The sequence below is a fragment of the Callithrix jacchus genome, chromosome 14 (genome assembly GCF_049354715.1).
Source record: "Callithrix jacchus isolate 240 chromosome 14, calJac240_pri, whole genome shotgun sequence".
NCBI lineage: Eukaryota > Metazoa > Chordata > Mammalia > Primates > Cebidae > Callithrix > Callithrix jacchus.
In genome coordinates, this window is record NC_133515.1 from 43,194,949 (window position 1) to 43,267,037 (window position 72,089).

The following is a 72,089-nucleotide window of genomic DNA, read 5'->3' on the forward strand; positions in this document are numbered from 1 at the left end:
GTTGATGATTTCTAAAGATTATTATTTTTTACTGAAATATTGTAAATGTCATTGAACGTTTCATTATTTCAACTATTATTATTCCAAGTGATCAGTTTTCCACCTGATTATTTGTATCCTGGGCATGACTTTCTTGACGTTCTGCGGATGCTTATCACTATCATGTTTCTGGGAGTTTCTACAGTTGGCCTTTTCCTCCAAAAAATTAGCCTGTGTGAGAGTATACTAACTTCCTGCAGAGGTATTCTTGTAATCACAAATAAGAAGAAATTATTTAAAACAATTTATGGTTCTGGACTTTATTATGAATATTGGGTTTTACCAAAAACATCAGGGAAATTATTTATTAGCATAAGAATAATAAAAATATCTGCCATTTACGTTATGAAAATTAAATAGGTTGGTGTTTGTTTAACAAATGTCAACAGATCTTTGGGTCAAAAATAATTTTTTTTAACCTTTGTGCTCTTTATCAGAAATGGAGTATGAAGTTTGGCACTTAAATAGGAAATTCTGTTTAAACCTTTCTGCTTTATAATTCTATTGTATGGCTGGAAGGAAAGCTTTCACTTTTCTCTCTGAAGGTTCACTGCAGAAATGAACTAACAACAGACAGCTTAACAGGAGAAGAAAAACACAGAACAGGCATAAACATGGGAGCCAGCTGAAAAGTGAGACTGCAAGAAGGGGCAGATGGTTGATGCTTAAAGGGCACCCTCTTTTCAGGAGAGAGGGAGCTAGATGGAGATGGAGGCAGCTTAGAAGGGGAGTAAGTGATTTTTTAGGGAAAATGAAAGAGCCCAAGGAACAAACAGCTGGCCTGAGGCAAAGTTCCTCTGAGATCCTAGGGAAGAGGTGACAAACTGCAGGAAGGTGAAGGGCAGAGCCGCACTGCCTCTTATGATGCAGAGAAAGCCCCAGAGAATCTGCTGAAACTGCCCTTCTGAGGACCAGTGAAAAGTGTGTCTGGACAGGGTAATTTCAAATGATGTCACTCCAAGTGCATGTTCCTGGTTGTAGGAGGAGAGGGATCAGTATGTCCAAAGTCTGTACTTGATAGGAATTTGCCTGCTAAGTTGTGCCATCATTTGAGCCTTTTTGTCCATTGGGTAAATTGAGCTCTACATTTTCTCTTGCCGTTCATGACAGTAAAAATGCGGTTGTCTGGGGGCTGACCCTCCTTCTGAACAATGATCCAAGAGAAAAGACTAATCCCACAGTACCGTTTTATATTTGAGGGAAGAGGCAGTATGTTTTATTTTTACAACCTAGATAATTACCCACCCTTCGGAACTGCCTTTCAAGATATGTAGAAAACAGAAAACAGATGAGTTATGAAGGTATCTAGGCACATTTAACAGTCTCCCTGCCTCCCGTTTTTTTTTTTTTTTTTTGAAACAGAGTCTCAGTCTCTGGCCTAGGCTGGAGTGCAGTGGCACAATCTCAGCTCGCTGCAACCTCTGCCTCCCAGATGGAGGCAGCTTAGAGGGGGAGTAAGTGAGTCTCTTGCCCCAGCATCCCAAGTAGCTGGAATTACAGGCGTGCACCACCATGCCCGGCTAATTTTTGTATTTTTGGTAGAGACAGGATTTCACCATTTTTGCCAGGCTGGTCTTGAACTCTGAACTCAGGTAATCCACCCACCTCGGCCTCCCAAAGTGCTGGGATTACAGGTGTGAGCCACCATGCCCTGCCACATTTAACAGTCTCTACCCCACTTAGTCCTGAACAGAGAATTGTTAATGTAAACTGGGAGAAGTTTTCTTTCTTTTTCTTTTTTTTTTTTTTGACAGAGTCTGGCTCTGTCACCCAGACTGGAGAATAATGGTGTGATCTTGGCTCACTGCAACCTCTACCTCCTGGGTTTAAGTGATTCTCCTGCCTCAGCACCCCCACCCCCGAGCAGCTGGAATGACAGGAGGTCACCACCACACCCAGCTAATTTTTGTGTTTTTAGTAGAGATGGGGTTTCACCGTGTTTGCCAGCCTGGTCTCAAACTCCCAATCTCAAGTGATCCACCCGCCTTGGCCTCTCAAAGTGCTGGGGTTATAAGTGTGAGCCACCATGCCCGGGGAGGGGATGTTTTTTAATGTACCACTTCTGAGTTTAACTCCGGGGTAATACAAATTACCCCGGAGTTAAAATCAGAAGAATCAAATTCTACAAAGAACTTGATGTTCTTTCAGGCTGGGCATGGTGGCTTTTTCAGATGGCCCCTTCTGCAAGAAAGGCTCTTGGCAACTGGCTAAGTTTGATTTGTTTGTTTGTTTGTTTTCCTTGCTTTTGGGCATAGTCTGCCAGGTCAGGACATGGATGTGTTTTTCTCCCCGCAGCTCTGTGCTCAAGTCTTGGAGCGGGAGATGGCAGAGAGAAACGCTGTTATGAAGATATCTAGGCACATTTAACAGTCTCCCCGCCTCCTGTTTTTTTTTTTTTTGAAACAGAGTCTCAGTCTCTGGCCCAGGCTGGAGTGCAGTGGCACAATCTCGGCTCACTGCAACCTCTGCCTCCCAGATGGAGGCAGCCTACAAGCAGCACAGGTAGGTCATTGTGATGGATTTTTTTTTTCTTTTTGAGCTGGAGTCTGGCTCTGTGTCTCAGAAGGAGTGCAGTGGCGCAATCTCAGCTCACTGCAACGTCCACCTCCTGGGTTCAAGCAATTCTCTGCCTCAGGCTCCTGAGTAGATGGAATTAAAAGCATGTGCCACTATGCCTGCCTAATTTTGTATTTTTAGTAGAGACAGAGTTTCTCCATGTTGGTCAAGCTGCTCTCCAACTCCTGACCTCAGGTAATCCACCCACCTCAGCCTCCCAAAGTGCTGGGATTGCAGGCGTGAGCACCTCACCCAGTTGTGATGGTAATTTTTAAGGATTTTTTTTTTTTTTTAAGATGAAGCTTTGAGTGTCTAGTAAAGAACATGGTGTTTAAATTCTTCTTCAAGTCAATTCTTTCTCTGTCTTCTAGATGGTAAATGAGGAAAAAGAAGAGAGTGCCAGAGAGACACATGAGTGAGGAGCCAGCCCAGAAATGCCTGGGCCTAGAGAACCCTTTCTGGGGAGGTAGGAGCTCCCGTGAAGGCAGCCGCTTAATTTCTGCTGCACAGTCCACACACCCTGCTTCTCCTTTGGGGGTGAGGGCTCGGGTGGGGTAATTGTCATGTTTCCTGGAAACAGTTCCAAGCACTTAAGAAGAGAACAGTTGTCCCCTTGGGTGGCAGGACCCCATTTTTCTCAGGCACCCTAGCTGAATGGCTCTTGGTTGGTCCTCTGTAAATGTAGGAGCTCAGGCCCCTTCACTGACCATGGACATTGCCCCACCCTGATGTCTTGGTTACTTTTAACTGTGAAGATGAGCCTGCAAGGCAAATGGGCCAGCTCCCCTTCCCACCTTGAGTCCGTGTGAAGGCTTTATTTTTCTTTCATTTGAGAAAGGTAACAGCAATAGCATTTTAGAATGGGAGCTGAAAGTGCTGATGAGAGCAGAGATTTTCAGGCAATGTCTTCATGGATCAATAAAGCAGTACCATGAGATCTGCTTTAAGAAAAGAAGCATTTATTTGCATTCTTTGGAACTTCCGTCATGCTTTCTGCTTGTTTAAATTGTTGATTGTGAACTATGTAACTCCTTCAGTACGCTAAATTTCTATGTCATGTTGCTCCTCTAGCATTTGAAGTGTGACCCTAAAACTTTCTAGTTGATTTCTTTCTTTTTCTTTTTCTTTCTTTTCTTTTTGAAAACCTTTCTCTGTCACCCAGGCTGAAGTGCAGTGGTGTGATTTTTGCTCACTGCAACCTCTACCTCCCAAGTTCAAGCAATTCTCCTGCCTCAGCCTCCCAAGTAGCTGGGAGTACATGCGCCTGCTACCAAGCCTGGCAAATTTTTTCTTTTTGTATTTTTAGTAGAGACAGAGTTTCACCATGTTGGCCAGGCCTGTCTCTAACTCTTGACCTCAAGTGATCTTCCAAAGTGCTGGGATTACAAGTGTGAGCCACTGTACCAGCCTCCATTTAATTTCTGTAGCTCTTACCTTTTCTCACGCTGTTAGTCTCTTTATGTTCATTTCTGTTCATAAATATTGACAATGCCCGGTGAGATATGGTGGTGAGATTCACTGTGAATCCACAGAATTTTCAATGTCCCTATAGCTTGAAGAAAAGGAGTGGTGCTGCTCCTGTCCTGGGCCTATAGTTGTTCTTCCCATCCATGGCTGTTTCTATTTTAATTTGGAGTCTGTGCTCACATGATGGGTGTTTTCCTTTGATATGTACAGGGAACCCTTGATTTAAAGCTCATTTCCAGCTGGTTAGAGCCTGACCTGTCCACAGTGTTTTGAGAGTTAAGAAAAGCCCTAGACCAGGGCTCTGCAGTGTCTTCCTCAAGGGTGAGGCCCAGAGGGCTCCAGGGTCCTCTGAGTCATCTGGTCAATAACCCTGGTAAGGGACTTGAGTGTGGCAAAGAGAGTGAGATGGCAGTGGAAGGGGTGGAGGGTTTCGTATTCTGCACAGAACGTGCAAGCCAGATTGAGCCCCATTCCCTTCTCTGGCCCTTAGCAGATTCAGGACCTCATTCGGTTCCTGTGAGGAACAGCAGCTGCGTCCCAACTGAAAACACAGAGAAGACAAAGGTAAATGCTGGGGTCATTTTCACTCTGCCTGTGTCAGGACACTGTGTCTTTTCCTCCATCGCCCTGGCCTGGCCTGGCCTCTGCTCTGTGCGCTCTGTGATACCTTTTCTGCCTGGACTTTTTCAGAAGCAACATCTTCCCCATCAGCTTTCTGGCTTTTCCATTCCCCGCTAGTCATCTTGAGTGGCACCTCCGGAAGCCATAAATGCTTAGGGACTGAGGGCTGAAGGGCTTTTACTGTTCTGTTTTCAGAAATAACACCATGATTGCCCGTGGGGCAGCAGTGGCAGATCTATAGGCTGGAATGGAAAAGGGGGTTGGGCCCAAATCAGAGGCTTGGCGAGGGCTAAGAAGTCACCCCAAGGGTCAAAAGGGGAATGGAGAGGCTAGGTGGGGAGAAAGGAAGAGAGGAAAGAGAGCGTTTGGCTTCTCTTTATCCAAAAACCTCTGTGGGAACTCAGTATTCCTTGAGCATCCACAGATACATGGCAGGTGCTTTTTAAATATCTCATGCATAGCACCCCACGGAACCCCCATAAAATCCAGAGGGTGATTCTGTTATTACTACTCACTTTACAGATGAAGTAAGGAGACTTTCTTGGGCTACAGGTTAATGTGTGGTGAAGCCCAAGTTCAGCCAAGGTCTTCTAGATAACCAAGCCCTGGCTCTTCCCACTGCTGCTCGCTGCCGGGTGCCTTAAGCACAAGAGCAGTCCCCGTTGTCACTCCCAAGCCCACTGTTGGGGGCAGATCTACTTCCTACAGACTGCCTGTATCCAAAGGCAGAGCCCGTTGTCCTCCTCTTACTTCCAGGTATCTTGAAGTTCCCACAGCTCTTGTAAACTTGGAAACAAGGAACCCAGGTCCTCAGGTGCCTCAAAGCCATCAGTTTCTCCCTTGCTGCAGTCCCCCAGGAATCCACCTGTAAGGAACACGACTTCTCTGTGGTCTCTCAACTGTGTGCACCAATCATGTCAAGGACAATAGTCAATCTGCTGACACCGCTCTATAAAGCTTGCTGCAGTTTAAGATTGTCATGCAAACCCACAAGTTGAACTCTTCCTGTTTGCACTATGACTAAAGGTATGTAAACGCAGGACCAGAGTGCCCTCTATCTGCCAGAAATAGTAAGAAATTTCTCTAGTGCGTATACAGTAGTCCTCTCCATCTGCTGGGAATACTTTCCAAGACCCCCAGTGGGTGCCTGAAACCTTAAATTGCACTGACTCCTATACACACTATGATTTTTCCTATACATATATACCTCTGAGAAAGTTGATCAATTAGGAACAGTAAGAGATTCACAATAATAATAAATTAGAACAAGTACAACAGTGTGCTGTCATGAAAGTACAATAAGCATTGCTTGAACACAAGCATCGTGATACTGTCACAGCCAGTCTGGTAACCAAGAGGCTGCTGAATGAGTAATGGGCAGGTGGCCCAGACAGGGGGAATACACTGACAAAGTGCTGTTTGTGTCCCAAGTGGGCAGCACTGAAAAAAGTGGGATGATGAGAGATTTCAGCGCACTACTCAGAATAAACAAACAATTTAAGGTGCGGTGGCTCACGCCTGTAATCCCAACACTTTGGGAGGCCAAGGTGAGTGAATCACCTGAGGTCAGGAGTTCAAGACCAGTCTGACCAATATGGTGAAACCCTGTTTCTACTAAAAATACAAAAATTAGCCAGGTGTGTCTGTTGTCTCAGCTATTCAGGAGGCTGAGGCAGAATTGCTTGAACCTGGAAGGCAGAATTTGCACCCACTCCAGCCTGGGCTCCATCTTGAAAAAAAAAAAGCTTATGAATTATATGAATTGTTTAATTCTGGAATTTTCCATTTAATATTTTGCACCCTGGTTGGCCACAGGTAACTGAAACTGCAGGAAGTGAAACCAGCAATTCACTGCCTGTGAAAGGGAAGTTGGCCTGGAGAAAAAGTGGGAAGGACCCACAGCTGAGGCAGCTCCCACTCAGAGGGAGCAGAGAGGGGGTCAGAGAGACCAGGAAAATGTGATGGAGGCCCCTCCGGGTTTCAGGAACAGTGAGCAAAGTGCTGGAGTTCACACTGCCAGGCCAGGACCCTGTTTACGAGATCTACGTAACAAGGAATGAGGAAGAGTCAGGGACGTAAGCAGCAGAGTCCAGACAGGATCAAAGAAGGGCACCACAGCCCCGCAGTCCTTGCTACCCAAAAAACATGAAAAAAGAAACTTTCAGCCAAGTTACTGTGGATTCCACCACTGCCACCCAGATAACTAGATCTCAAATCTGGCAAAATGTAACCATCAGAAATAGAAAATGTTCCTTTTCTCTTCATTTGTGCCTTTGCACAGAGGGACACACATCTCTGACAGGAGCCAACTCTAATCTGGATAGAGACCTCACTGTGTTAAGAGTAAGCATGGAGGAAAATCGCATCGCAATTTCGTAGCTTAAAAGAGGACCAAGCTGAGAAACTGAAACACATTGTCCTCAATGGCACTGAGTTACTGCAGGAAGCAGGAGAAAGGTTAAGGAAATGTCTATTAGTATACCATTTATTGAATAGGTCATTCAGTTATGAAAAGGGAGCACTTTAAGTCAAACAATTTTTTAGTGATGGAAAACACTGCCATTTTTAAACATGAGGCATAAGCTGTCAATAGCGGGTTGAATGTTATTTATCATAGATAAGAACATAAAGACATGTCTAGACACGGAAGGATCCCAAGTCCACCCCTTGAAAAAATTAGACAATCATGTCCAGTGGATGGGAAAATGTATATAAGTGAATACCTCCAGAAGGAGAAGGACATGTGACTAGAATAAGGTGGCAGGCAATGACACCTAATGGAAGTATTGCTAAGTCTAATGTTACTTAATGCAAATGTTTAAAAAGTAGTTATTAGAATATGTGTATATTAGAAATAAGAATTTGGAGCAGCAGAGAGGTAAACATGAAGTTTCTCATTATTGGCAAAAGAGACTTAATAAATTATTTTTTAAATTGTTGGAAGAATACTGGTTCAATTACACAGAAAATTGTTGTATTAGTTCAGGCTGCTGTAAAAATGGCCAGAGACTGTGTAGGTCAGACACCAAACATTTATTTTTCACAGTTCTGGAGACTCAAAGTCCAGGACCAGGATGCCAGTGTGGTTGGGTTCTGGTGAGGGCCATTTTCCGGGCTGTAGACAAGCAGTTTCTCCTTGTATCTCCACAGAGTGGAAAGACAGTGAGAGAGTTCTTGCTATCTTTTATAAGGCACTAGTCCCATTCATGAAGACGCCACACTCATAACCCAACTTCCTCCCAAATTAGGAGGTCCCACCTTTTAATACAATCACACTGGGGATTAGGGGAGACATAAACATGCAGTCCACAGCAATTGTGAACTTAGAGATGGTTTATAGGAATATTAAAGATAATCTTTATTAAAAGGGTTTATATCTTACAAATCATTAAAGAGAAAAATAACAATAGGAATTCGGCTAAGATGGAGTAGAAGACTAAATTTACCATCCTGCCTACAATAACAACAACAAAAATGAATAATATGTATGAAACCACTTCACATCCAGCAGTAAAGAACAATGATCCTGGAGAGTTGAGAAATACATGAAGTGACCCCTATGATTCTCTCAGCTTACTGCCCTAATAGAATTTCTAGGCCATGGCACAGGAAAGGTGAATCCAGGCAGAGCCTGGCAAACTCAGTTAAGGAGCTGGAGCTGAAAGTCCTGGGAGAACAAGCTAGGTAGAGATTGCAAGATAGAGTAGCAGAAAGGAGATACCGTACATAGATGCAGATAGGCCCCTTTGAGTGTTCAGGTGAATACCAGTGGGCACATGTATGTGAGGAAACTGCCCAAGACTAAAAACCAACACAAAGCAGCCTACCCAAAGGATTGGAAGTAACAGTCTGCAGTACCAACATGGGGTCAGGAATAGTGTCCGTCCCTCCCAGGCTGACTGAAAAACCTCATGATTCACTGGATGAATCACTGGATGGAGTGCACTTGAGAGAACTCTGTCTTGCCTCAGTAGTGAGAAATAATTAGCACTAGAATAAAGACTGCTTTGGTCCTGTCTAGCAAATCTTAAACACAAGACCTGAAAGGAACAAACTGTTTCTAAATAACTGCATGCCAGAACTAAGGTCAATGAGATTACCAAACTAATCTCAACTAAGCTAATGAGATTACCAGACATGCAAAGAGACAGGAAAACGTGACTAATCATGAAGACAAAATAAATATCAATCAACGCCGACCTAGAACTAATTCAGATGTTGGATTTGGCAGACATATTAGTATAGCTGTATTCTGTATGTTCAAAAAATTAAGTAGAGACATGGAAAATATTTAAAAAACACAAACTTCTAGAGATGAAAACTACAATGTGTGAGATGGAAAAACGCAATGGATTTAACCACAGATTAGACATTGCAGTGGAAAAGGTTAGTGAACTTGAAGACATAGCAATAGAAACTATCCAAAAGGAAATAGAGAAAGAGAATTTAAAAAAATTAACAGAGCATCAGTGAGTTATTGGACAATTTCAAGCAACATAACATATGTGTGTTTTCAGTTTCTAAAAGAAGAAGGCATGAAGAAATAATGGCCAACATTTCCCCAAATTTAATTAAAACTGCAAATCTACAGGATCCAGGAAACTCAAACCAAGCAGAAGAAACATGAACATAATTACACCAAGGCACATCATTAACAAATTGCTCAAAACTGGTGACGATGAGAAAATGGTAAAAGCAACCAAAAGAAAAAAACTATACACAGAGAAACAATGAAGATAAAAGCAGATTTCTTATGAAGAACACTGCAAGTTAAGAAGGCAATAGAATGACACTTTTAAAGTACAGAAAAAAGAAACTGTCAGTGTAGAATTCCATGCCCAGTGCAAATCTCTTTCAAAAGTGAAGATGGGCTTTTAACAGCAACAACAGAAAAGTGAAGATGAAATATTTTTTCAGATTTACAAAAGCTGAAAAAAAAATCCATCAGAAGAAGCATTCTTCAAGAAGTTTTAATGTTCTTCATGTAGAAGGAGAATATCCAATGGAAATGTGAATCTGCAGAAAGGAGGAAGAACACCAGAAATGGCAACTACAGGAGGAAAGATATAAGACTTGGGGTTATTTAAATTTCTCTCCCTCCTTTTTTTCTTTTTTTGACAGTCTCACTCTGTCACCTAGGCTGGAATACAGTGGCACCATCATGGCTCAGTGCAGCCTCAACCTCCTGGGCTCAAGCGATCCTTCCACCTAAGTCTCCTAAGACTAGAGGTGCACACCACCACACATGGCCAATTTTTATATATTATTTTGTAAAGACAGCATCTCACTATGCTGCCTAAGCTGGTTTTGAACTCCTGGGCTCAAGTGATCCTCCTACTTGGCATCCCAAAGTGCTGGGGTTACAGGTGTGAGTCACTGTGCCCACTCTAAATTTCTTTAAAGGACAACTGACTGTATAAACAAAAATTACATTGGGGTATGGGTTTTATAACTTGTAAAAACAAAACATTTGACAACAATAGCACAAATATTGGGAAAGCAAAATTGAAGTATACTACTGCAATATTCTTCTGCTATACGTGAAGTAATATCAGTTGAAAGTGACGGTATGTTGTGATAAGTTAAAGATATAAATCCTATAAACCCTAAAATTGTCAATAAAATTATAGAACAGTCACAGCAAAGTTTTCCATACTCAGCACTATTACTATTTAGGGCTGAATATTTCAGACTGGAAGAAAATATTTGTAAAGCATATATCTGGTAAAGAATTTGTATCCAGAATGTATAATGAACTCTAAACACGGGATACTCAATAATATCCCAATAAAAAACCAATTAAAATGGCATAAGATTTTAATATACACTTTACTAAAGAAGACAGATGAATAGCAAATAACCACATGAAAAGATTATCAAATGAAAATGAAAGCCACATGGGATAGCACTATGCACCCATTAGAATGGCTAAACTTAAGAGCAAATACTATAAAGTGTTGGTGAGGAAGTGGGGAGACTGGAAGTCTCATACACATGATAAGTAATACACTGATGGCAATGTAGACAGTACAACTGTGGAAAACAGTTTACCAGTTTCTTAAAAAAATGAAGCCTATACCTACTAAATTATCAGCCATTCCACTTGCAGGTATTTACCCAAGGGAAATAAAAACATATGTTCATACAAAGACTTGTGCACAAATGTTCATAGCAGTTTTATTTGTAATAGCTAAAAACTTGAAGTGACTCAAATTCCCATCAACTGGTGAGTGAACTGTGATATATCTATATATTGGAATAACATTCCACAATAAAAGGAATACATTCTTGATGCATGTTACAATGTAGATGAATCTCAAAATAATAATGCTCAGAGAAAGAAGACAAAAGTGTATTCTGTATGATTCCATTTACATAAAATCCTAGAAAATGTAGGCTAAATTAGAGTGACAGAAAATAGATCAGTGATGACAGGGGTGGGTGTCGTGTGGGGCAGAGGGATTACTATGGGGCACAGGGAAGCCTTTGTGGGTGGAAGATGTGCATTACCTGTGGTGATAGTTTCATGGGTGTATACATGTATCAGAAATTGTTATCTACATTTATATACATAAATATATGCCATTTATTGCATGTTAACTGTACCTCCATAAAGTTCTTAAAATTTATACACTGAAAGTCAGAAGAAAAGGGCAAAAATGCAAGGGAACATTTTAAAAATGAAAAGTAGAACAGCAAATAGAAGTATGACTGGGCCAGATGCAGAGGTTCACCCCTGTAATCCCAGCACTTTGGGAGGCTGAGCCAGGAGGATCACTTGAGGTCAGGAGTTCGAGATCAGCCTGGCCAACATGACGAAAACCTGTCTTTACTAAAAATACAAAATAAATAAATAAATAAACAAAATACAAAATTAGCCGGTCTTGCTGGCATGCTCCTGTAGTCCCAGTTCAAGAATTACTTGAACCTAGAGGCAGAGGTTGCAGTGAGCCAAGATGGTGCCATTGCACAAGAGCAAAATTCCATCTCCAAGAAGTAGGACTAAATAAATGTTTTCAGCATAAATATGAATGGACTAAACTATTACAATTTGAGGGAGGCAGATTGGTTCAAAAAATGAAATCCATTGTCTGCTGTACAAAAGATACATATCAAATAGAAGAAATATAAATGATGAATGAGTGTGCAAAGAAACAATAAGCAAATGTAAATGAAGGAAGCACAGGAGACGTTATATGAAGACGTCAAATATCAGGGTCAAAGATTTAGTATAAATAGTATAGGGACCTGGTTACACAAAAAGCCCGATCCACAGTGAAGAGATCACAGTAAAACTCTCTGTGTTGAGTAACAGACTGTACACTGCAAAGAGTAACACTGTATTTAAATATGGAAAGCAAAAACAGCTGGGGGAATCTCAGTTGTTTTTTCTGCTAAACAGATTACCTGGGACTAGGTCATTTACAATGAAGGCAAATATATTTCTCTCACATCTGGAAGCTGAGAAGTCCAAGATCAAGGCACCAGCATCTGGTGAAGACTTCTTTCTGCATCATCCCATGGCAGAATATGGAAGGGCAAGAGAGGGTGAGAGAGAAAAGGGGGTCTTTCTTCACTCTTTTATAGCAAAACTGTTCCCATGATAGCAACACTAATCCATTTCAGACAGTGGAGTCCTCATGGCCAAATTACCTCTTAAAGATTCCACTTCTTAATACTGCTACACTGGCAATTACATTTCAACATGAGTTTGGAAGGGATATTCAAACCACAGCAGTGTATGAAGAAAAACAGATAAATCACAGTTACAGCCAGGAGATTTTAACATGTCTTCCTCTCCCTCATAGTTGACACAAGAAATATATGCATATATGAATACAGACTGTATATATATGAATATAGACTATATATTCATATGATGAATATATATGAATATAGAAGATTTGAAGAATGTAACAATAAAATCGTCTTGATTTAATAGATGCATATATGTCCTCTAAGCAGAATGCACATTCTTTTAAATGGCCATGGGATAGTTACAACATGATACACCAGGACGTGAGAAACCTTGCCTTGACACCCTCCTCATACCTAAGGCTGGTCAACTTCCTACTGCCGCTACCAACGATGCCCACCAGGGGACGACATTTCCTTTCTCTTCTTCCTCTGCAGAAACCGTTCCAAGTAGGACGCCTTCCTTTTTTTGGCAAGCAGTCCCTAGCAGTATCATAACAAACCTTGGTCTCTTCTTGTCACCAGCAAAGGGATGAAAGGTAAGTGGTGAGTCTCCTTACATTCAAGACATTAGAACCCCAGTGGCCTTGTGTGCGCACATGTGGACACCCAGAGCGCATGCGCAGGCTCCATCCCTACCCCAAGCAAATGGCTGCTTTCTGGGCACCCTGTGAGTCCCTGGGAAAATGAACTATGGGAAGAACCTGTGTGGACCCTAGAAGAGGGCTGCGTCTGTTTGGGCAGGGAATTTGGGGTCCTGGATCACCAGGGCACGGGGTAGTACCAGGTGAGCATGTCTCCTTGGCCTTGTGACTCCACCCTCATTAAAGGTGTGGCTGAAGAAAGGGTCAGGCAGGGCCCTCTGAGGCACAGAACCCAAGCCCCTTTTATTGGGGTCCAAGGTCAGTATCACTGTCTGAAGTCCCAAGGGGAGGTCAGGAAACAGTGGTGACTCTGTGAAGTTCTTGAGAAGGCAGTGCAATATCCTCATTCCCATTCATCAAAAAACAAAACCTGGCCAGGTGCGGTGGCTCATGCCTGTAATCCCAGCACTTTGGGAGGCCGAGGTGGGCAGATCACGAGGTCAAGAGATTGAGACCATCCTGGCCAACACAGTGAAACCCCGTCTCTACTAAAATTTAAAAATTAGCTGGGTGTGGTGGTGTGTGCCTGCAGTCTCAGCTACTCGGGAGGCTGAGGCAGGAGAATTGCTGGAAGCCAGAAAGCGGAGGTTGCAGTGAGCCAAGATCAGGCCATTGCACTCCAGCCTGGCACCTGGCTACAGAGTGAGACTGTCTCACAAGAAAGAAACAAAACAAAACAAAAAGAAACCTGACCACAGGTTTGGATGAGAAATGTTTTATTATAAACAAGACAAGACAGACACTTGCCAAGATCTGTCTAAGACACTGGTTGACTTGTCAGGTTGATGAGTGCTGGAAGAAGCAAGGCCTCCTTTTGCCTTCACTGGGTCTAAAGGCTGCAAGAATTTCCTCATGATGATTCTGACGTGCAGTGACACCAGGAACACTCCTCTGGTGTTAAAATATTAATGGTGAGCTGTGGTAGTGCTCTCCCTCCCATTCTTGGGTACTGGAGCATGATACATACGGGCAGGAAGTGTGCTGGCCGAATGACAGTTAGGTCACTGTCATTCTGGCTTTCCCCCTTGTAGGGCTAGAAAACGGACTTTATCAGATCACCCAGAGGTGATCTGGCTGAGGATGACAATTTATTTTCCACAGATTGCATTTTTGGGTGGCTACTTCCTGATGACATTTAGGGAGGCACCTTCTTTGAATCTGTTAGCCATCTCCCAAACACTGCCACTCCTGGGAGAATGCCATAGGTCTCGAATCCCAGCCTCTGTGTGACAATCCTCGTCGTTGTCACTATAGGCAGCAGTACTTGTTGATTTGGCCTTTTGCTCTGGGCTTTATCCTAGCTGTATTGTCTATAAATATTACCCATAATATCACCCCATGAGCCAGCTTGGGGGCAGATGGGATTATATCTCTTACTTTCTTTCCACTGACTGTTCAGGCTCCACACAGCTACAGTGGCAGAACAGGAAGCTCTTCCCTCTCGAATCTAGAGTCGTCCTAATACCCAGGGGGTGATTGCGTCCAAAACTCAGCTCACAGCAGCCTGGGGCTGAGGTCTCTGCCACTTGGAGGCTTCGTGGCCCCTGTTATCCTAAGGGGATGCTGCCTCGATCGTCACCCCAGGGCACTATCCCAGCATCGTGGTGCTGTTTCCTCTCTCAGCCCCCAGCTGTCCTTGAGGGAGATGAGACCTAGCGGCTGTTTTCCTGGATAAGAAGGCAAACTCCTCTAGCCGCAGGGTGCTCTTCTTCCTCCTTGTAGCTCCAGGACCTAGCAGAGTGCCTTGGCTCATGCAGGGTAGGGGCTCAGACATTTATAGAACTAATTCAGTGCAACAGAACATTAGAGCTGGAAGAAGTTGTTGGAATCACATAGTTCACTGCTCCTCCTCCATTCTACAGATGAGGAGACTGAAGTGCAGAGGTGAGGCAGCTTGCCCAATGTCTCACTGCTGCTTAGTGATAGAGCCAGGGCTAGACACCGGGGGTCCTGACTGCTGGCGGCCTTTAACCCATTGGGATCAAGAAGGTGCCAAGAGCTGGACTCTCCCTCCGGGAAAATGCCCACAGACACAAAACCTTGTATATATGCTTCTGGGTAAAGAACCTGCCTGTGTTTTGGTACCACTATCTGCTGGCCTGTCCTGGGCATGTTATACAATGAGAGGGCAGGTGAGTGGGGCTCTGGAGCCAGGCTGCTTGGGTTCAAGTCTCAGCTCTGCCACTGCTAGCTGTGTGGTTATTTAATGCCCTCATCTGTGGATGGCTCACGCCTATAATCCCAGCACTTTGGGAGGCCGGGGTGGGTGGGTCACCTGAGGTCAGGAGTTCAAGACCAGCCTGGCCAACATGGCAAAACTCCATCTCTACTAAAAATACAACAATTAGCTGGGTGTGGTGGCTGGCACCTGTATTCCCAGCTTCTTGGGAGGCTGAGGCAGGAGAATCACTTTAACATGGGAAGCAGAGACTGCAGTGAGCCAAGATCACATCACTGCACTCCAGCCTGTGTGACAGAGACTCTGCCTCAAACAAACAAACAAACAAACAAACAAAAACCAATAGTGATGCCCAGCTCTTTCGGCTGTTGTAAATATGAAACAATTTGATCTGTTTAAAGCTCCTAGGCTGGGCATGGTGACCTGTAATCTCAGCATTTTGGAAAGCTAAGGTGGGAGGATTGCTTGAGCCCAGAAATTTGAGAATAGCCTGGGCAACATGGTGAAATCCTGACTCTACAAAAAAAAAAAAAAATAGCTTGGAATGATGGCCAGCACCTGTGGTCCCAGCTACTCTGGAGGCTGATGTCAGAAGCTGACCTGAGCCCAGGAGGTTGAGGGTGTAGTGAACCAAGATCACACTACTGCACTCCAGCCTAGGGAGTCCAGCAAGACCCTGCCTGAAATAAATCAATAAACCTCCTAGAACCCAGCATGGCATGGAATAAGTGCTCTGTGTCAGCTGTCGTTACTATAACCACCAAGTGAGTCCCTAAATGAAGAACAACAAGCAACAACAATTTTAAAACATGAAAAGTATTTTGAAATCCTGTGATGGACATTTGATTTCATCTCCTCAAGTTTATACTCCAGCCCTATATGACAGTCACAAAACAATGATCATCTTTTGAGGAAATCTTATTTTATGTCTTAAATTCTCACTAGCTACATAGACTATTCAATAGACAGTGGTTTCTTTTGCAGAAAGTTGAACAGAAAGGTTAAAAATAACATGCTTCTCTGTCTTCAGGGAATTGGATCAGGCCCAGTCATTCATGTTTGTAGAATTGGCAGCACCCTCCCAGGCTAGCTGTCCTGCCGTGAGGCCTCCTGGGGGTGCTCTTCTCACACAATAAACAACCAGGTTTTTCTACAATCTTGCTTCAAATTTTTCTAAATTTAGCCTGGACCACATAGCTAGACCCTGTCTCTTAAATTTTTTTTTTTTTTTTTTTAGTTAGCCAGGCATGGTGGCTACACCTATAGTCCTAGCTATTTGGAGGCTGAGGTGGAGGTCAAGACCAGCCTGACCAACATGGGGAAACCCTCTCTCTACAAAAAATACAAAAACTAGCTGGGCTTGGTGATGCCTGTCTCTAGTCCCAGCTACTTGGGAGGCTGAGGTGGTGGGAAGACCACTTGAGCCAGGGAGGTCAAGTTTGCAATGAGCCGAGATCGCGCTACTGCACTCCAGCCTGAGGAACTGAACAAAATCTTATCTCAAAAAAAAGAAAAAAGAAAAAACATCCTTCAAGATTGCCCATTCCCCACTGGGCACACCACTCATTCAACATAACTTGGAAGGATACCTTTTGGATCTGGCCCTAACTGTGCCTCCAGGCTCACCTGCTGGACTTGGGGACACTGTCCTGTGTCTTGACCATCCTGTGTTCCTGTGCCTGCCTCACCTTCCTCTCACTTGGCCCTTCAGTGCAGATGTGGTCCCATGGCTCCCCACCAGAAGTGGTCGTCTCACCATCCTCCACCCAGTGTAACCGTGGTGCTCAGCCTGGTGCCCAGTGAACCTGTGTGGCAGGAGAAAGCTCTGAAACCACAGGCATTCCGAGGGGCTGCCTTTCCTGTACAGAGGGTGCATGGCCCTGAAGGGCTTTCTTTCCTGGCCGGTCATTCACAGGTCCTCAAGCAAGGATCAGGCCATGGTGCTGTGGAATCTTGATGGCATCAATTTGAAGTGCATCATGATTCTTTAAAAAACAATCTTCTTTGCAATAGCAAAAGGAGAAAAGACACTTCTTCCCACCCCCAATTTTTTCCACCATCCTCAAGCCCCAGGGAGGGGTAGAAAGCAATACCACAGAAGAATGTTGTGAAAATTTTCTTCCCACTGTGATTGCTTCCTAGAACTGATGAAGGCTGGAACAGTTTGGCTTTCCTACGCTGAAGGTTTAAGAAGCCATGTGAGGGGTTTGAAAGGAACAAGGTGGCATTTGAGTCCAGGACATTCTACTCTGTTCCTCCCACATCAGCAAGTCCCTAGAAGTCTGAGTCAATCTTGCACAAGCAGCAGGGAAGCTGACCCTGAGATGCCACAGCCTGACCTGGTGTGGAGGGCGGGATGGGCCCAGGCTCTGGTCCCTTGCCTGCCTCTGACTTCCGTGGAAGGCAGGACTTTTGGAAGAACCTCCACTCTTTAGACTTTCTTTTCAGTCTTTCAGCCCTGCCTTTGCAGCCAGCAGACCTGCATCCATACACCAGCATCTCTGCTTACTGGCGAAGTCAATCATTCTTTCAGGCTTTTGGATCTGTAGAATGGGCTCCGTGGCCACCCTGGTCTCCTGAGGTACTGTGTGGGCCTCCCAGGATAAGGCCTGTGCAGCCACCTGGATACCTGGAGCAAAGCGCTTCCCAAAGGCTCCTATTCATTATTATTATTTTTTCCACTTTTAACACAACGAAACCAAAACTCAGGTTAAGGAATTTGCCTAAGAACCATTATATTGACAGGGCTGAGGCTGGAACCCCGTGGGACTCCTGGCTCCAGCCCAGGGCTCTTTCCTGGAGCTGAGATGTCCTGCGCCAGTGACAGCCACACGATTCCTCCTCCATTCAAAGGGAGGAAGGTGTAATGAATGCTTTCAGGATTCCAGATGCTGAGATGAAAGGAGGCTCCGGGATGTCATTACCCAGAGTGTCTACCTTATCGCTGCCTTTGAAGTTTATTTTGGTGGCAGCACATGGTGGTTTCCCTGCATCTGGTCCCTGTGGCCACTCTGCTGGGCCCTCCACTCGCCTTCAGCCTTGCCAGCCCCTGAGCCTCACCCTTCAGACCCTACTCCAGCTGGCAGATGGGGGTCCTGGCAGGAAAGCCCACCATCCACGTCAGTTCCGAGACTGGAGGAGGGACTGGTAGCCGTCCAAGCTCACCCTCATCCCCAAATGGCCCTCTTCATACCAAAGGTGCTGTCCCCCATGTGCCCTCATTGCTTTGCTCTTTAACATTGTGAGACTCCCGGGAGGGGTGGCGTGTTACCACAGAGGTGTGGGCCATCGCTTTTAGGACTGGTGCAACTTAAGGCAATGGAAGGGAGAAGGATAGGTAACCAGGAGGGAGAAGTGGAGGCCGCAAGACTAGACTCTCCTCCCTCACAATTACAGGGAGGGCTGCATCATTAAAGACATGAATCAGATGGATTTCGTGGCTTTAAAAACAAACACCACAGGACCAGCATGACCCAACAGCCTGTTCTTAGCCACATAGGCTTGCAGTCTCCCTTGAAAAAAAGCAAAGGCAGCACATCCCAACTCAAAAGACTGTGTCATCCTAAAGGGTGATACCATCATCCTTGTTCTTCCACATGAGAAAGAGACCCAGGAGCTTGAGCTCCTGTTTCCCTGTCACTGCGGGCTTGGTTGGGTCATTGTGGCACTTGGAGGGGAACAGGCCATTGGACATGGCAGAAGAGGGACAGACTCGAAGTAACAGGGGCAAGGTGAGTGTTATGGGAGCGTTCTGTTCCACCTCCTTTCTCCAAGCTTCCAACGATCGCTGGAGCCCCAGGGTAAGGAGGGTGCTGAAGTACAGGAAGCAGAAGAGGACAGTGGCCTCAACATTGTGTTTTTTTAGAGGCAGGGTGAGCCTTTCTCTGCCGGAATGCCCTCTGTTGTGTCTGAGCTCGGGAGAAGAGGGCGAAACTCAGAAAGTGGGCTGGAGGAATGCCAGGAAGGACATGTTCTCAAATACCTCCTCCACTACCTTTCACCAAGTTGGAAATTCTGTCTCTCACTTATCATGTATTTCATCTATTTAGTTCTCCATGGAACCTCTGACTTCTTTTTTTGAGACGGAATCTTACTCTGTCACCCAGGCTGGAGTGCAGTGACACGATCTCGGCTCACTGCAACCTCTGCCTTCCAGATTCAAGTGATTCTTCTGCCGCAGCCTCCCAAGTAACTGGGACTACAGGTGCGTGCCAGCGTGCCAGGCTAATTTTTTGTGTTTTAGTAGAGACTGGGTTTCACCGTGTTAGCCAGGATGGTCTCTATCTCCTAACCCAGAACCTCCGATTTTTAAGAGCTCCTTTTAAAGTGCAAACTCACTCTAAGTTTACTTTAAACTTTCAAAGTTACTTTAAGAGGCTAAAGTGTTCCTATCAGCAAGCTGGAAGAACCATCTTTATAGGGAGGGATGGAGCTAGGCCATTTAACTCAGAGAGAAGGGCAGCCAGGTGATCTAGTGGTAAACCTGCCAAGCCAGGAACAGAAAATCTGTTTTCCATACTGTTATAGGTTGAATTATTATTTGCAAATAAGGTCGTTACAGATACAGTCAGTTAAGATGAAGTCATACTGGAGTAGCAATAGGCCTTTAATCCAGCATGACTGGTGTCCTTATGAAAAGATGATGTGAAGATACAGAAAGAGACTGCCACGGGAAGTCACGAAGACACCCAGACAAAGAGGGAAGACAGCCACGTGAAAGTGGGGGCGGAGACTGGAGTCAGGCTGCCATGATCCAAGTAACTCCTGGTGCTACCAGAAGCTGGAAGAGGCAAAGAAGGATCCTCCTGCCCCCTAAAGCTTTTGGAGGGAGCCTGGGCCTGCCCACACCGTGAATTGGACTTCTGATGTTGTAAAGGCTCCCGGTTTGTGGAGCTTTGTTACAGCAGCCACAGGAAACCATATGCCTAGCTCCACATCTAACTTACCAAATGTTGGCTCCTATCTGAGCTTCTGCAAAACAAGGTGATTAGACTAGGTGTGCTGGGATCCCTTCAGCGCTAACAGCCACTTCAGAGTTGTTCTGAGGTTAGGAAAGCAGTTCATTCTTTCAGCTAATAATTTTTGGGCATGTTCTGTACTAGGTTCAGAGTGGTGAGCTGGTCTCTGCCCCCAGGGAGGGTATGTTTTTGTCTGTCAAATGGAAGATGAGCGAGCCAGTTAAAAAAGAACTGGGTACAGGAGCCATGCACTGTGGTCTGCGCCTGTTGTCCCTGCTATTCGGGAGGCTGAGGTAGGAGGATCCCTGGACGCCAGAAGTTCAAGGCTATAGTAGTTATGATGATTGTGCCTGTGAATAGCCACTACACTCTAGCCTGGGCAATGTAGCAAGACCCTGTCTCTTAATTAAAAAATAAAATAAAAATGCTCTTAAAGCTCACTATTATAAGAAGGGGGAAAGAACTGGATGCAGGCTAAAGCCAGAAGGAGCCTGAGTCCCTGGAGCTCTCCCAGAGTAGGTCCCCAGGAGCTAAAAGGCCATCAACAGGCCAAGGGCTGAACCAGAAAATAGGAGTTGGGGGAAACCTAAAGATTTCCCAACAAGTCAAAAAGGAAATTAGCTACATGATAAATTACAGTGGTTGAAGTTCAGGAAGGTGTTTAACTTGCATTTAAGTGTTTTCGGCCTCGTTATAATTTTCTTCCCTGTGAATAACTTTATCTCCTAGATATTTGATATGGGCATAATTCTTTGAAATAATAATGTAATTTAAGAAATTCACAGCTACAGAAAAATAGGAGGCTGGGTTTTGGGTGAGGGGCAGGATTGTCATTATTTTCTAAGCCTTACCTTTGAGCCAGGGCAGCCATGAGGCACCTCTCGCTAAGAGAAACTAATTGATTTTTCAAATTAGTTTTTATTTTTTCAGTGCACACAGTTCCAAACATCAAATTGAGCTAATATAACAAAACATGATTCCCTGACCCACCCTTCCCCACCCGACCTGTTCCCCTCCCTGGAGTCTTCCACTTTCAATTGATTTTTTCCTGGGTTTAGGTATCTTTATATTTCTAAATAGCATGCATAGTCTGTTATCTTTCACTTTATTGATTTGAGATATTGTCAACTGACTTCCTATTATGCTAGATGAGGATCTAGTCCTCTTGCTGCATCATCCCCATCCATCTGCTTCCTGTCCCTGCCCTCCCCATGAAATTAGATTATAGTTTTTGGTCAGATTAATATTCTCTATTTACATTACTATGCCTGGACAAATATTATTCACAGCTGAGCATTGTAGTGCACTGTGATTAGTTTCCTTTCTTACCTTTTGTTTTATCTGTAGTTAATAATTGCCTTCTTTTTCATTTACTCAATTTTCAGTACTTATTGCTAAATTATCTTGCAACTTCTGAAAGTCTCTCAGACATTTTTCTATAAAGCCAACAACATCAAGCAATCTAACAGTTCTTTTTTTGTTTTTATTTTCTGTTGGAACATCTCTCATGAAGATTTGTCTTCTCCCATCTAGGCTGGTTTTTTTCCTAGGCTTGCCAGGCTGCCGTATAGTCTTTCTGGGACTGATTTCTTTTGGCTGCCATCCTTGGGATTATTATTATTATTATTTGCTTTTCTCTTTGAGTTCGATTCTGTTTCTTTGATGTTTTCCTCTTTTTAGTTTAATACCTTGTTTTAATGGAGTACATGCTCCAATAGTCTGATCAGGTCAAAATGATGGTTCAACAATGATGGTCTTCCTCATCATGGCTGTCGCCTGAGGACACTGCTTCAGTCTGAACCAGGTGCCCTGTATGTCATGAGATGTCACTCTGGGATCTTTGTTCACTGTACTCTTGGTGATTTCCTTCACTTCTCTCCTGGGTTGAAATTCATTTTCTTTATCCCATGTCCTTCTCTTTGTTGCTTTACTTCTAACAGCTTCTAATAGTTTCCTGAGAAAGCAGACACGGGAGGCAGATATTTTGAGACTGCATGTCCAATGATGTCTTTAATATGCCCTTATACTTCCTTGGTTATTGGCCAACTACAGAATTATAGCTTGGAAAAAATTAAATTTGCTAGGTTGAAAAAATTTTTAGTAACTTTTTATAATGTGGGGGGCATTGCTCCACTGTCTTCTTGCTTTTAGTGTTGCTATTTTTTTTTTTTTTTTTTTTTTTTGAGACCGAGTTTCGCTCTTGTTACCCAGGCTGGAGTGCAATGGTGCGATCTTGGCTCACCGCAACCTCCACCTCCCGGGTTCAGGCAATTCTCCTGCCTCAGCCTCCTGAGTAGCTGGGATTACAGGCAAGCGCCACCATGCCCAGCTAATTTTTTGTATCTTTAGTAGAGACAGGGTTTCACCATGTTGACCAGGATGGTCTCGATCTCTTGACCTTGTGATCCACCCGCCTTGGCCTCCCAAAGTGCTGGCATTACAGGCGTGAGCCACTGTGCCCGGCCACTATTCTCTCTTATATTCTAAGACTTAGTTACCAAAAGACAAAAAGGGATGTGGTTAGGAATCCCTTCAATGGCTCTCTTCTAGTTAAGTGATCTCTTTGTTTTCCCTGCCTGCTATGTGTCAGGTGCTATGCACAATTCTCATTGAATTCTCACAGCAATCTTACGTAGTAGGTATTAATGCATTCATTATATAGATGATAACCCTAGGGCCAGAGATGTTAAATAACTTGCTGAAGCCTCTTGCAGCAACTTGAAGAGCCAAGATTCAAATCCACATCCATGTAGCTTCAAAGCCAAGGAAGACTCTGAGGTATGCTTAGAATTTTGCAAGGCCTCTGCCAAAAATGGGAGAGACCAGAGCATATACTTTCACTCCCTTTCATCATGTCCAAATATTTAGCAAAGTAAATATTTTTGCTTCATTATTTTGATTTTCTTTGTCCAGGGTTCTAATCATGTGCGTGTTGGATCTCTTTTGTCTGTATCTCACATCTCTAATTTTCCTCTCTAATCCTTTTTAACATTTTGATATTTATATTTAATATTGCTTGATTTTCTAATTTCAATATTTTAATTCTCTCATTTGTTTGTCACAATGTTTCTTTTCCTTCATTTCAATCATGGTTTCATTTATTTCTTTTACTGCTTTTTTGGGTTCTACCAGTTTACTCTTCATCTTCTCCTGCTGCTTTATTGTCTCTTCCCCAGCTCTTGCATATCTTCTTTGTCCTCTTACTTTGGAAAGATAATTGCCTATTGCATATATTTTTAATCCATGGTGAAGTATTTGTGGTCAAAATTTCATCTGCTCCATGACATTTCCAAGCTCTGTCTTTTGTTTTCCCTGTTTTCTTCTTTTCCTTTTCTTTTAGCATTTTTGGTATAAATTATATGCTGCTTTGTTTTCTATTACTCAACATTGCAGAAAATAAGCTATTCCTGGAACACCTCTTTGAATGAGATTCCTGTGTTGTGGGGCCAGGGCCATGTTCCAGACTAGCTGGAATTTGTGCGTGTGCTGGTTTCACTTTTATCACTTCCCAGCGAATGAAGAAAGACCAGTGTGCCATTTGTTTGTTTGTTTGTTTTAATGCAAGAGCTCTTTTTTCCCTTACTGCCAAAGAGATAGACCACTTTCCATCATTATGGCCTATCAGTATGATTTCTTGTTCTATCTTATTTGTATTTTGGAACCAAACTAGATTCAGGGTCACTTTTTCTGATAGAGTACTCCTTCAACATAATTAGAAAAACAGGGTTTTGATTTTGCCTGTTAAGGATGCCCTCCATCTTTAAGATGGCGAATTTTGCTGTTTTTTTTCCGAGATCTGTGGCTGTGGCACCTTCTCTCTGCAGCACTCTTTCTGTACACAAACACCCCCATCAAGATCCCTGTTTATGGCAGTTCTTCCGCATACCATATGGACTGGTGTTTTAGCTGTGTCTAAGCTTCTTTTAAAATGAAGCTTGCAGTTTTGTGTCTCATTTTCCTTGTTGCTTGTGGTTAAATTCCTGCAAGAGAGAGGGAGAAAGGTAACTTTGAAAAGCCATATTCAAACCAGCCACCCACTATAATTTCTTTTTCAGCCCTGTTGCACAACTTCATATTTACTGAACTCTGGTCAGGTTTGCCATTTATATCTCATTTCTTGCTCATTCTGTTTGTTTCTTTCCCCCTTTTCACTCTTGTTTTTGCAGGTTTTTCCTCAAGAAGTTCCACAGGAGATAAACTTTCTATTAGTCTGGGACCCCTGAAAAGTAGATTTCAAGTCATGAGTGAAAATAGCAAAAGATCTGGGTAAGGCTTGGAGAGATATCAGAGCATGATGCAGGTTTGACCCTGAGTGACGGAGAGAGGGAGAGAAGGTTGGGCAGAGGTGTTTTGGATTCCATTCAGTCAAAGGAAAGCTTTGGCAGAGATGTCGGAGAGTCCCCTGTCTCCGGGGAATGGGTTTACATTAGTATCTCTGCTACGTTCAGTCTTTGGCTGAGAGAAGCCATGATGCAAATGTATCCGTGGATTTCGGGCACAAAAGTGGGTCCCACGGTCAGTTACACTCCTGCAATCAGAGATCTGCAAAGCGCATTCTCATGGCAGCCACACTTTCTTTGCTCTGCATTTCTGAAAATATTTCATTTCAGCCTGACATTTGATTGATAGCTTAGCAGGACACAGAATTCTACATTCAAAATAATTTCCTTCAGAACCTGGAAAGAGTTGGATCCATGATCTTCCAGAGTCTAGTTGCTGATGAGAAGTTTGATGTCAATCTGACTTCCGATTTTTAAAGAATTTCGTTTCTCTCCCACACTGGCCGCTTTCTCTCCCTCCCTCTCTCTCATGAGCCTCTCTCTGCTTTTAGATGTACCCTATCTTCAGTGTGCAGAAATGTGTTAAAGAGTGTGTGACTGTCAACACTATGTGAACTTTTGTTTTTTGAGATGGAGTCTCACTCTTGTTTTTCAGGTTGGAGTGCAGTGGCGTGATCCTGGCTCACTGCAAGCTCTGCCTCCCAGGTTCAAGCGATTCTCCTGCCTCAGCTTCCCGAGTAGCTGGGATTACAGGCATGCATAATCACGCCCGGCTAATTTTTGTAATTTTTTAAGTAGAGACAGGGTTTCTTCATGTTGGTCAGGCTAGTCTTGAACTCCTGATCTCAGGTGATCCACCTGCCTCGGCTTCCCAAAGTGCTGGAATTACAGGCATGAGCCACCACACCTGGCCACTGTGAACTTTTTAAGGCTAAAAACTGGTTCTCTTCAGTCCTGGGAAATTTTCTTATATTATTTATTTTATCCACTATCTCTGTTTTCTCACTCTGGAACTTCTATTAGTCAGATAATTGACTTTCTAAATAGATCCTTTTCACTCTGATTCCATCTATTTGCCTTATGTTCTGGGAAAGTTCTTCGACTTTATCCTTCAATTCTATTAATTTTTCCTAATTAATTTTCTTATTCCTTTTCAATAGCATTCTGCTCTTGTTTTTGTCCCTATTCATACAACCACCCAAAAATTCTGAGGCTATTCATTAGAGGGTTTTTAAAAAAATGTTTTCCTTTCTTCACTGAGTTGCCTATTTCCTTTGGAGTGATTTGTTTTGTTTGCATTAGCCGTGTCAATTTATGCTCAGGTGTTTGTCTTCTCTCTGATGATTGGTTCTACTTAATAATGGGGAATGGTGTTGATTTTTCTCCAGAACTGCTGTGGGTTTCCTTGCTTATACAAGGTGTGTCTATTTCTCTTCTTAGGTCTCTCCTAGGAATGCGCATGCTAACTGGAAGATCTGCAGTATGGGCAGGGATCAGCTGTTGGCCCAATGCTCTTTTAGATAAACTGTAGAAAGTCAGCCTCTAAACTGGGATTTCCCAGTTCCATAAAGGAAGGGCTTTACTCTCAAGGGTTCTGCCAACTCTAGGAGACCTATTTCTAAGTTCAATATCTTTAGAGAAGTATCCTGTAGTTTTTGGCCTGAAGAAATGTTGGGCTTCCTGCAATGTATTTCTTGGCAATAGAGCTGAAGAGGATGTGAGAAGGGTCCACTTTGAATTAACTCCTTCCTTTTAAGACCCTCCTTCCCACCCCTGCCCTACTTTGTAACTACCATCTGGGGCCTGGTCCTGAAGCCTCCTGGAGCTTCCTGGGGCCCCTGGCTTTCTCCTTTGCTGCAGTTTCCTTTTGCATATTCTGAGATGCTTTGTTTCACCCTGTTTATTCATGAAATGTCTTGCATTCTTTTTTCATCTATAAGAAATTCACTGAAACTCCTCACCTACCAGTGATCTCTTTCCCACTTCATTTAGGATATGAGTTTATTCCTTCACCATCATTTTACTGGAGTGTCAGGCAGGACGGAAAGAACAGTGCTGTGCTTAACCTTCCAATTTAAACTTTAAAATCCTCACACTCCTTTACCTGTTTCACAGTAAGGAAAGAATTAGAATGCTGCCTCTCTTTGAGAATGCTCACATTCTTTTAAGGACGTTGCTTCTTCTGTAGCCTTCCTCTGAGAATGGGGTTTTCTCTTGCTTCGTAGCACCACTGAGCTCCTCGTAGCCTTATTTTGTGTCTTACCTAACTTAAATTCTATTGTCCAATGCTATAATCACTTCCTTAAAACTCCTTTACCCCCCTTTGCACCAGCTCACATGGAAAAATTGCAAACCTAGTTAAATCTGACTCTTGCCTACATTGTACCTAAACTCACACAAATTATTCAGGGTGGATATAAGCATAAAAACATTGACCATTTGTACCTTATAACTTTAATTCTCTTACATTTGTTGAAGTTTGTTCTATGGTTCAAAATATGATGGATCTATTTTGATGAATATTCGCTGTGCACTCTACATGAATGTGTATTCTGCTGCTGCCAGGTGAAGTGTTCTGTCAATGTCAATTAGACCAAGTTGGTTGGCTGTGTTGTTCAGGCCTTCTATAGTGCCGTTGATGTTCTATTTACTTTTTCTATCAGTTAATGAGAGCAGACCTTTGAAGTCTTCAACTACATTTATGGATTTGCCTATTTCTCCTTTCAGTACTTCAGTATTTATTTCATTTACCTTATTTTATATTTATTTATTTTTGAGATGGAGTCTCGCTCTGCTGACCAGGCTGGAGTGCAGTGGCACAATCTGGCTCACTGCAACCTCTGTCTCCCACGTTCAAGCTATTCTGCCGCCTCAGCCTCCCAAGTAGCTGGGATTACAGGTGTGCACCACCATGCCCGGCTAATTTTTGTATCTTTAGTAGAGACAGGTTTTCACCATGTTGCCCAGGTGATCACCTGGCCTAAGTGATCCGCCTGCCTCCACTTCCTAAAGCACTGGAATTACAGGCATGAGCCACCACGCCAGGCCTTCATTTCATTTACTTTAAAATTTTGTTCTTAGACACATACACATTTAGGATTGTTAAGGCTTTGTTGTGAAATGGTCACTGTGTAATGATGCTCTTTATTATCCCTAGTAATAGTCTTTCCTTTGCAGTCTTTGATATGAATGTAGCCACTTCAGCTTTCTTTAGATTCGTATTTGCATCATGTATCTTTTCCTGTCCTTCTACTTTGATCCCATCTGTACGTTCATATTAAAACATATTAAGGGTTTCTCGCTTACACACTGTTGGTAGGAGTGTAAATTATTTCAACCATTGTGGAAAGCAGTGTGGTGATTCCTCAAAGGGCTAAAAACAGAACTGTCATTTGCCCCAGCAATCCCATTATTAGGTATATACCCAAAGGAATAGAAACTGTGCTATCATAAAGATGTTCACACAAATGTTAATTGCAGTACAATAAACATTCACAATAGCAAAGACATAGAATCAACCTAAATGTCCATCAGTGACAAAATGTATAAAGAAAGTGTGGTACATATATACCATGGAATACTATACAGCCATAAAAAAGAACAAGATCGTGTCCTTTGCAGGGACATGGATGGAGCTGGAGGCCATTATCCTTAGCAAACTAGCACAGGAACAGTGAACCAAACACCACATGTTCTCATAAGTGGGAGCTAAATGATGAAGACTCATGGACACAAAGAAGGGAACAACAGACACTGGGGCCTCCTTGATGGTGGTGGGTGGGAGGAAGGACAGGATCAGAGAAAATAAGTATGGGGTACTAGGCTTAGTACCTGAGCGAGGAACTATTATCTGTGCAACAAATCCCCATGACACAAGTTTATTTATATAACAAACCTGCACATGTGCCCCCGATCCTAAAGTAAGTTTTAAAAAAGCAAGTTTCTTCCAGATAGCATACGGTTGAGCCTTTGAAAATACAATTTTGACAATTTCTGTCTTTTAATGGGAGTATTTAGGCTATTTACATCTAATTAGTGGCACAGTGGGTTTAACGCCACCATCTTGCTGGTTGTTTTCAATTTGTCCCATCTGTTCTTTGTTCCTCCTTCTCCCTCTTTTTCTGTCTGCTTTGGGATTGAGTACTTTTTATGATATAATTGTATGTCTACTACTGGCTTATTCTTATACCTCTTTAAAAAATATATTTAATGGCTGACCTAGAGTTTACAATGTATATTTTTAACTTACTACAGAACACCTCCAAATAATATTAGACACTCATCATGGTGTAGGAACCTTGCAACAGTATGCTTCCAATTTGCTCTTCTGATCCTTGGTGCTATTTCTGTGTACATTTTACTTTTAAATATTTTTTAACCCCCACAATACATTTGTATCATTTTTGCTTTAGGCCAGAGGTCAGCAAACCATGACTGCCAGGTCAGCCACACATTTTTATAAATAAAGTTTACTGGCGCACAGCCACTCCCATTTGTTTACACATTTCCTGGCTGCTTTCCCGCTACAGCCGCAGATCTGAGTAGCTGCAGCTGAGACCATCAGTCCTGCAAGCCTAAAATATTTATTATTCATATCTGGCCCTTTCACAAAATGTTTGCTGACTTCACTTTAGAAAATCATCTCTTAGTGCAATTAAAAAGAATTAATTGACCTTCATTTTTAGCATTTCTGGAGCTCTTGATTTCTTTTTGTAGATCCAAGTTTCTGTCTGGTACCATATTCCCCCTGCCTGGAGAATTTCCTCTAACATTTCTTGTAGCATAAGTCTATTGGGAACAAATTTTCTTGGTTGTTTTTCTGAAAAAGTTGTTATTTCGCTTTCATTTTTGAAAGCTGTTTCCGCTGAAAGGAGAATCCTGGATGGATGACCTTTTTGCTCTTAGTATTTGAATGATGCTGCTGCACTGTCTTCTGCTTGTGTCGTCTCTGAGCAGCTTCTGCTGCGAGTCTTTTCTCCTTTGTCTGTTATATGCCTTTTCCTCCCTGCCTCCCCACTGGCTGCCCTCAGGATTCTCTCTTTAACGGTGGTTTTCAGCATGGAGACGGTGCTATGTCCAGGCGTTTTTCTGTTTTGGTTTGGTTTTCTTTATTTTTTGGTGTTTATCCTTCTTGGTTCTCTGAGTTTTTTTGGATCTGTTGTTGGACGTATTCATTATCTTTATAAAATTCTTGACTACTGTCTCTTAAAATATGTTTTTGTCATGCCCTCTCACTCTTCTTTTCTTGTCCAAGAGAGGGGCCTGGGGAACTGCTTGACCTGCCTGTGCCTCAGAGGGAAGCACTCTCCAATCTCCTGCCCTGCTCATGGAAGCCAGTGGGAGGGAGCTTGTGAGCAAGCCCACATTCCCCTGGGTCACAGCCCCTGGGGACTCAAGACAGACACACTAGGTCACACTTGGCCTTTGGCGTTGGCCCATACTTTCGCTTATTTCTTCTTACCCACTTCACTCTCCTGGAGCTCCTTCCTCCCCGGCTTTGCCACAAGTGATACAGTTAGCAAGTTCTATCTCTCCTCAGGAAACCTTACCTCTCTTTGAAATTCAGGTAGTTTGTTGCTTTGTGACCTCAGCTCTCCGATAGTTTCCAGAGAAATTGTGATTGTGCAGCAGCTTAGGATGGGGTAACGTATTTTGTTTTGCAGTTTTCTACATCTTAAGCAGAAGCAGAGTCTCCCACTGATCGCACTTTTGATTCCTGACCGCATGCCCTTTACTACTGGTGGGAAATCTTACTGTGTCCCCCTGGTGTAATCATTCTCCACCACCTAGGTAGTGATGAGGTGGCATTGTTTGTTAGGGGTAATACCCAAGGTTTGTGGCCTCACACCAAGGAAATCAAGGATGTGGACATACGAGGAGTAGGTTAAGAGCGAAGGTTTAATAGCAAAAGAAAGAGAAAAGCTCTCTCTCCTGTGTTGTGAACTGAACGCGAGCCCAGGAATCTCGTCCAGCGAGAGGGTCCCAAACCTGGAAGAGAGCATGCGTGGAAAAAAAAGGGAGACAGAGAGAGAGAGACGGGGTCTGGAGAACTGATTAGGCAGTGCCCGAACAGCAGTGCCCAAACAGCGACTTTATTTGTGCAGTAGGTTCCATTATATAGTTTTCTCTTTAACATCATTACCTCAATGCAGATCATTACTCAAACAATAAAAGGAACAGAAAATTCCTGAGGGACAGTTCTGAGGCACTGTCAAAGGGAACAAATACTGATTTAAAGGATCAAGGGGGAAATAGGTGATGCTGATTATCAATATTGTCAGAACAATCAGTAACTTGGATAACAATCTTTAATTAACTAGAAGACACAAGCTCAGTAGTAAATCATGCATCTGCAAAAGACAAGGACCGCAGGGGAGGTCGCCAGGCTGAAACAATGCCTGGGAAACAAAGTCATAAAACAGGCTTAGATCAGGAGCCAGAAAAAGGGGGACACATGCCTTGTGAGACCACTTGGCATTCACCTAGCCGTTATCTCATCGGCCAAGAAAGCTGAAAATAGTGTCCTGCTTAATCATTCTCAATTTCCTCTTTCATTCTCTTCTTGATTTCCTTTTTCACATAGCTCGACAGCCTCCAGCCAGGGAAAATGGGTAAAGAATCAAGCTCACCTAATGGCGGAGGCCAAATTGTTAGCCTCTCGCTGGGGCGATCCCCATACTCCTGCAAAGAGAGAGGGGCTCTAGAATGGGTCTTCAGGTTCTAAGGTGAGATGCACGGGGTATGGGGTATTGTAGACTAGTTTGAGGAGGCTGGGTCTGATTTACATAGGGCCCAAAAGATTGGTCAGACTGATAGCTTGGGAAGAAGCTGGTCACCCCCACTAGTCTTTTAAATGTAGATGGACCCTCTGCCTAGCCAGCACCAGGTTGCTGCTGCTTTACTGCACGCGTCGCAACAAAGCAAAGGGAAGAAGGAGCCTCCATGTTGAACATGCCTGGCTTCCAGGTACCCTTTTTCCATTGTCACGGCTGCTGGCATTTGCCCGTGCAACCTTCTAGCTTGTGTTTCTATGTTTGCAGCTTGAGTTTTCAGGCTGCTCTTTGTTTAAAAATGAAATGATTTTGCGGCTGCTTTTTATTAAAAGGGAAATGTTACTGAGGACTCTCTTACCCTCACTAACTGCCTAAATAATTTCTTTTGGGTTCCTGTATCAGTGATTCCAAACTTTTCCCTCTCTCCTCCTGCAAGCTCTCTTCCACTCAGCTCACAAATTTGCTTTCAATTTCACTGATAAAATTAAAAGAAACATTCCACAATCTCCCACTATGACTTACCTACCTGGATCTACTCCTTGCCTTCCATCTTATTCCTTGGATGAGTGGCCCCGATCCTAGCAGAGGACAACACGCTCATTTGTCCATCAGTCCCAGCCTCTCTCCCACACTCAAGGGCCTCGCTTAGCATTTCTCCCTCTCCTTCTTGTCACAAATTTCTCCTGTTAGCTATGTCATTCCCATCAGCAAACAAACATTTCTCTCTTTCTTCCATTAAAAATGCCCAATATTGTTTTCATATCTCCCTTTAGCTATTTCCCCCTTTTCTTTTCTCATTTACAGCAACATTTCTCAGAAAAGTTGCCTGAATTCACACCCTTGCCATTTTTTCTTGAACTCGATCCAACTGGACTAAACTCAACCTTCCAGTTCACCAAAACGACTCTTGGGGAGATGATCAGTGACCTCTTAGTGGCTAAATCTGGGTTCAAATCTCAATTCTCACTACTTGACCATACATCTCAGTTTGCCCACAACATCCTTAACTTACTGTTCTGCCAAAGTTGTTGAGTGTCCTTTTTTGACTTTAGAAGTGCCATATTTTGTAAAGAATATGGTCACTCTTATCTGTGGCATTTGATACATTTGGTCCTGCTGTCTTCCTTAACATTCTTTCTTCATCTGGCCTCTGGACACCACTCTCCTGGCTGTCTTCCTCTATTACTGGCTACAAGACCTTGTAAATCTGCCCTTCATCCCCATTACCTGTATGATCTCATCTACTACTATAATAATTGTGTGACTATTAGATTAACGTATTTGTCAGCTATTGCTACAATAATGCTGTATAACAAATGGTCTTACAATTTCAGTGACTTACAACCACAATAATTTATTTCTTCTGATAGCTTTATGGAATGGATCAATGAGAATAACCTCAAAAAATTTGTATGTGGAATCTTCACCAACCCAGTAAGAATTCAGGACTCTTAGAGCCCCACAGTGGCGTCCAGCTCGCTCCTCTGCGACAGACTGAAGGCTTCGAGCAAACTTCAGCTGGTTAACACCATGATGGACAGGCTTGCTGTAAGTTGCACCATTAGGAACTGGGTGTTTTTGGTCACCACGGCGAACACGAATCCTATATATTACGTAACCTTGCTTGGCCTTGTAGCCTAGTCGGCGCGCTTTATCAGGCTGGGTGGGGCGGGAGCCCTGTGGAGAGCAGAGAGCTGGCGGTGCTGCCAGCTGCGGACCCTCAGAAGAAAGCGCATGACATCAGACTGCTTCTTTTTCCATAGCTCCTGGATATACTTGTATGCACCCATCTTGGCTTACCTGATGGCTGCCACCAGACGGAAAGCACAACCATGATAATTTATTTCCATGCTTCTAGGTCTATAGATTGGCTGTAATTTGGGTGGATTAGGCTGGGCCAGATGGGACTCCCAATTTCTGGTTGAACTCAAGACTTCTCCATGTGTCCGGGTTGAAAGGGCCCCATTCACTCTGCTCTAGACTGACTGGTTCCCTACTTCTCCTTAGGATGCCAGGAATGCTCCCCACTTAGCCCCTTTCCATTGCTCTGCCTCTGACTTGTGCAGTTTCCCCTCTGATATCTGCATGCCTCAATTCATCACCTTCTTAATGGATTGATTCAGATATTAATTTATTTGTGTACAGTTTGGCTACTCTTGATGTTTGGCTATTTATCTATTTATTGTCTAATCATCAGCCGCTTGCTTAGTGGATTGTGCCTGTGTTGACAGTTCTACTCCCAACTTCATAACCTCTTTAGGGCTGGTAGCATACCAAACAATGTTTTGAAGCCACAAAATTAGACATCGATAAAAATTAATGCAAACATAATTTATTACTCTGTGAAATTCAGTGTAGGCATTTTCAATTTGTCAACAAACCTTAAGAGACACCTATCTGTTAAATAGAATTAGATAAAACATAGGTCCAGACGGAGGTACAATTTACTAATCTGCCATTGTTACTGCCACATTATTAGCCACAAAAAGCAACCTCTGCTCCTTTCTAAACTTCCCATGTTTACTACATCGCGCAGGCCTCTATTTGTGTATTTCACTTTCCCATAATGATTATATTGGACTTTATTGCCATTTATAGAAATGTGGGTGGGTCTAATAAGTTTCCTTAGAGCTTGTTTAATTCTCTCAAAAAAACTTTTTGGACGGAGTCTTGCTCTGTCTTCTAGGCTGGAGTGCAGTGGCACAATCTTGGCTCACCACAACTTCCACCTCCCAAGTTCAAGCGACTCTCCTGCTACAGGCGTGCACCACCACACCCAGATAATCTTTGAGTTTTTAGTAGAGACAGGATTTCACCATGCTGGCCAGGCTGGTCTCAAACTCTTGACCTCAGGTGATTTGTCCACCTCAGCCTCCTAGATTGCTGGGATTACAGGTGTGAGCCACTGCACTCGGCCAATTCTCTCAAATTCTATTCCTGCAGACACTTGCACGTGGGCTTGCAAATCACAGAAAATACACCTTGGTGCCAGCAGGTGGCACCCTCCCCATGCCCAGGCTCCTCTCAAGAACTGCATTCTGGAGTCCAGGAAACTTTGGTTTGGGAAACATTTGCCAGAGTTTCTGGTTCTGATCTTTCCCCAACAAGCACCTGTTTGACTGGCATTTCCTGGCATGCGCCCATATTAGCATATTTCTTTGTTGGCTGAGCTTGGCTTGAAGGGAGGTTTCGGTAATTGATTACTTCACACCAGGGAAGTTCAGACTTCCTTAGCTTAGAAACTAAACTACACAGAGTGGTGAAAATAAACAGTCTTGAGTAACTCAACATGGATATTGCTGTTATACTAATAGGGTGTTAATTAGTAAAGAGCGCTTAACTTTTTTACTGCCAACCTAAACAAGCTGACTATGTTTTTGGCTACGGGCCCTACAACTGCATCTCAAAGTGCTTTGCAAACATTAATTAAACACTTCAGTGCATATCCAAGTAGTAGGTATCATCAAACCCTTTTCCAAGATGTGGAAAACAGATTCCCTAAGCCAGTCCTTGCTTAACGTTAGGCCCAAACCGGGACTCGGTTTAGAATTCTGTGAACACTTCTGACACTCTCTGCCCCCAGTTCCACAGAGTGTTCTAGCAACTCAGCCTTTTAGCCAGACCATGGACCTTCTCATTTGCCAGCAACTGCAGGTCTGAATTTTTCCAGGCTGAGGTCGATTCCTTCTACCCCATCGATTTGTCTTTACTGATACATCATAACCTGTCACCTCCCTGTCACTTAATTTCTATTTCAGAAACTGTCATCTTTAAGAAGGTGGCTCACAACCTTTGATACACAGACTTAGGGTGGCTGGATGCAACATTTCTCAGGAACTCCCAAGCACCATGCCACAGTAATCTGATGTCCTCTCTGAAAAGATGTCCTTTATCTTTCTGTCATGGTAAGACTCAGGTTCTGGGCCACAGGGCTTGGTGGGCTTGAAATGCTCAGGTCCTATGAGGAGTAAAGGGCTTCTTCCCTGAGCCTTCTATTCCAAGAGTGTTCCTCTCTTCCTCAAAGACACAGAGAACAAAATGCACAGGACACTCAGAAGTGAGGAGTCCCCCCCATACATTCCATGCTGGTGCATCCAAGGCACACTGTTTATGCTCTACCCTGCTTGGGGAGCAGTGGCTCCCAGGTGGGCTGGGCCAGTATCACAGAAGCGGGTGGGACCCCCTGTCATGCCCAGAGGCTGACCTGCTCTCGGGAGTGAGCCCTGTGGAGTTATCAGGCTCAGTGCTTCCGTTCCATCTACCTTGGACACGTGCTGTGGTTATAAACCAAGGATGCAACACGCCCTGGGCTTTACTACCTGCCTTCTGGATGTGATGTCAGGCTGACCTGTCAAGCTGTGACAGGCACCTGGGAGCAGATTACTCACTCCACTCTGCTGAGTTAGGAGAATATTCCCAGAATGGGTTTCACACGAGATGAATTGTCTGAACTCAGGATGTGGTTAGCTGTAAATGGCTCACACCTGGCGGTTCCTCCAGAAAAGCTCTCCAGGAGGAACCCTTCTGCCTTTAGTGAACTGAGCAAGGGAATCCTGACCTCCAGCCAGATACCCTGCAAGGGCTACCTAATTGCAATAGGAGATTTGCCTGGGTAGACAGCTGGAGGAGCTGCTATTAGCTTCCTGTCACCTGCTTTCCTTGGTTTCTTGACTTTCCAAGGTAGAGCAGAACTCCCTAAGTAATTAATCCTTTGCAAGATGAGTCACCAGACTTGGGCTATACAGGACTAGAATGTTTAGTTGAGGCAGTTCATGTTGTAAACGTAGTGCTTTGCGGATATCTGGAACCTTGGCAGTACTGTGTATGGATTTCCTGAGCCATCAGCAGAACATGCAGTTAGGTAAGAGGCTCTTGGGGTGTTTCCAGTCTCTGGAGGTCCTAGCCTTGCTAGAGATGTGAGTTCATTGGCACACAGTGTGTCTATCTAAGCTGAGGCAGGACTGGAGTTTGCAGTATGAATGATTGAGTGGGGCTCATTTGTGGATGCAGTAAACTGGATGTTTGTGTTTCCCCAAATTCATATATTGATACTCTAACCTCCAATGGAGTATTAGGAGGTGGGGTCTTTGGGAGGTGATTTGGTCCTGCAGGAGGAGCTAGTATCATGAGGCTATAGTATCCTTACAGGAGACTCCAGAGGGCTCTGTTCCTCTTCCTGCCATGTGAGGACAGAGCTAGGTAACATCTGTCTTTGGGCCAGGAAGCAGGTCCTCACCAGACACCAAATCTCTCAGCATCTTGATCTAGAACTTCCAGCTTCCAGGAGTGTGAGAACCCCACCCAGACTGTGGCACTCTGTTACAGCAGCCCCTGCAGACTGAGACAGTGGAGGTCTTTGGCCACCAGCTTAATGGCCAGACACCTTCCTTCTGCACAAAGGAGGAGCAATTTTGGTAGCATTGTTCTGTTACATGGTGGTTCCCTAACTACTCCAGGAGTGGCAGGTTCTGTGAGTGCTATACAGAGGGGTGGAATATTCTACTCTGCTTAGCCAAAATGAGGAAGGAACGAGGGGAAGAGAAGTAGGAAAGGAAAAGAAGCCCCTAGAATTTGGTTAAGTCACGTCATAATCCCAAGAGTGCCCACCTTAAGACAGCAACTGATGAAGACAATGATGGCTCTGGGGACATACGCAGCCATCTGGATGGGAGGTGTGGATATACAGTCACACCTACTGTTTACCACAGTGCACAATACAGACCACCACTACCTGCCTAAAAAATGTTTTCAAACACATGCTTTCAAAAAAGTAAGGAAAGTCTCTAAAGGCCCCAAAGAAACAGGGATGGGAATCCAGAGAGGCAAGTGAGAAACAGTTGGTGGTAGCCCCGGGGATTTATGGCAATTCCCCATGACCTGGAACATCGTGTGCACGACCATACATAGGACAGGATATTCCCATGGTGGAAGGGTGTATTGGAGACTCAAATAAAACAGTGACTACCAAGGGCTATACCATCAGTTACAGAAGCAGAAAAGAAAATGTTGATTCCACAAAAATGAAGGCAGCAAGAATACATGTCTCAGCCTTAGCTCTAGGTAGAGGAAAAAGGAAAGAAGAAAAAAAGAAACTCTCACTTCCCTGAGAATTTGTAAATAAAAGCTGGCCTTCATGCAGGAAGGGACCGGAATCTGTGCTAAACAAGTGGTTGAAAGATCCTCAAGCCTCCCTAACTAGTGGTGTGCCTACCAAAGTACTTAAGAGGAAGCATACTAATGTCTACAACTTACTTTCCAATACATTTAAAATAAGATAGATTGATGGATGGAGAGAGAGGGATGTGTGGACGGACAGACTCATGATTAAGCAGGAGAGTAAAATGTTAGTAACATCTAGGTGGTGGGTACAGGACATCATGATTCGCAGTTTTCTCATTGCTCTAAGTTTCTGTATATTTAAGCCTTCTTTAATGTCCTTCTGTAAAGCTTAATCATCTTCTCTGCTGATAGCTCATATATCTTTTGTTGGATTTATTCCTAAGGTCCTAATATTTTTAATTGTTATTATAAATGTGTCATGAGGATTCTTCAAGATATTTGGCTTTCCACATTACCAGAAATTAATCTTTGAGATTTTGAACGTTTTTTTCATGGACTTGGTTGCAAACATGTGTTGTCTGTGGTTAAATATTCCACTTTTAAAATCTACCTTCTAACTCATGATCCCTTTGAAACTGTAACTGGTTTAAACTGTAACTGTAACTGTAACTCTCCTAGGCCTCGTCAGCCTACAAGATCACATTTCTATTTATGCCTAGAATTAATATGGCCTTACTCCCCTTCATGATGCTTTCCTGCAGGAATCTAGTGTTGTATCTAGTTGCCTCTGCCCCCCCTAAGGATTTCTGAGTTCAAGCAGAGCTGATTCTGTGTTCCACAGGCCTCTGTTGGGTGCTGCTGGCTGTGAGGTCCTGTGTCTCACTCTTGGCAGCTGAGCCACCAATGAGCCTTACCAACACTGTGCTGGGGATCTCCCAAGACTCCAGCTGCCCTTGCCTGAAACACCTCTTCCCAAGGACAAGCACACACCCATCCCTTAATTCCTCGGAGTAATGGGTAATCCAGGAGCAGAAGGTTCAGAGATGGCAGGGGTGACGGGTAGGGGAGACAACACCAGATATAGCCCAGGCCCAGGATCACACCTCTGTGGGACAGGTGCCAGCTTCTCTCCACTAACAGCCCTACTATTGAGCCTGTAAGTCCAAACCCAACTCGACAAGACCCAGAGAGAGAAAAGGGTTTTTGAATCTCTTCACTCTGAGTTTTGCCTCCCTACTCCTCATTTCCTATCCCAGGTAAAACTCCTTCCAAGATGATTGACAATGGGAAACTCCACTCCCCTTAGGGGAAACCCCACTTCCTCCCAAAGCGGATGGTCCCTTTGCAATCAATCGCCCCTAACAAGACATCACATCAGAGCATCCTGATCTAATATGGGCATGCTCAGTTATTCTGTCATAAGTAATTCTGCATCAAGAAGATAGATATTGGGAGAGATACTGCAGACAGGCACACTTAACCCAGTTCCAAACCCATCCTTGAAATGTGTGCTGATCTGTTTGCCTCGCCCCCTAGGAAGAATGGCTCTAAGATTCAGGGCTGACTGTGGTTTTCCTGGGGAGAAGCGTGTTATGGCAGAGTCCAGGAGTGTGAGTATGGCAATGTCTGCTGCCATTGAAGAGAAGGACTCTGAAAGTTAATGCTAATGGGCTGATCTCAACAGACATACAGAGTTCTCCACTGCACTCGTAGTCAGAGTGCAGAGGCCCAGGGTAGCACACCAGAGCTGCCGCCCAGCATGGCCTGAAGTGAAGGCACACACAACCAGCATGTTAGAGAGAGAGCTTCCACACTCCCCTCTGGCCAGGGTAGAACTTCTCATGACCTAGGGGCACACACAGGTGGGTAAGGAGTATGGAGGCGACACACTCAAGGCAGCTTTCAGGAGTGATGTCAGAACCGAAAGCATAAGAGACAGGCCACGAGATGCTGCATTTTCCAGAGGCTGGGAAGGTGGTGTTCATTACCATCGCTCCAGGAGCCAGGTCTGAAGCTTTGTAGGCATCATCTCCCATGCTCTTTGCAGGCCTGTAAGAAAGGCATCAAACTATCCCTGGTCTAAAAATTGGGGAGGGTAAAAGGGTAGAAGCCGGGTCCTGCTCAGTCTAGCTTTCAAGCCCTTGCTCTTAATCCCTGTTCTGTTCACTTGCTTAGGCAAAAAAAGAAAGAGCAAAAATAACAAACTGCTGTTTTTTTTTAGCTATCATATTTAGCAAAAGTTTAAAAAATAATAGTTACCGCTACCAAGAAAACAGTGAAAGGGGTAGCCTCACTTAATCATGAGCCCAAGCTCTCTAGAAATTTTTATATCACATGCTTTGAGTCAGCAATTATATTTCTATGCTAAAACCATGCAAAAACCTCTGAAATTTACCTTAAGGAAACAACTGAAAGGTGGACAAAGATTTGTGTACAGCTGTTGTTGTTTTGCAAGTAAAGTTGCAAGAAAATGAAAATGTTGCAAATGTTTAAAGGGATCTGTCGAGTAAGTGCTGTTACATCAGTTCAATGGGATGCTATGCAATTTTTCTAAGTGATGTTTTCAAAGAATGTTTTTTGACTTGAAAAATGCTCATCACATAATTTTAAGTGGAAAAAAGCATGAGATATTTTTTGTCTCTTAATATAATTTAATAGAGTTTGCAGGGTTCCCCCCCTTTAGGTCATACAGATTTCTTACTAGGGTACCCTATACTTTAATGAATGGATCATCTTTGTATCTGGTTGTTGGTGATGTATTTAGTATTTGCATTATTTTCTAGTATATAACTAGTTTCTTTATATTATATAATAAATTTTTAGTTAATTCTCTTGAATATTCTAGCCACAAATGCAAATAACATTTTTTAAACTTATTTTTTCAAATATCCATGCCCCAAGTCTGGTTGGTGTTTATGGCATTTTCTCAGAATTTCCAGGTCTGAGTTAAATGATTGTCATTGTTATCTGCAACATCTTCCACTTCTCCATCAGCCAGTCTACCCATCTTCTTCCTAACTCCTCCAGAAAGGAGAAGTTGCTAATTTGATTGGTCAACACGGAGGGAACTGCCTGGGTCTTGCTTATCAGTGGGCAGCATCATTACAGAGGTGATAGCGCAGCCAGGCTCTGTTCTCACTTTCACTTAATGCACCAGAATCATAGGCTACACCATGCCTCACTCCTGCTGAGGACTGGCCTGACCACACTGCTTATTGCTTCAGCCTCCCATACCATGGAACCCACCAGAAGAAGACAAGACCCCAAGATTTAGACCCAGGCTTACGGAGCGCCTAAGCTACCTGCTTCATCCGAGCCTTGACCTACTCTGGATGAGATTAGGCTCTGGTCCAACTGTCACATGACACTTGAGTGCCTTTCTGCTCTTGCTCCTTGTTTGAGTAGCTGTTGCAGGAGGCTCACAGAGGGAGAAGTGATGGTTAGATGAGATTCAGGCTTCCCTTGGATCTTGTAGTCAAATACTGTCTCTTTCCACTAACCCTCCACCCATCTTCTGCTCTTTTTGGTTCAGGCTGCAGGATTTCACTTTCATCCCATGTGGCAAGATCAGACCTAAACCATGGCCCCTCTAAATTGCAGTCATCCCTTCTCAGATTTCTTCTTCCATGGGCACCATGTGGTCAAGGAGTGTGAACTTCCAGAGCATCGAGTCCTCTCTCTGTATCCTCTTTGCTGCCCCCTTTCATGCAGTAAGTCCTGGAGCTACTACCATGTGCAGCCTTCACAACCTTAGGGTGGTGCTTAGCAGTGGGGGTGAACTAGACATTTTTGGCTCCCATCCTCTTTCCCTCCTTCTTCCACATTATCCTGTTCTGGTAGGAATTCCCTCCTTTGGGTTTGTGCTAGAGAAGATGACTCCAGATTAATCTACAGAAAATCAACTCCAGATGGATTAAAGACTTAAACATAAGACCTAGCACGATAAAAACCGTAGAAGGAAATCTAGGCAAAACTATCCAGGACATAGGAGTAGGCAAGGACTTCATGAACAAAACACCAAAAGCATTGGCAACAAAAGCCAAAAGAGACAAATGGGACCTAATGAAACTCCACAGCTTCTGCACAGCAAAAGAAACAGTCACTAGAGTGAATCGGCAACCAACAGAATGGGAAAAAATTTTTGCAGTTTACCCATCTGACAAAGGGCTGATATCCAGAATTTACAAAGAACTCAAACAGATTTACAGGAAAAAAACAAACAAGCCCATTCAAAAGTGGGCAAAGGATATGAACAGACACTTTACGAAAGAAGACATATATGAGGCCAACAATCATATGAAAAAATGCTCATCGTCACTGGTCATCAGAGAGATGCAAATCAAAACCACATTGAGATACCATCTCACGCCAGTTAGAATGGCGATCATTAAAAAATCTGGAGACAACAGATGCTGGAGAGGATGTGGAGAAAAAGGAACACTTTTACACTGTTGGTGGGAGTGTAAATTAGTTCAACCATTGTGGAAGACAGTGTGGCGATTCCTCAAGGCCTTAGAAATAGAAATTCCATTTGACCCATCAATCCCATTACTGGGTATATATCCAAAAGACTATAAATCGTTCTACTATAAGGACACATGCACACCAATGTTCATTGCAGCACTGTTTACAATAGCAAAGACCAGGAATCAACCCAAATGCCCATTGATAGTAGACTGGATTGGAAAAACGTGGCACATATACACCATGGAATATTATGCAGCAATCAGAAATGATGAGTTTGTGTCGTTTGTAGGGACATGGATGAATCTGGAGAACATCATCCTCAGCAAACTGACACAAGAACAGAAAATGAAACACCGCATATTCTCACTCATAGGCGGGTGATGAAAAATGAGAACACATGGACACAGAAACGGGAGTACTAAACACTGGGGTCTATTGGGGGGAAAAGGGGAGGGCCAGTGGGAGGGGGAGGTGGGGAGGGATAGCCTGGGGAGAAATGCCAAATGTGGGTGAAGGGGAGAAGCAAAGCAAAGCACACTGCCATGTGTGTACCTACGCAACTGTCTTGCATGCTCTGCTCATGTACCCCAAAACCTAAAATCCAATAAAAAATTTAAAAAAAAAATCAACGAAATGACCACTGACCTTAAACTACCCAATAGTTTATAGCAGCTGGGGATGCAATGGCCCTCTGTCCACATGCAAGGCAGAGGGGACCGTCAGAGGGTCCTGGGCAGTGTTCCAGCTGAAAGAAATCCTGCTCATTTGATTCCCTAGTCTGTAATCCCAGGGGTCCCCTGAGCAGTATTCCAGGAGCATCTTCCAGGGTTTAGAGGTGGTTGTGGGATGGCCATTCTGAAAGTCTCTTTCATTCATTCCCACCTGGAAGGAAACGGGGGGTGTAAAGCTAGGAGAAAAACTAAAACTTGGAAAGTTCTTAAAGCCTATTTAAACAGTTTCATGCAGCATAGATCATTATAAATGTGTCTTTTTTTCTCTTTTTTTGAGACGGAGCCTCACTCTGTTGTCCAGGCTGGAGTGCAGTGGCACAATTTTGACTCACTGCAACCTCCGCCTCCTGGGTTCAAGTGATTCTCCTGGCCTCCGTCTCCCGAGTAGCTGGGATTACAGGCACCCACCACCACGCCCGGCTAATTTTTGTATTTTTAGCAGAGACAGAGTTTTGCCATATTGGCCAGGCTGGTCTCAAACTCCTGACCTCAGGCAATCAGCCCACCTCAGCCTCCCAAAGTTCTAGGATTACAGGTGTGAGCCACTGTGCCCTGTCATAAATGTGTCTTTAATAGAAATTGCTTCGGAGAATCATGGCCACAGGAAGGGGCAGTACCATGGCCTGCTCATCCCCTGCCCACCTAACAGCAAATGGCTTGGAAGAAGCCAAGGCAACACTTAAAACTTCCAAAAATGTACTGGAAGCTTCTAGTAAGGCCAACTGGGCAAGAAGAAGAAATGCAAAGCACTCAGATTAGAAAGGAAGAAGTAAAATTATCTCTATTTTCAGATGTCACCCTCATGACTTGAGAGGGAGGTACCAGAATGTCCCTTGACCTTTGTTGGGATCCACTGGCCTCTGCTAAGGGTCAGCTTGCCCAAGGGAGCTTGGCATCATCTTGTTTCCCAGCTTTGTCTGCTACTGAGGTGAGGCCATCAGTGTCGGGTTGACACTGCCTTTGTCCTTCTTGTCCCAAGGACAGGACCTCTTTGGTTGTGCCAATTATCTTGACACCTTCTGCACCACACTGGGGACACATGCCTTGTGAAACTGTCCTCAGGTCTACCCACCTAGATGCCTCATTCAGCCATGAATATAGCATCTCCCAGCTGCTATGTTGGAGGTGGGTCTTCACAAAGCTTTCAACCTCCCAAGCTACACCCATGGGTGCCAGGCCCCAGCTTTTCCTGAGAGAGAGCGATTCAAAGCAGGAAGTGGAAGGAAGGCTCTGTGAAAAGCCCGAAGACATGGGGATGTGAGCAGTGATTTATAATGGATCAATATTCTATGGGATTATTCCAATTATTGGGAAAGGTTAAGCAGAGCATCATCCATGGAAGAAAGAATCACAGAAGAAGTCACAGAATGGCATGGAGGGACAGGTGTGACATCAAGGCTGTGGTCAGGCTGAGTAGCAGAGGCCTGACAGGGCACATGGGCCATGGGCCTGGTCAGCAGTGTGAAGTCTTTGCTCAGGGTTACAAGCAGATTGTAGGGGTGTGCCACTCTGGTACCCCAAAGAGATGTACCTGAAGACCATGTGCCACGGAGACCAGATCAGGCCCTGGTGATTGGGAAGGAGAGTCGGTAGCTTAAAAGAGGCTTATTTCATGAGAGGATTAGCACCACTAATGAAGGAAAACGTCTAATGTGCGACCCGCTCAGGATTATTACCAGAAGGTGTTTCTACTTGTAGCACCTTTTGACAGCAATAGGGGCAGAACAGCTACTTGAAAAGCTGGCAAGGGCATTTCTGTGTGCCAGGATGTCATGCAGCTCAATTAAAATCAGTTCTACTCAGCAAGGGTGTCCTGAGTATTACCCCATTCTCAGCATGATGCTGTCACTGCAGATTCAGCCAGGATGACTCATAATTGTGAATCCTTCATAAAAATCATTTATTACAAGTACAAATAGATGGGTTTCAGTTGTTATTCCTTTTATACATACACGTTTATAAATCATAAACAGGTTTTGGTTAGACCATGTGTCCTGACTTTCGGATCCCAAAAAACCAACCCCTCAACTCCCCGTTACAGAAATGATGTCGCAACTGAGGTGCAGTCTCCCAGGACTTACCTGCATCAGGATATAAACAAGTGTAAAATGAATGCTCTAGGCAGGGAGCAACATCAAATTCAAGGACATTGAGTTGTGCCTTTTCAAAAAGCCATAAAAGTGAAAAATGACCCTCCAACCATCTATGCCATTAGGCGAATGCCCACTTGCCCTCTGCAGTCATTCAATCTTGAGCTACAAATTCTTAGGATGCCTAAGTAGGCACCTTGAGTGGAAAGAAACACAAAGAAGATATCACTTTATTGGTTTATTTGGAGACAATGGGAAGAGTATTTGTAGGCTCCTATGTGACAAAACCTGGGTCTTAATCCCAGCCCCACCACTTATAAAAGCTCCTCAACCCCCTTCACTCCTCACTCTCCTCTATTATAAAAGAAAAGTGCTTATATTTGCTTCACAGGCTGTGAAGATTAAGGAAGGCCTATTCGAGAAGGTGAACCACAAAAGGTATTCCATAAATGTTTGCTTCTGTTCTTTCTTTAGTGAAAGGAAGAGATGATCCAAGCCAGTTTAGGACCAGACTCTTCACACGGCCTGGGGATAGACGGACCACCCTGGGCTCCTCTTACTCCTGGATTTACTTGGATGGTTAGGCTCAGGCCTTCATCTAAATAGAACTTGATTTCATAATGGAACCTTCAGCTTGAAATATAAATGTGTTTCTGTCTCCCTCTGCCATCTCAGCCTTTCTCAGCCACTTCCTGAATAATGCATGAACTGAACTACTTAGACGGCTCAGCTTCACTGCCCCTCCAGCTTTAGCCGTGCTGTAGCAGAGAGAAGGACATACATCTTCTCTCCACAGAAACTGTCATGTCCTGGAACACAGCCTGCCTTCTCTGGGTCTGGGCCTCTCACCTCCCAGGCTGACATCAGCCCTGCCCTCCCTGGGGCTCTGTGTGGACTGAATAGAGGTTCTGCAGTGAGTCTCCACCTTGGGGTTTTCAATGGCTATCAAGTGTGGCAACAAGACAACGGATGTGTCCATGGCACCGGCTGTTTCTGAGGATGTGGCCTGAGAACCCTCGGGTCACCAAGTCAAGTGCTGAGCTAGGCCTCCAAGTGGCATAAAGAGGAGCATTGTCTTGGCAGCAAAAGAGATGATTCAATGAATAAGGCTGGTAGCAAGACTGCTTATTATTACCTGACCTCAGCTGATTCTGTGCCCAACCACTGAAATATAGGCAATTCATGGAATTCCTTTCTTTCTTTCACACTAATTACACAACACAAACCATACAAGTCAGTTACCAGTGGTATTTACAAATGAATGTCTTGTAGACCAAATTTTACATTAACTTTTTTTTCTGCTTTAAAAAAACATCAGTAAGATGTCTTATTCGTTTTTTTCCTGTTGCCAAGAATGTATCTCTTCTGGCCATTATTACACAGATTAAAATATGCTTAGGGCTGACTTGTATACCCACTTGGAAAACCATCTTAGTCCTTAACAGTGGGGCCACCACTGCAGGGTCCATGTGTCCAAACTGAGCTGAGTCCTCAGACCCAACTGACAATTCCTTACCTTGTCCATAGTCAGCATCTTCTCTCTTTTCAAGTCTGTAGCATCATGTCCAAGTCTCCCCTCACTATTACCCCAGGAAAGGACCTACCACCCACTTCATTAAGATAATTGGAGAGGGCATCTATAAACGACTTCCCTTTCTTGCTCCCCATCTGAAGATTATCTACATCCCCCTCATCTTCATCTCCATTTCTCCAGAATCAAAGGATCTAGTATCTGGACTTGGGCTGAAAGCCAGTCCTTCTCCTGCATTCCCAATTGATTGCTAGCCCCTTGTCCCACCAGTCAGCCTCTCTCTCCTACATCTTCAACGTCCTCCCTTCTGGCTGTTCTTCTTCATCCTATAAGCAGAGTGAAATTAATACTAAACCTCACTATGTAGCTCCTTTCCTAGCATTCGCCTTCCCTGTGCACCAAACTGTGAAAAGCAGGTCTACACTTGCTCTCTCCACTCTCTGCACTCCCACTTATTCCTCCACAGTCAAGCTCCTGCTCCTTGGCACACTGCTCTTCCTTCTCTGTCCTTACCCAAGTCATCTCCCTCTCTCATGGTTTTACTACCATGTTGTGCTGAGGACATTCAAACAAGTAGAACCAGCTCTGGCCTCTCCCCTAGACTTCTTTACATTGGTGTATATAACTGCTTGATAGGCATCTCCACTCAGATGACCTGTGAGCATCTCGAACTTGACATGTCTAAAACCAAACATATCTTTCTTCCTTCTCCTCTTTACGAGACCTACTCCTCCTCCTGTGTTTCCAGTCTTATAATGAACCCACTATATTGGATCCCAAGATAAAAACCCAATTGTCTAGCCTTTTTCCTTTCATGCATTTCCTGTATTCAAAAAATCACTTAGTCCTATCTATCTCCTAAATATAGCCATACATAGATTAACACTGGGGTATGCCTGATAAATGTGTCAGGTGATTTTGTTGTTGTGCAAGCATCATAGAATGTACCTGCACAAACCTAGATGGCATAGCTTACTATACCCTTAGACTATATGGTATAGCCTATTGCTCACAGACTGCAAATCTGTACAGCACATTATTGTACTAAATACTGCAGACATCTATAACACAACAGTAATCATTTACATATGAAAACATAGAAAAGATGCAGTAAAAATATGATATTGTAATCCTATGGGACCACCATTCCATATGTGGTCCCTAATTGACTAAAACATTATTACACAGCACATTATGGTATTCCTAGAATTCTCCCTTTCTCTCCATCCACCCTACCACTATCTCTTTTCATTTCTGTCAATAGCTTTAAAACTTACCAGATTCCATTTGGGTTATGCTCAAATCCACCTGCAGTATAGCCCCTAGAACAGTTTGTATAAAACAAAAATATTTTGATGCTATGTGTGACAGGGACAATAACTTACATGTAATGGTTTTAAATTATTGCCTGACTTCTACCTCTGACTAGGCATGATGGCTCGCACCTGTAATCCTACCACTTTGGGAGGCTGAGGTGGACAGATCCCTCACCCAGGAGTTCAAGGCCAGCTTGGGCAACACGGCAAAACCCCACCTCTACCAAACAAATACAAAAGTAGCTGGGTTTGGTGGCACTCACCTGTAGTCTCAGTTACTTGAGAGGCTGAGGTGGGAGGATCACTTGAGCCTAGGAAGTGGAGGTTGCAGTGAGCCAAGATTGTGCCACTGTACCCCAGGCTGAGTGACAGCTACACTCTGTCTCAAAGAAACAAACAAAAACTTCTGGGAAGATGGAATAGATGTATTTTTTTCTTATTCCTCCTGCAAATCACAGTAAAAATCTTGGCCATTACATGTAAAATAAGGATAAGAAGATTCTAAAAGGGGGAGAGAAGAAGGCAGACTAGCCAGGGACCTGGGACCTAAGGAACCTGCCATAGCAGTGTCAGAGAAAGCCAGCTAAAAGAGAATATCCAGAGTTTCAGAACACAAAACAAAAATGTTCAGATTTTAACTGAAAATCATTCATCTGTTTTGCAAGAACCAAGAAGATCTCAAACTGAATTATATAAAAGCCAATACACACCACTATCAAGAGGTCAGAGATGTTAGCAGTATTTGACAAAGATTTAAAAGCATCTATGATAAAAATATTTCAATAAGAAATTATGAATATACTTCAAACATGAAAAAACAGAAAACCTCAGGAAAGAAAGAGAAAATAAAGACAATCAAATGTAAACTTTAGAACTGAAAAGTATAATAACTGAAATAAAAATCTCAGTAGATGGACTCAACTGCAGAATGGAGGGATGTAGGAAAGAATTCATGATCCAAAGAAAGAACAATGAAATTGGCCAATATGAATAAAAGAAAATTAACTTTAAAAATATACAGAGCTTTAAAAACCTATGGAACTATAACAAAGGTCTAATATCCTTGTTATTAGAGTCCTGAAAGGAAAGAAGAAAAAGGATATGACTGAAAAAATAGTTAAAAACAAAAAGGCTAAAAATTCCTTCAATTTGCTGAGTGACATAAACCTACAGATTTAGAAAGCTGAATCAACCCCCAAACACGTTAAAACCAAAGAAATCTATGCCAAGACACATTACAATTAAACTTTTGAAACTAAAGACAAAAAATTCTTAAAGATAACCAGATGAAAAGCTTACCAACAGAGGAAAAAACAACTCTAATGACAGAGGATTTCTTATCAGAAACCACAGAAGCCTGAAGGAAGTGGCACAATAGTTTTCAAGGGCTGAAAAAAAAATACTGAACGATCCAAGATGGCCGATCGCTAACATCTCGGGATTGCAGCTCCCAGCGAAAGCTCAGACAATGAGAGGACGCCACACTTTCAGACAAATTTTGGCCGCTCACGGAGCAGAAGATTCCCAGTGGAGGAGCTCCACGGGTCGCCAGCGCGACTTTTGTGGTCGGTGCAGCGGTTGTGCCAGCACCTCGGCGCGGCAGCTCTTGGTGCAGAGTAAACAGGACTGGTTCCCCTTCTGACCAAGGTTTGGAGCTCCGGGAAGGCAGAGTCGCCTATTACAGACTCAAGAAGGAAGCCAGACTGGAGATTTCCAGGCAGAAAAGCACCATCAGTCTTAACACCGCTGTTTTGGCTGGCGCAGGGGGTTGCTCATATTTTGGCCCTGGGAATTAACAACTTGGACATCCACTCAGAGACCTAATTTGAAAGTTGGTAATTACAAAGATGACAGGTGGATAAATTTACAATGATGGGAAGAAACCAGCATAAAAAGGCTGAGAATACTCAAAATCAGAATGCCTCTCCCTCTAAAGAGGATCACAGTTCCTCATCAACAAGGAAACAAGGCTTGATGGAGAATGAGCGCATTCCATTAACAGAATCAGGCTTCAGAAGATGGATAATAAGAAACTTCTGTGAGTTAAAAGAACGTGTTGCAGCCCAATGTAAAGAAACTAAGAACTTTGAAAAAAGGTTTGATGAAATCCTAATGAGAATAGACAACTTACAGAGGAATATAAGTGAATTAATGGAACTGAAGAATACAATGCAGGAACTCCGAGAAGTATGCACAGTTTTAAACACTCAAATTGTTCAAGCAGAAGAAAAGATATCAGAGGTAGAAGTCCAACTTAATGAAATAAAATGAGAAAACAAGATTAGAGAAAAAAGGATAAAAAGGAATGAGCAAAATCTCCAAGAAATGTGGGACTATGTGAAAAGACCAAATTTACATTTGATAGGTGAACCAGAATGCGATGGAGAGAATGAATCCAAGCTGGAAAATATTCTTCAGAATATTATTCAGGAAAATTTTCCTAAACTAGCAAAGCAGGACAATATTCAACCCCAGGTAATACAGAGAACACCACAAAGATATTCCTCAAGAAGAGTAACCCCAAGGCACATAATCGTTAGATTCACCAGGGTTGAAACGAAGGAGAAATTACTAAGGGCAGCCAGAGAGAAATGTCAGGTTACCCACAAAGGCAAGCCTATCAGACTTACAGCAGATCTCTCAGCAGAAACTCTACAAGCCAGAAGAGAGTGGGGGCCAATATTCAACATCCTTAAAGAACAGAACTTTCAGCCCAGAATTTCATATCCAGCCAAATTAAGCTTCACAACTGATGGAAAAATAAAATCTTTTATGAACAAGCACGTACTCAGAGATTTTATTACCACCAGGCCTGCTTTACAAGAGCTTCTGAAAGAAGCATTACACATAGAAAGAAACAACCAGTATTAGCCTTTCTAAAAATATACCAAAAACTAAAGAGCATCAACATAAAGAAGAATTTATATCAACAAATGGATAAAACAGCCAGTTAACATCAAATGGCAGTAATCCTAAATTTAAATTGACTAAATCCCCCAATCAAAAGGTACAGCCAAAACCCAACAGCATGTTACATCCAGACCCATTTCACATGCAAGGATACACAAAGACTAAAACAAAGGGATGGAGAAAGATTTACCAACCAAATGGAGAGCAAAAATAAATAAATAAATAAATAAAAAGCAGGAGTTGCAATTCTCATATCTGATACAATAGATCTTAAAGCAACAAAGATATAGTGTAAAAGGATCAATGCAACAGTAAGAGCTAATGATCCTAACACCCAGATACATAAGACCTATAAAGAGACTTAGACTCAATGAGATAGAAAATTAATAAGGATATCAAGGACTCAAACTCAGATCTGGGACAAGTAAGCCTAATAAATATTTATAGAGCTCTCCAGTTTAAATATACAAAATACACATTCTTGTCAATACCACATCACACCTACTCATAGGTTTAAATGAAACATTGATTGGCCATTATTAATACCCATTTTTTTTAAGAATAAAGCAACATTTCCCTTCTCTCTCCCTCTTTTTCTTCCTCTTTCTTCCTCTCCTTCACTCCTATTTTTTCTTTCCTTCTCTCAAAAAAAGAAAAAAAAGAAATCAACTTGTAGACCTCTAGATCCAGGTCGTCAATGTCTCTCTCATTGCTCGATTTCCTTCCTTCCCTTCTCTCCCTGCCTCCCTCCCTCCCTTCCTCCTTTCCTCCCTTCCTGCCTTCCTCCCTTCCTCCCTTAAAAAAAAAAAAGAAAAGTAAAAGAAAAAAACTGCCAACTCAAAATCCTATGCCCAGCAATCCTTCTGGAATTAAAGATAAAGGAATACATTCTCAGATAAAGAAAAACTAAGACAATTTGACACCTACAACCCTACCCTAAAAAAAATTGCTAAAGGAAATTCTATACATAGAAATGAAACAGTAAAAGAAGAAATACTGGGACATCAAAAAGAGAGAAAGAAAGATTTGTATAAGCAAAAATATGGGTAAATATATATAGGCTTTTCTTTCCCTCTTGAGTTTACTAAATTTTGTTTGATGATTGAAGCAAAAAATTATAAAACTGTCTGATGTGGTTTCCAAATGTATGTTGAAGAAATACTGACAATTATAAGTGGGAGAGGATAAAGATATGTAAAGGTAGGTAAAGTTTCTATACTTCACTCAAACTGGTAAAATGAAAACCAGCACACTGTGATAAGTTATGTATATATAATGTAATACATAGAACAACTACTAAAAAATATATACAAAAAGAGACATTAAAAAACAGCATGGATAAATCAAAATGGAATTATAAAAAATTGTTTAACTCACAAGAAGGCAAAAAAATAATAGAATGAACTGAAAACGAAAAATAAAATGGGAAACTTAAGCCTTATCATATCAACAATAACATTAAAAGATTTAAACACACCTAATAAAAGAAAGATTGGCAAAGTAAATTTTAAAACACGCTACAATTACTGTCAAGAACAAAACTCATTTCCAGTATAGCAACATAGGCAGAGTAAAAGTTAAAGGATGGGGAAAGCTATATCATGTAAATGGTAAAATAAAAATAAGTAAAATTGTCTATATTAATATCAGATAAAGTAGACATCAAAGCAAACAAATTTGTCAGAGAAAAGGGAGACATTATATAATGATAAAAAGGTAAATTCATCAAGAAGACATAACAATCCTAAATATGTATGCATCAAACAACAGAGCTACAAAACGTGTGAAGTAAAAACTGATAAAACTGAAAGGAGAACAGACAGACTTATAATTATAGTTGGAGGCTTCAGCATCATCACCCCTCAAACTTTCATAAAACCAGGCAGAAAAAGCAAAGATATAGAAGACCTTAACAAAACCATCGACCAAAAGTATCAAATTGGCATTTATAGCATACGCCACCCTAAAACAGCAGAATATACACTAAAAAAGAATGTATATTTTGTGCCCACAGAACATACACCAAGATAGACCATATCCTGGACCATAAGACACATCTCAACCAATGTAAAAAGTAAAACCGTACAGAGTTCTCTGACCACAATGAAATCAAACCAGAAATCAGTAACAAGAAGGTAACAGGAAAATCTTCAAACACTTGGAAACAAAATGACATGCTTCTAAATAATACATGGGTCAAAGATGCAGTCTCAGGAGAAATTTTAAAAATACCTTGAACTGATGAAAATGAAAATATAACATATTAAATTTGTGGCATATAGATAAAGCTGCTGAGAGGGAAATTTATAGCACTACATGTGTATAATTGGGGGAAAAAAGAAGAAAATCTTGAATAAAAATCCTAAACTCCAATCAGGAACTTAGAAGAAAAAGAACAAAATAAATGTGCAGCAGACAGAAAAAAATAAATAACAAAGAACACAAATCAATAAACTTGGAAACAGGAAAACAACAGATAAAATCAATGAAAGGAAGAGCTGGTTCTTTGAAAAATATCCATAATATGGACAAACTTCTAACAATACTGACAAAAGAGAGAAGATACAAATTACCAATACTAGGAATCAACAGTGGATGTCACTACAGGCACTGCAGACATCAAAAACAAGAAAATACTGGCCAGGTGCAGTGGCTCACACCAGTAGACCCAACACTTTGGGAGGATAAGGGGGGTGAATCACTTCAGCCCAGGAGTTTGAGACCAGTCTGGGCAACATGGCATAAACCTGTCTCTACAAAAAATGCTTGAGCCTAGGAGGTCAAGGCTGCCATGAGTCGTGATTGTGCCGCCACATTCTAGCCTGGGTGATAGACCCTGTCTCAAAAGAAAAAGAAAAAGGATTTTGTCCTCAGAAATTCTGAGAAAAACCATTCCTCAGAGAAACCAAATTATCACAACTCACCCAATACAATACGCATTTGAATAGCCTTTTACCTACCAAGAAATTTTAATCAGTAGTTATAAAACTCCTATCCCAAGCCTTGATTATTTTACTAGGGAATTCTACCAAACATTGAATAAGAATTAACACCACTTCTAAGGAACGATCCAAGATGGCCGATCGCTAACATCCCGGGATTGCAGCTCTCAGGGAAGGCGCGGAGAACTAGAGGACGCCACACTTTCAGACAAAGTCTGGTCGCTCACGGAGCAGAAGATCCCCCAGTGGTGGAAACACACGGGTCGCCAGCGCGACTCTCGTGGTCGGTGCAGCGGTTCCGCCGGCACCTCGGCGCGGCAGCTCTCGGAGCAGAGTAAACGGGACCGCTTCCCCTTCTGACCGAGGTTTGGAGCCCCGGGAAGGCAGAGTCGCCTACTACGGAAACAAGAAGGAAGCCCAACAGGAGAATCCTGGGCAGAAAAGCACCATCAGTTTTAACGCCGCTGCTCTGGCCCTGGGAACTAACAACCTCGACGTCCACTCAAGAGACCTAATCTGAAAGTTGGTAATTTCAAAGACGACAGGAGGATAAATTTACAATGACGGGAAGAAATCAGCGTAAAAAAGCTGAGAATACTCAAAGTCAGAACGCCTCTCCCTCTAAAGATGATCACGGTTCCTCAACAATGGAACAAGGCTTGATGGAGAACGAGCGCCTCCTGATGACAGAATCACTCTTCAAGGAATGGATAATAACAAACTTCGGTGAGTTAAAAGAACATGTTGTAGCCCAACGTAAAGAAACTAGGAACTTTGACAAAAGGTTTGATGAAATCCTATTGAGAATAGACAACTTAGAGCGGAGTATGAGTGAATTAATGGAACTGAAGAATACAATACAGGAACTCCGAGAAGTATGCACAGGTTTAAACACTCGAATTGTTCAAGCAGAAGAAGGGATATCAGAGGTCAAAGTCCAACTTAATGAAATAAAACGTGAAGAAAAGATTAGAGAAAAAAGGATAAAAAGGAATGAGCAAAGTCTCCAAGAAATGTGGGACTATGTGAAAAGACCAAATTTACGTTTGATAGGTGTACCTGAATGCAACGGAGAGAATGAATCCAAGCTGGAAAATACCCTTCAGGATATTATTCAGGAAAATTTTCCTAAACTAGCAAAGCAGGTCAACATTCAACCCCAGGTAATACAGAGAACACCACAAAGATATTCCTCAAGAAGACCAACCCCAAGGCACATAATCGTTAGATTCACCAGGGCTGAAACGAAGGAGAGGATACTAAGGGCAGCCAGAGAGAAAGGTCGGATTACCCACAAAGGCAAGCCTATCAGACTTACAGCAGATCTCTCGGCAGAAACTCTACAGGCCAGAAGAGAGTGGGGGCCAATATTCAACATCCTCAAAGAACAGAACCTTCAGCCCAGAATTTCATATCCAGCCAAACTAAGCTTCACAACTGAAGGAAAAATAAAATCTTTTATGAACAAGCAAGAACTCAGAGATTTTATTACCACCAGGCCTGCTTTACAAGAGCTTCTGAAAGAAGCATTACACACAGAAAGAAACAACCAGTATTAGCCTTTCTAAAAATACACCAAAAAGTAAAGAGCACCAACATAAAGAAGAACTTACACCAACACATGGATAAAACAGCCAGTCAACATCAAATGGCAGTAACCCTAAATTTAAATTGACTAAATTCCCAATCAAAAGACACAGCCAAAACCCAACGGCATGTTACATCCAGACCTGTTTCACATGCAAGGATACACAAAGACTCAAAACAAAGGGATGGAGAAAGATTTACCAACCAAATGGAGAGCAAAAATAAATAATAAATAAATAAAAAGCAGGAGTTGCAATTCTTGTATCGGATAAAATAGATTTTAAAGCAACAAAGATATAGTGGTAAAAGGATCAATGCAACAACAAGAGCTAATGATCCTAACACCCAGATAGGAGACTTAGATTCAATGAGACAGAAAATTAATAAGGATATCAAGGACTCGAACTCAGATCCAGAACAAGTAAACTTAATAAATATTTATAGAGCTCTCCACTTCAAATACACAAAATATACATTCTTGTCAATACCACATCACACCTACCCATTAGTTTAAATGAAACATTGATTGGCCATTATTAATACCCAATTTTTTTCAAAATAAAGCAATATTTCCATTTACTCTCCCTCTTTCTCTTCCTCTTTCTTCCTCTCCTTTACTTTTTTTTTTTTTTCTTTCCTTCTCTCAAAAAAAAATAAATCAACTTGTAAACCTCTAGATCCAGGTCGGCAATGTCTCTTTCATTGCCTGATTTCCTTTCTTCCCTTCCCTTCCTCCCTCCCTCCCTCCCCGCTTCCTCCCTTCCTTCCTTCCTTCATCCCTTCCTTCCTCCCTACCGTCCTTCTTCCCTTCCTTCCTGCCTTCCTCCCCCCCCCCCAAAAAAAAAAACACCACTTCTACACAATATCTTCCAGAAAACAGAAGAGGAAAAAGCATTTTCCAACTCATTTTATGAAGTTAATATCACCCTGTTACCAAAACCAGAAAAAGGATACATTTTAAAAACTGCAGACCAATAGTCCTCATGAATACATATGCAAAAATTCTAAACAAAATGTTAGCAAGTAGAATTCAGCAGTCTGTGGAAAGATATATGTAACATGATCAAGTGAAGAAGTTTATTCCAGGGATGCAAGCAAGGCTGGCTCACTACTTGAAGTCAACCAATGTAATCTATCATATTAACAGGCTAAAGAAGAAAAATCTCATGATTAATCATTGCAGAAAACACATTTGACAACATTTGACACAGATTCATGATAACAGCCCTCGGGAAAAACAGGAGTCGAGGGGAGCACCCTCAACTTGATGAAGAACATCTACAAAAAAACCCTACAGCTAACAGTATAGTACACTTAACAGAGAAAGTCTGAATGCTTTCCTCCTAAGACTGGGAACAAGGCAAGGATGTCTGCTCTACTCTCATTTACCAAGTGCTGAAGGTTCTAGCCAATATAATGGGGCGCTGTGAGGAATGAAGAGCATACAGATTAGAAAGGCGAAAACAGAACTGCCCCAATTTGCAGATGATATTATTGTCTACATAGACAATCCTAAGGAATATGTTTTTTAAACCCTCATATAACTAATAAGTGACTTCAGCAAGGTCACAGAATACAAGATAAACATATAAAAGAGTGTATTTCTATATTCTAGCAATGAACACAGCCACTGAAATGAAAAACAATACCTTTTATAATCACTAAAAAAGAAATAGATGTACATCTAACAAAATGTAGGATTTCTATTCTGAATACTATATAATACTGGTGAAAAAAACCAAGATATAAATAATAGAGATATAATGTTGAAGAGATATAATATTGAAATATAAATAGAAGACTTCCAATATGAATTGGAAGACTCAACATAGTAACAAATTCAATTCTTCCCAAATTGATGTACACTTTTAACACAACTCCTATCAAAATATCAACAACATTTTTAAAGACACAGACAGGATTATTCTAAAATTTATATGGGCAGTCAAAATAACTAGAATACCTCAAACCACTGTGAAAAAGAATAAACAGAAGCAGTCTACCCAGTTCTTAGATTTATTATGTAGCCACAGTAATCAAAACAGGGTGATGTTGCCAAGTATCACAAAGATAGACCACATAATCAATGAAACAAAGCAGAGAACCCAGAAATAGACCCACATGAATATGCCCATCTCATTTTTGACAAAGATGCAAAACAATTTAATACAGGAAAGATAGCTTTTCAATATTTTCAAATGGTGCTGGGATACTGGATGTGAAAGGCCAAAAAATGAACCTCTAAGTCTCACATCTTCATACAAAAATTAATTCAACAGTGGATCATGGACTTAAATGTAACATGTACAACTATAAAACTTTTAGAGGAAAAAAATGCAAAAAATGTTTGACATCTAGGGCTAGACAAAGAGTTCTTAGACTTGATCCCAAAAGCATGATCCATAGAAGGAAAAATCAATAAACTGGACCTCATCAAACTTAAAAATGTTTGTTTGGTGAAAGACCCTCTTAAGTGGGTGAAAAGATAAGAGGGGGAGTTGGAGAAAATATTTTCAAACCACATATCTAACAAAGGACTAGCACTGAGTATATGTAAAGAACTCTCAAAATTCAACAGTAGAAAAGCAAACAATCCACTTAGAAAATGGACACGAGATATGGAAAGTGACATGCAGATGGCAAAGAAGCAGGTGAAAAGATATTTCACATCATTACCTATCAAGGCAGTGCAAATTAAAACCACAATGAAATGTCACTACACACTTACCCGAATGGCTAAAATTAAAAAACAGTGACACCAAGCAAATGCTGACAAGGATGGAAAGGTCATTCTGGAAAAATGTTTGGCAGTTTCTTTAAAAAAATTAAACATGCAGCTACCAAATGACCCAGCAGTTGCACTCCTGGGTAGATATATATCCCAGAGAAATGACAACCTAGTTTTACACAAAAACTTGTACATGAATAGCAGCTTTATTCCCAATAATCAAAAACTCGAAACAAACCAGATGTTTTTCAAGGAGTAAATGGCTGAATAAACCGTAGTATATCCTTACTGTAGAACCCTAAGCAATGAAAAGGAATTATTACTATGATACAGGCACCAACCTGGATGAATCCAGAGAATTATGCTCAGTGAAAAAGATACTCTCAAAATGTCATCTACTGTATTATTCCACTTATAATTGCATCTTGGAATGACACAATTACTGAAATGGAGAACAGATTAGTGATTGCCAGGGGCTAAGGATAGTGACAGAGAGGGAAGTATGGCCATAAAATGACAACATGAGGGATCTTTATGGTGATTGAAATCATCTGTACTTGACTATATCAATGACAATATCAAATTGTGCTATAGTTTTGAAGATGTTACCATTGGGGAAACACACAGGGGGTGATTCCGTATCATTTCTCACAACCGCATGTGAGCCTACGTTTATCTCAAAATGGGTTTCACCATGTTGGTCAGGCTGGTCTTTAACTCCTGACCTCAGGTGATCCACCCACCTTGGCCTCCAAAGTGCTTGGATTACAGGTGTGAGCCACCATGCCCGGCCAAAATAAAAAGTTTAATTAGGCCAGGTGCGGTGGCTCACACCTGTAATCCCAGCACTTTGGGAGACTGAGATAGGTGGATCACAAGGTTAAGAGAGTGAGACCATCCTGGTCAACATGGTGAAACTCAGTCTCTACTAAAAATACAAAAAGTGAACTGGGCCTGGTAGTAGTCCCAGCTATTCAGGAGGCTGAGGCAGGAGGACTTGAACCCAGGAGGCAGAGGTTGCAGTGAGCCGAGATCACACCACTGCACTTCAGTCTGGCAACAGAGCAAGACTCCATCTAAACAAAACAAAACAAAGAAAGTTTAATTTAAAAATAACTGCAGAAAAAAAATTATCCCTTTGGTCCTTCTAAGAAGGGTGGGCCTCAAAGAGATAGTTTTGTTTGTTGACCATAGAAGTAGATGTGATGAAACATTAAGGAAATGTAATAACAGGGCAGAAGGAGAGAGGGAAAAAGAAAGAAAGGAAAAGACAGGCAGATAAATGGAGGAAATACTGGAGGGATTTAGGTATAGGACACTAGTAAGAAATTGATTTTTAAATCAAAGTTTGGGCATAATAAGAATAGCTTAGAAAGGATTTTAAGAGATATTTTTGTCTGATGTGCTATGTAACCCTCTCTTCTGGGTTTAGAAGAAGTAGAGACCTGCATTACTTATCAGTCTTTCTTTTTTCTTTTGAGGTGGGATTGTGTTTATTGGGATGTGATACCATAGTAAGGGTCTACAGGGCAGCCTGGAACATTCAGGTCATATTTAGTAAGGTTTATCTGGGGCTTCAACCTGAGTATCCTTCAAGTAACTGATCCCCCCAGAACTGTGACAAGAGTGCGCTTTCAGGAGGACCACCTAGTTGTTATGCTCACAGTACAAGGGAAAGGAAGTTGGCCCAACAGGAGTTATGTGATCCTTGCAAAGTCACCTTTAAAAAGAGGGAAATGGTGGGGTCTGTTCCAAAATCAGAATTAGAACCATGAGGGCACGGAGTGTTAAGGGCCTCGATGTGTGAAATGGAGAACCACACTTAGGCTGCTTTACATAAGCTAGACTGAGAGGCTAAGGAAGCCTGCCTGTGGTACAGGCTGGGGGGTCAGTGTTTATTACAGAATCAGCATGTACAAATACACAATTTCTGCAGATATTGGGAATTTCATGGATGAGGATGTCAGTAGCAGACGTGCATGGGCATGTTCTGAATCCCTGTCTGGCCACTGGAGAGCAGAGGGTCACTGAAGGACCAGCAATCAAGCAGACCACCTGCTACCACGCATATCCTGTCTGTGGTTAGATACCCTCCAAACGCTGCAGGGGTGGCAGATCCTGGAGGCTGTAAATTGAAGAGGTTAGAGGGTTGCATGACCCAGCCCTAGTAATTACTGTGGGCACAAAGCCACAAAGACCAGCTCTGTGGCAGAATGCCTGCCAGCCCTAGAAAGGCTCTACAGCAGAGTGGAGACGTGCTGGAATTCAGAGTTCACCATGGCATGTCAAGGGGAAGTCGGGAAAAGCATGTGTGATCAGGACCTAAGGACTTCTGCCCCAGTTCATTCAAGGGCACAGCTGAGTGACGTTTGAAAAGGCAGAAAGAGCTGGGCTCAGGTAACTGAGCAACAATGAATGGCCAAGTTCATGAGCAAAATTAGATTTCTCCAGGAAGCCTGATGTCTTGCTTCTGGGGATCTAATTTAGAAAAAAGGAGATAAAATGGCCTCCTTGGCTCACCCCAGAGAACCTGATGGAGCTAACAGTGGGGTTGGGGCCGGAAGTGGGATGGACCTGGGCCCCAACAGGGATGATGCAGGTGTGACTCAGTCTGCTGAGGTCAGGTCCTGGCAAGACAGGTTCCAGTGGGTGAATAAATGTATGGCAGTAGTAGATTGCTTTATGTAAGAAAATGCAGGCAGGAAAAGATTTAAGAGGTGGTGGAAGAGGGTGGGATTTGAGCAGCAGCGGGGAGGAAAGAGATTCTAAGGAAAATTTTAAGGAAGCACTGCTGTGTTCCAAGCCCTGTAGTGATCTCCCTCCTTGGTGTCCTCAACTAGCCACCAACAAATGCCAAAGCTGTTGAGAAGGCTCACCCCATTGGAAGCATAGATGTGAAGGATTTTCTTTCTTTTCTTTTTTTCACATATTTAAAGTGTACAATATGAAGCTTTGATATAGATGTGTATTGAAAAATGATTACCACAATCAAGTTGATTAACATACCCATCCCTCAAGTCACATAGTTTCCCTTTATAATTTTGCTTTTTTGGTGAGAACTCTTAAGATAAACTCTCTCGGCCAGGTGCAGTGGCTCACTCCTGTAATCCCAGCACTTTGGGAGGCCAAGGCAGGCAGATCATGAGGTCAAAAGATTGAGACCATCCTGGCCAACATGGTGAAACCCCGTCTCTGCTAGAAATACAGAAATTAGCTGGGCATGGTTGCACATGCCTATAGTCCCTGCTACTCAGAAGGCTGAGGCAGGAGAATCACTTGAACCCAGGAGGCAGAATTTCAGTGAGCCAAGATTGCGCCACTGCACTCCAGCCTGGTGAGAAAGACTCCATCTCAAAAAACAAACGAAAAACAAAAAACACAACTCTCTCTCAGCTAATTCCAAGCATATAATACAATATTATTAACTGTTGTCACCGTGCTGCACATTAGATCCCCAGATCTTATTTATCTTTTTATTTTAATTTAAGTTCTGGGGTACATGTGCAAAATGTGCAGGTTTGTTACATAGGTGTACATGTGCCATGGTAGTTTGCTGCACCTATTAACCCGTCATCTAGGTTTTAAGCTCTGCATGCATCAGCTATTTGTCCTAATGCTTCCCCCTGTGCCCCTTCACCCCCCAACAGGCCCTGGTGTATGTGTTCCCCTCCCTGTGTCCATGTGTTTTCATTGTTCAATTCCCACTTATGAGTGAGACCCTGTGGTGTTTGGCCTTCTGTTCCTGTGTCAGTTTGCTGAGGATGATGGTTTCCAGCTTCATCTATGTCCCTGCAAAGGACATGAACTCATTCTTTTTTATGGCTGCATAGTATTCCAGGGTGTATATGTGCCACATTTTCTTTATCCAGTCTATCATTGCTGGACATTCCAAGTCTTTGCTATTATAAATAGTGCTGCAATAAACATACGTGTGCATGTGTCTTTATAGCAGAATGATTTATAATCCTTTGGGTATATATCCAGTAATGGGATTGCTGGGTCAAATGGTATTTCTGTTCTAGATCCTTGAGGAATCGCCACACTGTCTTCCACAATGGTTGAACTGCCACCAACAGTGTAAAAGTGTTCCTATTTCTCCACATCCTCACCTGCATCTGTTGTTTCTTTCTTTCTTTTCAAAAGGTCCCTCTTGTGGTCACTCTGTTTGGTATTGCTACTTCTCTGGCTAATACCAGTGAGTCTTCAGTGGCCCCTAAAGGTCAGCCATCCAAATGCTGTCCTCTTTTGGGCCAGGGAGGCCTCCCCCATGCAAGTTCCCTAGCACAGGTGGTCCTCCTGTGTGCATTCAGAAAATGCCCCAGGGGCCCCTTAAGCCTTGCCGCCTTCTCATAGTGCCTACTGGACCGTGGGAAAAGGTCATGTCTTCACTGAGCCAGAAGTGGGGTACACTCTTCGACACCTTTCTCACAGCTCCACCATCTCTCTGCCCCCCACAACTCCTCTTCCCCAGGCTCCAGCAGGGCTAGAAGCTCTGTGAGTCCAAAGACTCAGCAAATTTCAAAGACAAAGAGAAGCAGCAGCCTCTAATGTGGCTGGGGTTGGGATGGTCATGTTCTACTGGGTTCCCTTCCACTGGTCACCTCTAACATGAGGTGGCCCCATCTACCTCTCCAGCTCCAGCTCCTCTGGTCCTGCCTATGATGACACTTGTCCTGGTGACAGCAAAGTGCACCGTGTTGTTCCACATATCCAAGTCCTTGTGTCTTTCTCCCCTATCCTGAAAACCTGGAAAATGATTCTCCTTTGAGATCAGATCAGACTCATCCTTTCACACTCAGATAGAGCTAAGTATCTCTTTCTGCTGCTCCAGTCACACCCTGTGAACATCCATGCTCCCAGTATGTGTCCCATCACAGTAAAACAGCACCTTTAAGTATCTAGCTCTCCCTTACCAAACTATACATTCCATTCCTTGCAGACAGGAACTGGCCTTTTGATTTGCAAAATTTGTGCCTATCACAATTTCTGATTCACACAAAGCAATCAATAAATACTTGATCAGACTAAAAAGAAGAAAGCAAGACAGACTAAATCTCTTGTCTTTTACAATGAGGAGATATGTACAGTGGATACTTCAATTTGGGGGTACATCACCTGACACCTTCCTAGGTTCAAGGAATCAGCCACTGTGGGAGTCTTGGTGGAATGAGGGGCCAGTCTTTCACAGATGAAGTTAAAAAGGCCAAATACAACCGGACGTGGTGGCTCACACCTGTAATTCTAGCAACTTTGGAGGCTGAGGTGGGTGGATCATGATGTCTGAAGTTTGAGACCAGCCTGATCAACATGGTGAAACCCCATCTCCACTAAAAATACAAAAATTGGCCAGGTTTGGTGGCACGCGCCTGTAATCCCAGCTACTCAGGAGCCTGAGGCAGGAGAATCCCTTGAACCTTGGAGACGGAGGTTGAAGTTGAGCCGAGATCGAGCCACCACACTTTAGCCTGGGTGACAGAGCAAGACTCCATCTCAAAAAAAAAAAAAGGCCAAATACTTTTCTTCTCATACCCCTAACAGCTAGAGTCCAGGTCGATGGCCTAAATTGAGCTAATAGGAAGCCCGGCCCAGGGCCTGAACCTAGAGGAAGGGAGGTAAGGAGGAGAGGCCTGTGTTCTGGGGCTGTGGCAGTGGCAGCATCAGGACTCTAAACAGTTTGCTCCTGGGTGGGGCTTGGTCTAGCTTCCTGCCACCTGCCCACTCCCCAAGCCTGGCTCTCCAGGCCTCCCACTGACTCTATGATCCACCAAGTATCCTTTCACTGAAATCACCTTCTATTCAAATTGACAGACGCCTTCTCTTATTTACCAGCAAAAGCCCCCTGACTAGGCTATCCAGTACATGGGTTGATAGATAATAATTCACGCTTGACCTTGAAAAAGATGTGTGTATATGTATATGTACATATATATTATATATGTACAAATGTATGGAAGTATATACTTAACCTAAAGATATACATAATCTAAATATATATATTTGTTTATGTGTACTTCATCTAAAGATAATCAATAGTAGAGTAAAATGGGATGCAAAACTTGCAAATTACTTCAAAAAGTCTTATGTTTATGTGCATTTCTACTTTTCTTTTTAATCTTTTGGCATATTGAGCAACAATATTGAGCAAAAGATTAAAAAGAAAAGTAGAAATGCACATAAACATAAGAATAAAGAAGTTAGATCAATATTATTGATAATAAATGTGACTGGGCTACACTCTCCGCTTGAAACATAAGGGTTCTCAGAATTCAAAAGGCTAACTTCAACACTATATGGAAGATTCTTGGATTGGCTTTCCTGACTTCCATGGCATCCTCCTATTTGGAGAGATTTTAAAACTAAAAATTACCTTTTTCAAAAGCCTTCCAAATGATGCTAGGTGCAAATTAGGTTGGGCCAATAAGATGCATCCGAGGGAGCTTTAGCAGGTGAGGTGAAGGTTGACAGGAAACAGTTTTGGACAGACAGGACTGGTGGTGGCCGCCAGACCTGTGTTCCGGTGCCTGGTCAGCAGCTTCCAGGGCTAAGAGGCAGTTGTGCTGGCGGCAGCAGCAATAACTTCTCGACCCACCGTAGCAGATGTGACGCTGTGAACTCGAAATCAGTAGCCCAGTGGGGGCTGCCAGCCTCTTTGTTTCTTCAGCTTACCCTAATGCTTCCATAAGCACATAATTCCTTATATTAAATACCTTTCCATGTAAAACACATAGGGGTTTTCTATTTCCTCCACAGAAATCTGAGTCATATTTGGTGTTTACAAATTGCAAGCCTAAAATAAAGTGACCCACAAAGCTCTTCTTTAAAAGGATGTACAAAAATGTAAAACATAAATGAAAACAAACAAAGCAACAACTACAGTCAGAATGACAATGTTAAAATTGAACAAAGAGTTCAAGAAAAAACATATGGAACATCATACCAATACAACATGCAAGCCACAAAGAAGATAAGCTGATAAATATTTATGTCCTGCATAAAATAGCAGCTAAATATTAAAAGTTAGATCTTAAAACTCAAGGAGAAATTGGTAAGACTATAATCTTAGTGCTAACATTTATCATTTCTTATAATCGTGAACCATGATGGATCAAACTGACACATAAAGGAATTAAATAATCAATAAGCTTTTCAACATTTAGAGTCCATAAGTACCTAATTAACATTCCTTTTAAATGGCCAGTTTATAAACCAAGATATATATTAGGCCATAAAGAAATGTCAACAAATTCTTTAAAATGTAAACCCTCTTTGGCCATAATCACAACACAAATAATTAGTGAGAAAAATATTAAATAGTAGAATCAAAATGCCAAGAAATTAAGCAATATTTTTCTAAATAACTCTTGAGTAAGAAAGGAAGTAAAACATATAATTAAATACTGTTCTGAAAATAACAATAATGAAACACCAGATTTCAAAACTTTTGGCAGATGACAAAGCTATAGTCAGAAAAAAATTATATTCTAAAATGCTATTACTATTTTAAAAAGGAAATAATGAAAACAAATGAATTGTTTATCTCAAAAGGAAAGTTTTTTAACATAAAATAAAGCTGTTTAGAAGTATTCACATAATGAAAGCAGAACTTGATTAGCTGAAAAACAGAAACGTGTCACTAGTAATTCAATCCAGGCTGGTTTTTATAAAAAGAAAAAGCAAAAAAAAACCTTCAAAACAAAAACAGCTAGGCACGGTGGCTCATGCCTGTCATCCCAGCACTTTGGGAGGCTGCGGCAGATCACTTGAGGTCAGGAATTTGAGACCTGCCTGGCCAACATGGCAAAATGCCATCTATACTAAAAATACAAAAATTAAGCCAAGCGTGGTGGCACACGCCTGCAATTCCAGCTACTAGAGAGGCTGAGGTAAGTGAATTGCTTGAACCTGGGCAGCAGAGGTTGCAATGAGCCAAGATTGTGCCACGCACTCCAGCCGGGGAGATAGAGTGAGAGTCTTTCTCAAAAAAAAACAAAAACAAAAACAAATAACACTAAGTTAGGCAACCTCTTAAAAGTCTAATGAAAGAGAGGGAGGGAGAAGAGAGAAAATCATGCTAGCATATTTAAAGATCTTAATGAAATGAAATGGTTTTCAGATGAATATGTGAGTTACCAAAATGAACTCAATAGAAGATAGAAATAGATTAAATATATTAATGCATGCTTATTAACATATATCAATTTTACATTTTAATATATAGTAATATATAAAATATATTAAATAATATAAAATAATTTTATAGTTTAACAAACTATATATTAATTTATTGATGTAATTATTAATACATGTCATATATTAATTTTCTATTAATAGATAAACCTATAGAGCATAATACAAAACTGTGCAACCATTAAAGATAATTTTAGAAGCATATTTAATGACTTGGAAAGGCTTCAATATATTGTTAAATTAGAAATTAGCTTACAAACATTATACTTTTTTAGAACTATATATTTCTATATGACTGGAAAGATACATACCAAAATCAATGAATACATATGTTAATAGTGGTTATCACTGGCTTGTGGGATTCTCATTTAATTTATATTACCTTCATTGCTTCCTGCCTTTCCTTTTTTTTTTTTTTTTTTTTGTTTCCCAGGCTGGAGTGCAATGGCACGATCTCGGCTCACCACAACCTCCGCCTCCTGGGTTCAGGCAATTCTCCTGCCTCAGCCTCCTGAGTAGCTGGGATTACAGGCACGCGCCGCCACGCCCAGCTAACTGTTTGTGTTTTTAGTAGAGACGGGGTTTCACCATGTTGACCAGGATGGTCTCGATCTCTTGACCTCGTGATCCACCCGCCTCGGCCTCCCAAAGTGCTGGGATTACAGGCTTGAGCCACCACGCCCGGCCCCTGCCTTTCCTAAATTTCTTACAGGCAACATAGAACTTTTATAATGTTTTTAAACAATGGATGCTAAAACAAACATTAAAACACTTCTGTAAGACCACACCCAAGAAGTGGCCAAATTTATTTTCTACTGGGCTTGTGAGCTGCCCAGAACAAACATGGCAATAGGAAATAGAAAATGAAGTTATTATTCTTACATTAATTACTATTATTATGGACACACAATTGTAGTCTGTCAGTTGCTGGGTTCCTGTTCTTACCTAAGTCAAAGTCTTCAGGGAATCTGTGTTCCTCTGGCCTCTTGGATCAACATCTCAGAGCATCACATAAACGTCCCTATCCAGATGAATTAGAAATGCAGCAGAAACCATCTTCAACTTCTGGATGGACAGACTGAGCCTCAGAGGGAAAAGGGGATTTGCCACATTCCAACACTAGGGTCCCTGATGATTCCTCCTGGAATCATCCCAGGAGGCATCACAATACCTGCTCAATGCAAAGTCCTTGTTCCTCTGTCCCTTGTGGCTATGAATCCAGGGCTAGGGAGGGCACGACTTGACACAGTCTTCCATTCACTAATTGGGCCTTTGTAATAGTCAGAAAGCCCCTTCTTAAGGCAGAATCTGCATCCTTGGAATTTCTGCTCACTGGCTTTGTTCAGAGAAAACGTAATTTTTAGGGGTTTCTAATGCAACTTTGGGTTATGCTGGAGTCATCAGTAGTTCATCCACCAGGAAAAGTAGATGTCTGTGGTCCACAGTTTTTTCTTTTTCCTTCAATAGCTTTACTGTGGTATGATTCACATGCTGTAATGCTTTTCAATATTTTTAGTATATTTACAAAATTGTGAAGCCATTACCACAATCTGATTTTGGAATGGGAGCCTATAGTGAAGGTGAGTCTCTTGATCATCTCTGTGGCTAGCATTACCTCCTTTTTTTATTTTTTATTTCATTTTTTTTGAGACAGGGTCTTGCTCTGTCACCCAGGCTGGAGTGTAATAATGCAATCATGGCTCACTGCAGCCTCAACCTCCCAGGCTAAAGTGATCCTCCCACCTTAGCCTCTCAGATAGCTGTGACTACTCAATTAGCTCAGCTAATTTTTGTATTTTTTTGTAGAGATGAGGTTTTACTATGTTGGCCAGGCTGGTCTCCAATTCCTGGGCTCTAACCATCCCTCTGCCTCAGCCTCCCAAAGTGCTGGGATTACAGACATAAGCCACTGAACCTGCCCTGCCGCGCCCACCCCCAACCTTTGTTTTAACTGTTTAAAATGTTTCCTGTTCCATCAGGTTCAATTCTAAAGAATCCAGTCTAACCCAGTGCTATGGTCTGAATGTATGTTTCCCCTCAAATCTATATGTTAAAATCTAATCTTCAATGCAATAGTATCCAGACATGGGCCTTTGGGAGATGATTAGGTCATGAGGGCTCAGCCTTCATGATGAGATTATAAAAGAGGCAGTGAGAAGGTGCCATCTTTGAAGCAGAAAGCAGGCCCTTTCCAGACACCAAATCTGTTGGTGCCTTGATCTTAGACTCCTAGCCTCCATAACTGTAAGCAATATGTTTCTGTTGTTTATAAATTACCCAGTGTAAGGCATATTGTTATAGCAGCCCTAACGGACTCAGATACTGAGGTTTAGAGACTGCAGGAGGCTGAAGGCCAAAATGATGCCACATCCTCACTGTGCCGGGATGCTACTAAACTAGGCCAATCTCCTACACCCTTTGCAAGTGTCTTTGGATAAGGTGGCCAATGTGCTCCTAAATGAGCACTTGATGTGCTTTGATTCCATTTACCAGAGATTATTAAAGTCTAGGGGAGGACAACACCTGAAATTCAACTTTGAACGCTGCTGATAGATTGTTTTAAAAAATGAAGCCCTGGCTTCTTGCTCACTTCACTGTTATCCATGATGAGGGTTTGAGAATAACATCAGCCCCACACCGAATTGAGAGGGATGCTAGGTGTCTTAGGCAGAAACCCTGCATGCAGCAATTGGAGGCCAGTGAAAGCCTTCCCAAGGGACGCAGTGGAGGCAGGGAGAATTCCATGAGGATATGATAATTTGGGTGGTTCCCGAACCTGAGATGTGTGCCATGGCCAGTACTTGCTTTCCCCCACAGACCCTCAGGGTAGGAGTCTTCTATCCTGTTTGCTAAATACATAAACTAAAGCAAAGAGCCACAGAAGGAATGACTATATCCTGAAGAGTTATATTCTCATTAAATCTCTTACCAGGAACAGAAGCCTTAAACTGTGAAAACACATCTGCAGTCTACTACTCTGGCCATATGCTTTTCATTAATTCACCTCATCTCACCCCTTCACTTTCATCTTAATGTCATCAAGCTAATCTCTTAATCAGCAACCCACTTCAGCCTACCCTCAGGAATGTTTGTCAGTTATGTCTTTTAATCTTCATTCCATAAATAAGATTACAGCCATTAAGTCTAAACTAAACCAAGATGTTTAAGATCTCTTATAGCCCTATCTTGCTAAAAGATTGTACCAAAAACTGCCATTACCCACCCTGGTTCTCAGAAAATGCTTCTGTCCCAGTAAGTCTGAAACGATTATTTCTGTGGGTGGGGTAGAATGAGTGGTGAGGAACCCCTCTGAAAAGTAGAAATAAAGCTCAGGTGAGGGTTTGCAATCCCTGAATTGAAACCCCTCTGGGGTTTACATCTGAACCTGGGGTTTCAGCAGCTTCAAACCCCCTTCCCTGCCCCTGCTTCTCTCTTAATCGTGACTGTTTGATGGTATTTTCCAAAAGATTCAAAATTTAAGAAACACTAGCTCTAAAACTCTCAGGAAAACGTACAACACGAAAGCTGAAGCTGATTTCCAAATACAACCTAAGCCTTCACACCCAGCACCCTCCCCACATCCTGCACCCCTCCCTCCTCACGCATATCCCTCAGAGATAGAAGCTTTTCCAAAGAGATGAGAACATCATGTCACATTCCTAAGCATGAAACCACACATTCTGATTTTTGGAAATGCTCAGAAAAGTAGAAATAAAGACAATTTTACTAGTCCCCACAGGAAGTTATAAACCATCAGAATCTTACTTGAAGCCCTTATCAGGTTGGACCTCCCTGGTAGGTGTCCCTAGCATGTGTCCACACACAGGCATGTACTCAATAGCACCTTCATGTCCACACATTTTTCCTGTTGTAGCTTTTTCATCATGCAGGTCTATAAGAGAGGAGCACAAGAAAGGGTCTGAGGAGGACGAGTAGGTCCTCTGGCCACTGTGACCTGCAGAAGACACATCTGAGCATGGTTCTGCGCGCTGCAAGGGTTACCTGATGGGAAACGAATTAACCGCATTGCAAAATGTTTGAAAAAATGTGATTGATGAGGAGGAAAGGTGGGGAAAGGAGACAGGAAAAGAGAGAGGAAAGGGGGCCTGTGCTAGATGAAAGCAGGTAGGAAAGCCCCTTCAGCAACCAGGCAACACCTTATCACAGTGCATAGACTTGCCCCATTTCTACCATCACTGCAGGACACCCACAGCTCACTTTAAAAATGCAAACTACTATGACACTGCATACAGTGTCATAAGAAGCTGCAGCTTCTGATTTGGAGGTTTTAGATTTGGAGTCTTTTGTCTTCTGATTTGGAGTTTTTAGATTTTCCTCTTCACTCTACATGCTGCAATGCTGAATCAGCTGTGATCACAGGAAGAGAAAATTATCAGCTTTATGCTTCCTGGTGGACTAATGTGCTTGGGTGATGTTTGGAGCTAGAATTATCTTCAGACTTGAAGCATTTGCTTGAAGTTTGGCAGAATATTTTTATTATCTTTATAAGTTGGTGTTGGGGGAAATATATGTACACACATATACATACATATATATAAGCATATATACGCTTACAAGTACACACATATATATATATTTCCTTTAGTTGGCACAGATACAGAGACCAATGCGGGAAAATAGTTTTCAAGCTGCATATGAGGTCAAAGATAAACTTTACACAGTTAAATGAAGTCACTTCATTTGAGAAGCCAGAGATTGGGAGATATTAGGAGAGATTTTGTCATGGGACTCACTGGGTTGCTGAGGCTCCCTAGGTCCCACTGAAGTCCTAATAGGGCATCTGTAAGCATCATCTCCCAAACTGAAGATGGTTTCATAAATTTAAAGTGCCATCCCCTTTTTTTCTCTCTCTGTCTTAGCACCAGGTAGACAACCTGGCAATTTGATGCAGAACTATTCTTAGTTAGAGATTTGAAGACTCCGTGCTTTCTGCTGATGATGATGGGTAGATTTTTGTTGTGGTGGTGGTGGTTGTGTGGTCCTCTTCCATGCTACCAGCAAGCTGTCAACATCATAGACAGTTTATAAAAATGCCACATTAGCTATTAATGAATTTATGACATTACGTAAATTGTGGCGTCAGGGTACGCTCGGTCGGGATGGTTTTGTTTTGACCATCACAAGAGTGACAATGTCTATGACCCCAGCAGAACCCCAGAGCTGATGCAAAAGAGTACAACACTATGTGTGTTCTGTGTGAGGGGCCCTGTTACTTTTACAGCTATCCGAACTCTACAGAGATAGCCACAACTCCAGAGGAGCTTGTAGAGTTTAACCTAAACTAGAGTGACAGTGATTGGTTTGCTTAAAATAGCTTTTATTTACAACCTTAGGGCCCTAGCACTTCCTCATCCCCTACCCTTACATCTATCCACCATGTCCAAATGCATAGAGGTTGTAAGAAAGTGTGTGGAGAGTGAGTTGGGTGTTTGGTTTCAGGCATTCACTTTTGAAGACTGTGCAGAATCCAAAATGCCCAAGTAAACAAGGCTAAAAAGCATTGTGCAGATATATCTTGTTAGGAAACCACACAGAAGAGGCTTGGCTTGACCGTGGTTGGGTTATACAAATCCCACAAATGTAGCAAATGCATCAATATTGGAGGAGATTTGAATGAAGACTTCTTCATTGACTCCAGTTGGCCACTCATGGGGAGGGGGTTAAGAAGTTAGTTGGTTTAAACATCAGGACACCCCTAAAGTGCTACCACCAGAAATGAAATAAAATGTTCAAAGATAATATTAAGGATGTATTCAGAGACCATTTAGAACAGAACAGAAAAAAAAATAGAAATTCTTATGGAGTAAATAATTTCAATTCATGCACTACTAAAAATAAAACCAATAGACTATACATATCAAGAATTTTGGTTAAAAGAGACAGGATTTAAAGAAGAAAAAAGAACAGCCAATGAATATACTCAGAAAATGATCGATTTCACTAGTATACAAAGAAATGCAAATTAAAGTTGGCCATACAGAATGCTGGTAGGAGTGTAAAAAGTAGTTACATTCATAGGTTTCAGGGGGCAGCATGACTTTCAGAGCTGCCAATTATCTTTTGGGTTGCTCTTAATTGTAGGTTCCAGTTATATTCAGAAAAGCCTGGTATTGCTCTTGGTATCCAAACCAGGCTTTACAAGGCAGAGACAGCAAGGTGGAGACTGGGGAACTACCACAGGCATGCCCGTGATCACCACGATAGACGGCCTCATCTTGCCCCTCATGGCTTTTTCTTAAAAGGGAAAAAGTTTCAGAAAGGACGGAAACAATTTTAGAATAGGTGAACAATATTAAAAACTTTTTGT

General features: G+C 42.4%; 1 long non-coding RNA gene across 1 annotated transcript; it reads left to right on the top strand.

Moving 5' to 3' along the window:
- Positions 1-2,658: 2,658 nt before the first annotated feature.
- Positions 2,659-34,499, top strand: LOC144579270 (uncharacterized). The gene is made up of 5 exons (XR_013526507.1): positions 2,659-3,061; positions 4,556-4,626; positions 5,440-5,709; positions 12,817-12,917; positions 32,583-34,499. It is a non-coding gene; the product is annotated as an uncharacterized LOC144579270 (long non-coding RNA).
- Positions 34,500-72,089: the final 37,590 nt, after the last annotated feature.